The 72,089-nt window shown below is 35.6% G+C and overlaps 3 protein-coding genes across 5 annotated transcripts in view; 1 reads left to right on the plus strand and 2 right to left on the minus strand.

Annotated features, from left to right (window-relative positions):
- Nucleotides 1–4,425: 4,425 nt before the first annotated feature.
- On the minus strand, nucleotides 4,426–50,030 carry LOC144436283 (tetratricopeptide repeat protein 39B-like). Of its 2 annotated transcripts, XM_078125030.1 has the most exons (15): nucleotides 49,580–50,030; nucleotides 48,868–48,896; nucleotides 29,380–29,484; nucleotides 25,145–25,338; nucleotides 23,746–23,878; nucleotides 19,885–19,984; nucleotides 16,321–16,386; nucleotides 15,974–16,085; nucleotides 14,975–15,102; nucleotides 14,062–14,223; nucleotides 12,564–12,770; nucleotides 11,293–11,404; nucleotides 10,249–10,366; nucleotides 7,023–7,139; nucleotides 4,426–6,317 (listed from the first exon to the last, which is right to left on the minus strand). In XM_078125030.1, exons 1-15 carry the CDS (start codon nucleotides 49,601–49,603, stop codon nucleotides 6,125–6,127), a joined length of 1,800 nt encoding a protein of 599 aa, XP_077981156.1. In that variant the 5' UTR covers nucleotides 49,604–50,030; the 3' UTR covers nucleotides 4,426–6,124. The 2 variants fall into 2 exon arrangements, with proteins under 2 accessions (XP_077981156.1, XP_077981155.1); XM_078125029.1 differs by lacking the exons at nucleotides 48,868–48,896; nucleotides 49,580–50,030 and adding an exon at nucleotides 43,575–43,790.
- Nucleotides 50,031–56,358: 6,328 nt separating this feature from the next.
- Nucleotides 56,359–64,233, plus strand: LOC144436398 (PAT complex subunit Asterix-like). 2 transcript variants are annotated; one of them, XM_078125196.1, is made up of 4 exons: nucleotides 56,359–56,512; nucleotides 60,064–60,160; nucleotides 61,517–61,614; nucleotides 63,226–63,432. In XM_078125196.1, the coding sequence occupies exons 1-4, from the start codon at nucleotides 56,463–56,465 to the stop codon at nucleotides 63,290–63,292; spliced, it is 312 nt and encodes a 103-aa protein (XP_077981322.1). In that variant the 5' UTR covers nucleotides 56,359–56,462; the 3' UTR covers nucleotides 63,293–63,432. The 2 variants fall into 2 exon arrangements, with proteins under 2 accessions (XP_077981322.1, XP_077981321.1); XM_078125195.1 differs by lacking the exons at nucleotides 56,359–56,512; nucleotides 60,064–60,160 and having other exon boundaries at nucleotides 61,525–61,614; nucleotides 63,226–64,233.
- Nucleotides 64,234–66,094: 1,861 nt separating this feature from the next.
- The window catches only part of LOC144436709 (ubiquitin-protein ligase E3C-like), a 39,489-nt gene continuing 33,494 nt past the window's right edge, over nucleotides 66,095–72,089 (minus strand). The window contains exons 21-22 of the mRNA XM_078125562.1: nucleotides 67,368–67,498; nucleotides 66,095–66,863 (exon numbers count right to left, since the gene is read on the minus strand). Coding sequence (XP_077981688.1) covers nucleotides 66,693–66,863; nucleotides 67,368–67,498 — 302 coding nt within the window. The 3' untranslated portion in view covers nucleotides 66,095–66,692. The remainder of the gene's footprint in view (nucleotides 66,864–67,367; nucleotides 67,499–72,089) is intronic.

Below are 72,089 nucleotides of genomic sequence, written 5' to 3' on the forward strand. Positions count from 1 at the left end.
AGTTATTGTACCTAACACAGGTGATGCAATACTGTTCACTGTGTACGATATTACCAGTAAGTTATTGTACCTAACACAGGTGATGCAATACTGTTCACTGTGTACGATATTACCAGTAAGTTATTGTACCTAACACAGGGGATGCAATACTCCTCACAGTGTATGATATTACGAGTAAGTTATTGTACCTAACACAGGTGATGCAATACTGTTCACTGTGTACGATATTACCAGTAAGTTATTGTACCTAACATAGGTGATGCAATACTGTTCACTGTGTACGATATTACCAGTAAGTTATTGTACCTAACACAGGTGATGCAATACTGTTCACTGTGTACGATATTACCAGTAAGTTATTGTACCTAACACAGGTTATGTAATACTGTTCACAGTGTATGATATTACCAGTAAGTTATTGTACCTAACATAGGTGATGCAATACTGTTCACTGTGTACGATATTACCAGTAAGTTATTGTACCTAACACAGGTGATGCAATACTGTTCACTGTGTACGATATTACCAGTAAGTTATTGTACCTAACACAGGTGATGCAATACTGTTCACTGTGTACGATATTACCAGTAAGTTATTGTACCTAACACAGGTGATGCAATACTGTTCACTGTGTACGATATTACCAGTAAGTTATTGTACCTAACACAGGTGATGCAATACTGTTCACTGTGTACGATATTACCAGTAAGTTATTGTACCTAACATAGGTGATGCAATACTGTTCACTGTGTACGATATTACCAGTAAGTTATTGTACCTAACATAGGTGATGCAATACTGTTCACTGTGTACGATATTACCAGTAAGTTATTGTACCTAACATAGGTGATGCAATACTGTTCACTGTGTACGATATTACCAGTAAGTTACTGTACCTAACATAGGTGATGCAATACTGTTCACTGTGTACGATATTACCAGTAAGTTACTGTACCTAACATAGGTGATGCAATACTGTTCACTGTGTACGATATTACCAGTAAGTTACTGTACCTAACATAGGTGATGCAATACTGTTCACTGTGTACGATATTACCAGTAAGTTATTGTACCTAACACAGGTGATGCAATACTGTTCACTGTGTACGATATTACCAGTAAGTTATTGTACATAACACAGGTGATGCAATACTGTTCACAGTGTACGATATTACCAGTAAGTTATTGTACCTAACATAGGTGATGCAATACTCCTCACAGTGTACGATATTACCAGTAAGTTATTGTACCTAACATAGGTGATGCAATACTGTTCACTGTGTATGATATTACCAGTAAGTTATTGTACCTAACATAGGTGATGCAATACTGTTCACTGTGTACGATATTACCAGTATGTTATTGTACCTAACATAGGTGATGCAATACTGTTCACAGTGTACGATATTACCAGTATGTTATTGTAACAAAATTAAGAACGTCTCAGTTGCAGACTAGATGATCCCAAGGTTTCTTGTTATTCAAATACTGTATGTCGATTTTGGCCATAAACCTAAACTAAAAAAAACACAGGGCGGTCTGAAAATTGTTTTTGGTTTTTCTTGGGGTGTCTAGATGAAGAATAATTATTCAAGACATTATGACCAGTATTATCGATATACAAGTTAGGACTAAGAGATGTAATTTGTAGTGAAAACATAAATCTGTCGGGTTATTTAAAAAAAAAACTCAGCTAGGTGGAATGTCATTAGTGGTAGATAACTCCAATATTAATATGCAAATAAGGTCTAAAAATGTGGATTTGGTAAAAAATACAAGTATTCGATGACCACGTCCTCGGTAACAACCGATTACTTACATGTAACAGTGTCTTTAACATCCATGTTGATAGATCACAGTGGAGTGTGACAGTACCAATCACGCCTAACTAATAAAACCTTCCCAAAACTTTTCGTCACTTTCAAATAGCCCAATGGCAGGCAATACAGTTGTGCTACAGCGTCCATTGGCGACATTATATCTGGAATTTTAGCTATATAGCAATTCGTTTATTTTTTGCAAAGCTAATATTTGTATGTATTCGTTATATTTAGGCATAAGTAAAGGAATGTCATGAAATCAGTATTTTCTTCGTGATGTCTGTCTGTCTGTCTGTATTGTTCTATCTTATCAGCATTTATGAACTTTACACATGATATCACCATTACATGTAATCTCGTCATACTAGCTAGTGTATCAGTCACGTCACACAGTCGTATTATTAACTTAGTGGATTATCGACACTGTAAATGAATAAACTAAACTGACAATATATGGGTCCGTGTATACTGTATACATATTGCAAACAAGAAAAACGAAAAAAATCACTGTCTTCTTCGTTTTTGGTGTCATCGATCGGAAAACAGAACAAGGAAAACAACTTGTTTATATGCTACATGTATGTCAACAATATTAGTAGGTTATTACACTGGGAGTGTCACCCGGGAATTATTTGGTCAACAGTGCACTAAAGATGCACCAACTATAAGCCACGAAAGGGGGGGGGGGGGGGGCAAACGAACTTTAGACTAGTATGTGCCACCCAGGTTCGAAACACCATCCATTATGAATTTTGATTTTTGGCCATTGGGGGCGCTGCACTAGTAATAAATAACTACAATCTACATGCTCAGGGGGGGGGGGGGTGTTTTTTTGACTTTTGGAATGCAGGATTTGAGACTTTTAATACCATCATGTTTTTACTGACCCTATGTTTACAGTTTTTAGGCAGGAACCCCATGGATTATTGTTTGTGAAAAATAACTAACTCATTTGGGCAGCTACATCCATCCCCATTTCTCCGCCTACAGGATAGCTCTGAAATACTAAATATATTAACTAAGGGACCGGTCAGTTTCTTTGGCCTGGGGGGGGGGGGTGGATTTTGAAATTGGCAGTGGGGGGGGGGGGATTATGCTGTTTTCAAAATTGTGGATGGTGGGGGGGGGGGGGTCATTGTGTTTTGGATTGTGATGGAAATCCTTTTTCTACAATGGCATATAGCATTGTCTAAAATGTGGTACATGTAAATATTTGTTCTTGTCCCTGTTTCTTACATGAATTCTTTAATATTACTTATTAGTTCAAACATAACTATACATATACATATACATGTATTACCTAGCTACCACACTAGTTACAGAACATGTCATGTAAATGCTTGGCTGTTTCACAATCAGTGCTTCACTTATATTGCACTTTGGGGCAAAAATGAACTTGAAGGTTTCGTAATGGTAATCTTCATAGATAGTTTATAAAAGAAGTTAATCTAAAATGTTCTACTCGTCACATGAACTTGTCAGAAGGGATTAATATACTTTCTATTTTGGACACTACATGTTATTTACACTACAAATCACCAAATCTCATCAGATTCCAGTTTCTATTATACACTATACTAGGTATGACCACCTAAAGTTCTCTAACATACCGGTGACTTTACTATACATGCAATATTAATGCCCCTATACCAATGTTACGGGTCCACTTTTATGTGACATGTGAAACTCATTTAAAACTTATATTTACGTTAGCTTTTCGAAGCTTGGAAATATTACCTCAAAGGCTATGAATAACCTAAACATTGCCTTAATAGAGGCAAAAAATTGCAGATCTGCCAGGGGCAAAACCCCAAGGACTCCCTTACTCCCAGAGGTCACCCATGCATTCAACCAACAATCAGACGCACCAACAACCTGATATTGTCTTTTAAAGATGTGAAATGTTTGCCAAGATAGTCTAAAATTGTCTTTGACTCCAAATCTCCCCTACCAATGATACTACCATTACATGTGCTGACCTTTACTACATGTATATAATGATGCCATTTAACTGTTTAAGAACATATTTCAACCCTATGTAAGTTATAAAGAATAGTTTCTGATACTTGATGGTGCTGTCTTGTAAAGCATGGATTGAGTTATTGCATGGATAAAGTTATTCAAAGGGTTTGAATAGCCTAAATATTGGCTTTAAGAGTAAAAATCCTCCAGAGCTTCTAGAGGGCGACACCCTTGGACCCCCCCCCCCCCACATGAGGTGGACATATCCCAGTCTCAAGCTTTTCCCCTCATACTGTCAAGATGCTATCAAAGTATATTTCAACCCTATGTAGTTGCTTTTTACATGTTGGTGCTGTCTTGTAAAGCTTGGAAATTATTTTCTGAAAGGGTCTGAATAGTCTCAAAATTGATTTTTCAGGGTAAAAAACCTCCATGGCCATTCACTAGTATTGCCCATCACCCCTACACAGACATGGACATGAACACGAACACATATAGCCAGGAATCTGTAAACACACTTGCATGCCATGCCTATAGCACCACACGTCAGATAAATGCCACCATAACCATAAATTGTTTCATAATTTTAATCAATCTAAAATTGTTGAACACCAAATAATGACTTTTAACTTGTGTACCCTGTGTTGAAACCTGTCATCACTAGAAATCAACTGACAACTTAATTTGCTGCCTGGATGAATTATAATATACAACAAACAAACAAACAAAAAATGTACAAGAATAACGAAATTGAACAGCTTTGGTAAATAATTCTACTTTGATAGTTATAGATAACTTCTCTGTGTAAGTGGCATGGCTATATAGTTCAACATTGCATCAATTTTGTGATATATCTTCTTACTACATAACATCACAGACAAGAATATTCTTGTCTGTGATAACATGCACAATTCTTTTGCAACATAATCATAAATTATGAAAATTGTAACAGGCCATCATATTGAAGTGTGATATACTATGACAACAGACATACACTTAGTGTTAAGTTTGATGTTACTATGACAACAGGCATAGTGTTAAGTTTGATGTTACTATGACAACAGACATAGTGTTAAGTTTGATGTTACTATGACAACAGACATGTTAATAAGTGATGTTACTATGACAAGAGACATGGTCATAAGTGATGTTACCATGACAACAGACATGGTCATAAATGATGTTACCATTATGACTATGGACATGGCCATACCCACTTGTTACAATATTTGTTTCAACTATATAAAGTTTGCTTAAAGTGATTATTAGTAAATGTTAAATTTCTGGTACAAATACCATTACATTCATTAGAGTGAAATGCATTTAAAAATACATCATCCTCTCAATCCATGCACAGCAAATAATTTGCCCAATGGTTTAATTTTTGAATCTAAAATGTTACTACTAAGATACTACAATTCCTACTTCAGTTAGGACTGAATCAATCAATAAATGTTTCCCTTTATGTGATTGGCTAATTATATTTAGTTCAAATCGTACAGCTCCACCCTCTTTATTGATTGACACATAGACTCTACAGAAGAGAGATCTCTTCTTTAACACCAATGATTCACAGTCTGTGGTAACACTACTTACACCATTAACACAGCAAGTCACCTTAAAAACCAGAAATAGTTTGTGCCTGTTTCCAGACCAACACTACATGAAAGTAGAATTCTGTATTTGCATTCCTAAGTGTGTGTTAAGACACAGACAACTAACATAGTGGTTAAGAGGACATTCTTACAACAATCGAGTCTAGGGGTCTCAGCTAAAACTGAATTTCCAGTTCTAATTACCAATAGATTCCATTTACTTAAGTCAACTTTCTCTTTATTTTCTTGGGAAGAGATGCAGCTAAAAAGAGATACAACTACATAATGCAGCTAAAAGGAGATACAACTACATAATGCAGCTAAAAGGAGATTCTACATAATGCAGCTAAAAAGAGATACTAATTACTACATAATGCAGCTAAAAAGAGATACTACATAATGCAGCTAAAAAGAGATACTACAGTACATAATGCTATAATGGTATATAAAGCTTTGCACACACACATATAAAACAATAATGCTTCTATAATATCATGAAAAGAGAGAAAAATTGATCAAAACATAGAGAGTGTAATTCATTGTGGTTTACAGGTTTTATATATATTGCACTTTTAGTAGAGTTTGTGTATCTATAATGTTTATACAGTTACAAGTCAAGATATCATATTTGTTACATAGATCACTGACTGAAAGACATGTCATTTAGAGAGACCACTGTATTTGTAAAACATCACATCTAGTATTTAGTGAAAATAAACAATTTATCTATGGATACAGCGATATGATTTAATCTGATGGCACACTATCAGCATCAATACCAAATCCCTGATCTGATAAATCATCACTGTCTATTGAGATGTCTAGGGCTGCAGCAGCTGCAGTGTCACCCTTTGTCTTCAGTTTCAGTTTGATACTTGTCATGGCTGCATGGATACGGAAATGGAGTCGAGATTGTAATTGACGAGTCTTCTTGTAGTTCCTACATTAACAGACAAAAAATACCAATTGAATTATGAAAATAGAATGTTACTCACATACCAAGAAAATGACTCATAGAAAAATAAGCAATTTTGTCAATTCAATGCAAACACACCCAGTGAATTAATTGTCCCCCAGGTTAGTCATGCATTTGTTGAATTTGTATTAAAGGTCTATGATTTAATCCCAGGTTCACTTAACAGCATCATCTTATCAATCGAATAAATGGATAGAATTTTAATAGATACAATTATTCTTTCATTCTGGATCAACTTTTTCTTTAGCTCAGCCAGGTAGCCCAAATGTTAGTCTTCATCCAATATAGGCCTTTTAACATTTCCATCCATTTAACCAACCAAGCAAGTAAGCAAGCAAGCAACCAACCAACCAAGCAACCAACCAAGCAAGCAAGCAAGCAAGCAAGCAAGCAAGCAACCAACCAACCAAGCAACCAAGCAAGCAAGCAAGCAAGCAATGTTAATTGTAAAAACTGGCTGAGATAAAACGTATTCAGTCCAATAAAGTGATAGATAGATAAGATTAAGGTTTGTATGAGCTAAAATCTAACAGAACTAAAAGTGTAGTAAATTATGATTAGAATGAATTAAAGAAGAAAAGAACAATATGGCAGTTAGTATATGCTATAATTAGAATCTCTTCTAAAATAGAACAACAACACCTAGATAATATTTGTACATGTACATACTTTGCTTGTAAAAGATAATCCTTGGCATCTTCCAGTTTGTCCTGTTCCATGTACAAGATTCCTAACTCTGCCATAGCAAATGGTACCAGATACATTTCTGACTGAATCTGCTTCTCACTGCAAAACAAAGTCAAAATGTTGAACAGTCATATATAGAATAAATATACTATATCCTTCGTGAATATATCTAGTGTAGATACAGTTAGGGATGGTACATTTATACTATATCCTTCGTGAATATATCTAGTGTAGATAAAGTTAGGGATGGTACATTTATACATGAGGGGAACATCGCCTTTACCGGCAAAGTGCAATTCTTGCACTTTCTTATCAATCCTTATCAGCTCATTACCATAACTAAGTGTTTTCTTTTTGTAATTACATCTGATAAGCCTGAGTCATCACTGGTACAGGTACTACTTACTAGGTCAAGACTGAAATGCTGTTGACCGAATGTGTGCAAGTACTAGTGAGTGTGTTAATCCGCCGCGAGGCACAACTGGCTTGGGTGAAAGGTCACGATCCGATTGCGATCATAACATTAGGATACATCGTGCACCGTACATTGACGATGTTACATGTGGTATATGGACATCAGATATGGGAATTTGCTATTTAAGTATCTCTGCTTAATTTTTCAAAAAATTATTTAACTAACTATGGAACTAGAAAAACTTTAGTTCCGAGTGCAAGGTTACTTTCAAGGAGTGAATCGTTTGAGTCAAGGGACGTTATCAGCTGTTACAACTTTTATAATCCTATTACAGTTGACATTGCAAACAGATTTAGAGATTGTCAACAACCCGACTTGCCTATTGATGAACTCAGTTATCCGTAGTTTGGTTTTACCGAGGCGTTTCCGACATGACTATGTCCTATGTGAAGATATCTAGTGTACATACAGTTAGGGATGGTACATTTATACTATGTCCTATGTGAATATATCTAGTGTACATACAGTTAGGGATGGTACATTTATACTATGTCCTATGTGAATATATCTAGTGTAGATACAGTTAGGGATGGTACATTTATACTATGTCCTATGTGAATATATCTAGTGTACATACAGTTAGGGATGGTACATTTATACTATGTCCTATGTGAATATATCTAGTGTACATACAGTTAGGGATGGTACATTTATACTATGTCCTATGTGAATATATCTAGTGTAGATAAAGTTAGGGATGGTACATTTATACTATGTCCTATGTGAATATATCTAGTGTAGATAAAGTTAGGGATGGTACATTTATACTATGTCCTATGTGAATATATCTAGTGTAGATACAGTTAGGGATGGTACATTTATACTATGTCCTATGTGAATATATCTAGTGTAGATAAAGTTAGGGATGGTACATTTATACTATGTCCTATGTGAATATATCTAGTATACATACAGTTAGGGATGGTACATTTATACTATGTCCTATGTGAATATATCTAGTGTAGATAAAGTTAGGGATGGTACATTTATACTATGTCCTATGTGAATATATCTAGTGTAGATACAGTTAGGGATGGTACATTTATACTATGTCCTATGTGAATATATCTAGTGTATACAGTTAGGGATGGTACATTTATACTATGTCCTATGTGAAGATATCTAGTATACATGGATGGTACATTTAGATGTTATACCAAAATATTTTTCTTCATTCAGCCAAGGAAAATACGGGCTTTGTCAGTATGAGTCAGTAGTGACAATCCTTAGGTCATGAATATTCTCAGGCTGAATGAGGAAAATTCTTCGAGAATAACTTAATTATACCAGTGCCAGTAATATCAAAGAAAAATTGGGGAAAGTAATGGCAATTTTAAAAGTTTCGACTCATATTTCGAACACAACAGAACCAGCGATGTTGTCGTGACATAGACACCCATTGTTGTCGTGACATAGACACCCATTGTTGTCACATAGACTATGACATAGTATGACCAGAGTACAAATTCCATATTTTTTGTTCAACTTGGCTTGTACAAAGTATAATCACATTTGGACATATGCATCAAGTTATTTCACCACTTGAGGTATATTAATGACACAACCATAGTTAGCAGACACCCTATTCTATCAGACTTTCCTATTATAATTCTGAACACAACAATTTACAGTATAATACAAAGAGAAAGCAGCAAAGGTTGGTAACATCATGTTTGCTGGCTGATTACATTACATAACTATCATACAAGGTTGTTATTTTTTTATCATAACTTTTTCAATTGTTAGATTTGATTTTGACACTTGCCTACCTGATGATGTTATTTGACCAAAACACATTGCCATTTGGTTGTTACTATGGGTGTGGTCATTGTTGCTAGGGCCAAAATGTTTTACATAAAATCTGCAGAATAACACTTCTAGTATCATCTCGCCAAGTTTTAGACTCACTGACAAAGTACTTTCTGAGATTTAAGTTTTTGACCAAAATTCACATTTTTTTACACCTAATTTGCATATCACTCATGAAATCATATTATGCTTGATATTTTGACCAAAAAGACACATTTTTAGCCCTAATTTGCATATCACTGATGGAATCATCATGTAATGAACAAATCTAAATTATCATGCCACTAAGAACATTCCCACCAAATTTCAGGCCAATCTGCCCAGCAGTTTTGGCGTTTAAGTATTTTGACCAAAAATCACATTTTTTACCCAAAAATGGCTCTAAGTTGGCTAAATTGCATCATATCCAAAAGCATATTGATGTGCATATGTAAGTCATAGTTTATTATCCATTAACTAAGTTTGAAAGAAATTGGTCAATGAATGTCCAAGAAATGGCTCCGGGCGCACAGAGCCCAATCTATAAGCCCCATCCTGGACTGTGTCCGGCGGGGGCTAATAAACCAAATATGGCTATTTGACCTTGAAGAAGCCTTGCAAGGTCAAAGTGCAAAGTCTTAAAAAAGCTCATATTTAATCAAATGGGTGAAGGCACTTGAATGGAGTCACTACGTATTACATCTACAAAGTTATGTGAAATTTCACAAGAAATATGGCCATATTTGATTCAGTCGCAAAACAAATACAAAGTGATGTGCATAAGTATCATCTCTGCGCCAGGTTTGATTTAAATTGGTTGGTGCATGCCAGAGATATGAAAGTGACCACATGCTTGCACACACACAAAGATGGTACACAATGTATAAGCCCTCTTTTGGTGGTGCCTGTTGGAGGGGGGGGGGGGGGGGGGCTAATAGAACTTACCACTGTAAGACATCTTTGAATGATATTTCAGCTTGAAGTCCTTTATCCAGATACTTCAGACACATTCCTTTTAGAAGCATTATTAGAGCAAAGTCATCACCATAATGAGAATTCATGACTGAAAGAAATGATAGAAATGAAAACATTCATTCAAATGATTTGATAGGTATCATTTTGTATCAGTGATTTGCATTGTACACTTACACTAACACTGACTTGGATTCTGTCATAATATTCATCTGACAATAAGCCATTTTCTGTCGTGTGGCAGATCTGATGAGATATGCAAATATACCTAACAACAGTTGTCAAGGAGGTCAACCTATCGGTGTTGCCATATTGTTTACATGAAGGTCAATGCAACCTGTTCAAACATGTCTGAGTTATGGCTTTGGACATGAAAACTGCGCCAACAAAATTGCTGCCAGGCAGCCATATTGGATCGTATCACGACGAAAATGGATATGCACATGTATGTCATAGAACACTGTCCTAATACCAACATTGAATGAGATCTGTTCAAGCATGTCTGAGTTATGGCTTTGGACATGGAAAATTCATTCGCAAACAAAATAGCTGCTAGGCAGCCATATTGGATCGTATCATGAAACAAATTGATGTGCATATGTATGCCATAGTATGTTGCCCCTGTACCAAGTTTGAAAAAAATCAGTCCAGGCATTTCCAAGAAACGGCTCTGGGCAGACGGACGGAACCCAATCCATAAGTCCCCATCCCGGACTTCGTCCGGTGGGGACTGAAATGACATAGTATCTCCAAATTTTAATTTGGAAATACACATATATAGCTGATTTATAAATTTATATGATAAAATCAAAAACAATGAAAAAAATTGTGATATGACTGTGATATTATACACGGTCTTACAGGGTTTTTTCAAATTTGAAATGAAAATTATTTTGTATCAATTATCCAAAGAAAGCACTGTTAAAAACCATTAGTTTAGAACTGTTATATATTGTTACATTTGGTTAGAAATGTTATCAATTGTTACCTTTGGTTAGAAATGTTATCAATTGTTACCTTTGGTTTTATTTACAACATTCAGTGTTTTCTCAATCTCTGCTAAGATAGGTGCCATCAAGTCTTTGTTCTGACCTATTATGTTGAAACCATTCCATACATAAATCAGCTCCTGTAAGATTAATAATAAATACAATAATGGTGAAATGATTCCATATGTAAATCAGTTCCTGTAAGATTAATAATAATACAGTAATATTGAAACCATTCCATACATAAATCAGCTCCTGTAAGATTAATAATGATACAGTAATATTGAAACCATTCCATACATAAATCAGTTCCTGTAAGATTAATAATAATACAGTAATTTTGAAACCATTCCATACATAAATCAGCTCCTGTAAGATTAATAATAAATATAATAATGGTGAAATGATTCCATATGTAAATCAGTTCCTGTAAGATTAATAATAAATATAATAATGGTGAAATGATTCCATATGTAAATCAGTTCCTGTAAGATTAATAATAATACAGTAATATTGAAACCATTCCATACATAAATCAGCTCCTGTAGGATTAATAATAAATACAATAATGTTGAAACCATTTGACCATACATAAATCAGCTCCTGTAAGATTAATAATAACACAACAATGGTCTTGATATTGCTACATGAAAACAATATGTCACTAAGAATTTACCTGACTCTGCATAACAAGTGTCTGAGACATTCCAAACTCACAGAGTGCCAATGACTTGTAAAACACAAGATATTTTAATTAACAAAATGTAACTTATGCTAGATACTAATTTGCTGTGATTTTTTGGTTACTTTTCTCATGTAAGTTCACTCCAAACTGTAGGATTACAAATATGACTGTCACAAGCAGAACTTGCTACACACAGAGAAAGTAAACAACTGAATTGGATTAATAACATTTAAGATTATATTCAAGGTGATAGTCCTAACTTTATGATAATCAGGCATGTGACTATAACTTGGGTTAATATTACTGTATTTTTATTCTTCCATTATATAAAATTATCAGACCATTGTAACTGTATTGAGAACAGACACTTGGCAGAGCATGTTGGAAGTACAGAGACTTGTATTACATTCCACTGTTTGATAAGAACAGTTTTATGGCCTCTTTATTTGTACAAGAAATGCCAGGGAACTTGAAATTCATTTTTGAATGTGAGCTACTTTCTAGAGAGGCCATAAAACTATGACAGCTGTAAAATATTTTATGTATCATCAAGTACACGATATACATAATATACATGTATTTGACAGTTGATGGCTGAGTATAATTTGACTCACCAGTCCAGGGATGGTCAGTCTGTTACCCTTCTCTAAGAAAAACTTAGCCTTGTGTATGGCCCACTTCTCAAAGGGAATAGACTTGCCAGCTATCCGTTGTTTAAGGTCTGGAATCTCAGAAAACATCTTTTGTAGTCTTAGGATAGTTTCTGCTGTTGGGTCCGGTATCATACATAGGAAGGCAGCTTTCAGGTACGCATAGGTAGCCTACATTGAATAACACATATAAACACAATATCACAGTCAGGTAGTAGTGAAGACTACACTTGTAAAAGAAACAGTTGTCACCTATGGGTAATGTGTGTTGTGTCTGAATGCAAGGAGAAACAGATTAGTAAAATCTTCATCATTGGTCGGATAACATTCATACCAATTACACCCCATTCATTCAATTTCTCAACAAATAAACCTCCACATTATTTCATTGACAATCAAATAATCTTGTCTTGAAAAGTTCTCATGTACAAAGCCTTATCAAAACCTCATTCATTTAATACATCAATATGCTGTGTAATTGTTGCATTCTAGTATTTTGCCCATATAACTGACAGACTTTGGTGCATAAACAGTTTGCAACTAGACACACTCCCTATGTAACCTTTCTATTAATCACAAAGGAACTCTATCCCTACAGACTTTGAATTGTTATCAGACACACGAACACCCATCCACCCATAGACATACACTCATACATACATACATACATACATACATACATACATACACATACATACATACATACACTCATACATACATACATACATACATACACTCATACATACATACATACATACATACATACATACATACATACATACATACATACATACATACATACATACATACATACATACATACATACATACAGACATACACTCATACATACATACATACATACATACATACATACATACATACATACATACATACATACATACACTCATACATACATACATACATACATACATACATACATACATACATACATACATACATACACTCATACATACATACATACATACATACATACATACATACATACATACATACATACATACATACATACATACACTCATACATACATACATACATACATACATACATACATACATACATACATACATACATACATACATGTACACTCATTCATACATACATACATACATACATACATACATACATACATACATACATACATACATACATACATACATACATACATACATACCTATCCACCCATCCCACATATGCACCACACATCCACAGATAAACACACATACAGCTGAGACAGACACATTCACTCACTTTCTTGCCCACACATATAGCCTTCTCATCCACAGGCACCCCTAACACATACCAGAAAGACACACTCATCCACCTTCCCCACACATAACCGACCCATCCACATCTACACATATACATGTACACCCAAACTACTCACTATGCAAACTAAAATTCAACTGTGATAAAATTAGCTAAATATAGTACATGTACACACCTTAGACCATCTGCTTTCCTTGTATAGAATCTCTGCATATCTACATGCCATTAACCAATCCATACGGAATGCATAGCACCACATTAACTCCCAGTAACAAATGTGATGAAACTGTTTCCATTCTGCCTGACTATTGATAGATTCTTCTAATTTATAAATTGCCTGTTTCAAAGAAAAAGAAGAAAAGTTTATTGTATTGCCATGGATTCTATTTATCTACAGTCTGTGAGTTTTATCAGACATCACAGTAACTGTGTATCACAGTGTGTCATACATATATTTTAAAATCTTTTGATACTGCAATATGTGTAGATAAAGACATGTCAGACATGCCAACTTAGTTTATTATATATTGAAGTCTACCAGCATAGAGTTAGTGAGTCTACTACTTACATCTACTGTGTTAGCTTGTATTTCATGAAGTCTACCAGTATAGAGTTAGTGAGTCTACTACTTACATCTACTGTGTTAGCTTGTATTTCATGAAGTCTACCAGCATAGAGTTAGTGAGTCTACTACTTACATCTACTGTGTTAGCTTGTATTTCATGAAGTCTACCAGCATAGAGTTAGTGAGTCTACTACTTACATCTACTGTGTTAGCTTGTATTTCATGAAGTCTACCAGTATAGAGTTAGTGAGTCTACTACTTACATCTACTGTGTTAGCTTGTATTTCATGAAGTCTACCAGTATAGAGTTAGTGAGTCTACTACTTACATCTACTGTGTTAGCTTGTATTTCATGAAGTCTACCAGTATAGAGTTAGTGAGTCTACTACTTACACCTACTGTGTTAGCTTGTATTTCATGAAGTCTTCCAGCATAGAGTTAGTGAGTCTACTACTTACATCTACTGTGTTAGCTTGTATTTCATGAAGTCTACCAGTATAGAGTTAGTGAGTCTACTACTTACATCTACTGTGTTAGCTTGTATTTCATGAAGTCTACCAGCATAGAATAAAAAGATTGCACCGTTAGGAAACAATTCAAGGCACGGCTTCAGAATTCGGTTTGAGTATTCAATATCTCCATCTCCAGTACCTAGTGAATGAAATGATATCACTTTGCCCTGAACAATCCATAATCAAGACATACCAAGTAATGCACAAACAGACACAGACACAGACATATGCAGACAGACAGACAGACAGACAGACAGACAGACAGACAGACACACACACACACACACACACACACACACACACACACACACATACACACACACTCTCTCTCTCTCTGTGAAAAAGATAAATGAGACACATATATGTTCAAATTGCGTAAGTACTTAATTATCCACGCTGTATGGGTTAAATGTAGGGTACGCTGTCTGTCTGTATCTCTCTGCCTCTGTCTGTCTGTCTCTGTCTGCCTATCTGTCTGTCTGTCTATCTATCTGTGTCTCTATCTGTCTCTGTCTCTGTCTCTGTGTGTGTCTCTCTCTCGCTCTCTCTCTCTCTCTCTCTCTTTCTCTCTTTCTCTCTCTCTTTCTCTCTCTCTTTATTATGCCTATAGCACAGCAACTATTGTGTTAAAACTGAGATAGCTATACATTATGCCTATAGCACATCAAATATAAAACTGAGATAGCTAATATACAATATAAACAATAAATAATAAACTTCAAATAGAAATTTCTCTGTGTTGGTAAACCATAGTATTCAATTTGAAGTTTTGTTCCAAACACAACTTGAAAATTTACCTGAAATTTTCGACTACACACTTCAGTCTTTGTGAACAGATTGACCCACTATTAGTACACATGACCTTGAAGACACATGAGCCTAATAAGGGTGACAAAGACTGAAGTGTGCAGTTGAAAATTTCAGGTAAATTTTCAAGTTGTGTTTAGAACAAAACTTCAAATTGAATACAACAAATAATAATAACAAATAATAATAATATAGTAACATACCAATAGCAAAACTGATTATACTATGATAGCCAAGAAGAACTGTAGTACATAAAGAACTTCTAAGAGTGTTTTCCATTTGCCGACCTTTCTCTAACTCTGACAAACCTAATTCCTGTGAAGAGACAAGGAAAGAAAGCTGACTATTATAACATATCAGGATGTCAGTTTGTGTAACTGTCAATCTTTTGGTTCCAATTGTATCAATGAATTGAAAGACACACTAATTGTAAATCATCATTCAAAGTGACATATTACCATGGATATTAATCAAGGCTTCTTAATTTCTCCTTGTATAGTTGTCATCTCCAGGGATCTCAAGATTTCAATGGATGATGACATGTACTTACTCTATTCCCTGAGAAACCTACAAACTCCAGTAGTTTCAGAATCTTGGTTGGTAACATTGAAATCATCTGGTGAGAAGAAAAATTGAATAATTATACTATCTCTCTGATAGGGCTATAATGATAACATACACACATACTACCGTCCTGTCAATTTATCACAATATACCGTCCTGTCAAACTATCACAATATACCGTCCTGTCAAACTATCACAATATACCGTCCTGTCAAACTATCACAATATACCGTCCTGTCAATTTATCACAATATACCGTCCTGTCAAACTATCACAATATACTGTCCTGTCAAACTATCACAATATACAATCCTATCAAACTATCACAATATACCGTCCTGTCAAACTATCACAATATACCGTCCTGTCAAACTATCACAATATACCGTCCTGTCAAACTATCACAATATACCGTCCTGTCAAACTATCACAATATACCGTCCTGTCAATTTATCACAATATACCATCCTGTCAAACTATCACAATATACCGTCCTGTCAAACTATCACAATATACCGTCCTGTCAAACTATCACAATATACCGTCCTGTCAAACTATCACAATATACCGTCCTGTCAAACTATCACAATATACCGTCCGGTCAAACTATCACAATATACCGTCCTGTCAAACTATCACAATATACCGTCCTGTCAAACTATCACAATATACCGTCCTGTCAAACTATCACAATATACCGTCCTATCAAACTACTGTGAACCGGAAAATTATTGCGCAGTCTTATTTTCGCGCTTTGGGAGATCACGGTGATTACGCGCAGTTTAATTTTCGCGCAAGGCCGTCAGTGGATTTTTTGTGTGAACATAAACAATACGTTGAGCTGAGAACAATGAAATTTGACACTGATTGATGGGCAGTATTGCTCTGTCGGCATCCGTCAGTTGCAGTGCTCTATTGTTTCCAACTGCGAAGATACTGTGACACGTTGACTTGTGACAAATGTAGGTGTTAATTTGTTCAATTATGTACTAAACAAGTTACCAGATCACACAATACAAAAGTCGGGTAGCTCACAGCCTCAAAGCAGGAGCCGCCAACACACATGCGTCAATATTGTACAGTCTGGTGAAACACTAATCAAATCACGTCAGTGTCTCTGTTTTGCATCTTTTTGGAATGAAGTTCAAAAGGTCACAAAGTCAATTATCTACATGTCGAGGTCAACGAAAACATCGATGCGTGCCTCATCAAAACAAACAACGGTTCTACAAAACGGAAGCGAGGGTCTTATCAGCAGTACTCCTCTGAGATTCTATGCAAAATTGGAAATAAAGATTCATAATTCTTTGTAAAACTTCGTTGCAAATACTTTATTGGGTGTTGTCTGAAAACTCGTGTGTCAGTGTGTTTGCGTGTACCGTGTGTGGTTGTATACGGAGTGATTGTAACAAAAAAGAAAGAAGTTAAATACTTGCCGCATGGGGGCGCACACAAGTACATCCGCGCAGTTTTAATTTCGCGGTCACGGTCGAGCGCGAAATTGCGCGAAATTAAAAATGCGCGAATAATTTTCCGGTTCACAGTATCACAATATACTGTCCTGTCAAACTATCACAATATACCGTCCTATCAAACTATCACAATATACCGTCCTGTCAAACTATCACAATATACCGTCCTATCAAACTATCACAATATACCGTCCTATCAAACTATCACAATATACCGTCCTGTCAAACTATCACAATATACCGTCCTGTCAATTTATCACAATATACCGTCCTATCAAACTATCACAATATACCGTCCTGTCAAACTATCACAATATACCGTCCTGTCAAACTATCACAATATACCGTCCTGTCAAACTATCACAATATACCGTCCTATCAAACTATCACAATATACCGTCCTGTCAATTTATCACAATATACCGTCCTGTCAATTTATCACAATATACCGTCCTGTCAAACTATCACAATATACCGTCCTGTCAAACTATCACAATATACCGTCCGGTCAAACTATCACAATATACCGTCCTATCAAACTATCACAATATACCGTCCTGTCAAACTATCACAATATACCGTCCTGTCAAACTATCACAATATACCGTCCTGTCAAACTATCACAATATACCGTCCTGTCAAACTATCACAATATACCGTCCTGTCAAACTATCACAATATACCGTCCTGTCAAACTATCACAATATACCGTCCTATCAATTTATCACAATATACCGTCCTGTCAAACTATCACAATATACCGTCCTATCAATTTATCACAATATACCGTCCTGTCAAACTATCACAATATACCGTCCTGTCAAACTATCACAATATACCGTCCTATCAATTTATCACAATATACCGTCCTGTCAAACTATCACAATATACCGTCCTATCAAACTATCACAATATACCGTCCTATCAAACTATCACAATATACCGTCCTATCAATTTATCACAATATACCGTCCTGTCAAACTATCACAATATACCGTCCTATCAAACTATCACAATATACCGTCCTGTCAAACTATCACAATATACCGTCCTGTCAATTTATCACAATATACCGTCCTGTCAAACTATCACAATATACCGTCCTGTCAAACTATCACAATATACCGTCCTATCAATTTATCACAATATACCGTCCTGTCAAACTATCACAATATACCGCCCTATCAATTTATCACAATATACCGTCCTGTCAAACTATCACAATATACCGTCCTATCAAACTATCACAATATACCGTCCTGTCAATTTATCACAATATACCGTCCTGTCAAACTATCACAATATACCGTCCTATCAAACTATCACAATATACCGTCCTATCAATTTATCACAATATACCGTCCTGTCAAACTATCACAATATACCGTCCTGTCAAACTATCACAATATACCGTCCTATCAATTTATCACAATATACCATCCTATCAAACTATCACAATATACCGTCCTGTCAAACTATCACAATATACCGTCCTGTCAAACTATCACAATATACCGTCCTGTCAATTTATCACAATATACCATCCTGTCAAACTATCACAATATACCGTCCTGTCAATTTATCACAATATACCGTCCTGTCAAACTATCACAATATACCGTCCGGTCAAACTATCACAATATACCGTCCTATCAAACTATCACAATATACCGTCCTGTCAATTTATCACAATATACCGTCCTATCAAACTATCACAATATACTGTCCGGTCAAACTATCACAATATACCGTCCTGTCAAACTATCACAATATACCGTCCTGTCAAACTATCACAATATACCGTCCTGTCAAACTATCACAATATACCGTCCTGTCAAACTATCACAATATACCGTCCTATCAAACTATCACAATATACCGTCCTGTCAAACTATCACAATATGTCTGTGTAATACTGACTGAATGATGGAACTGACAATCTCAATCAAATTTTAAACAATTACACACAAAGTTATTAAGATATGAAAATATTGACTGTTATCTAGAAATTTACAAATTAAATACTATTTGATGATAAGCATAGACAAGTTAATTGGAATTACATATACTGAACTTACCAAATTAAATGTACCAATACCTAATCTAACACCACTTTCAAACTGCTTTTTAGATCTGTCATCTATCCAGGTACGTTTCTCGATCATGTGACGACATTCTCTACAAAAAAAAATCATAGTTAAGTTTTTAATAAGTATGTAGCTATCTTGTTTGACAACATTATACACATAAAAATAGTCACTACACAACAGAGGTAGTTACCAGAGTTCCCTACCAGGTAAAATGTGCTACAGTTCTCCACTTATTTTACCAAAATTATGGATACATGGTAGAGAAAATATTTCCTACAATGTATGGAAATTATCTATGCATGTTTCACTACATTCTCAATTCCTGTTTCACACTTTCCAAACATTAGCAAAATCATTGATAAATGATGTGTGAACACACCAAGTCCAATCTAGTGTATACATGTCAAGTCCAATCTAGTGTGAACACACCAAGTCCAATCTAGTGTGAACACATCAAGTCCAATCTAGTGTGAACACACCAAGTCCAATCTAGTGTGTACACACCAAGTCCAATCTAGTGTGAACACATCAAGTCCAATCTAGTGTGAACACACCAAGTCCAATCTAGTGAACACACCAAGTCCAATCTAGTGTGAACACATCAAGTCCAATCTAGTGTGTACACATCAAGTCCAATCTAGTGTGAACACATCAAGTCCAATCTAGTGTGTACACACCAAGTCCAATCTAGTGTGAACACATCAAGTCCAATCTAGTGTGAACACACCAAGTCCAATCTAGTGTGAACACACCAAGTCCAATCTAGTGAACACATCAAGTCCAATCTAGTGTGAACACACCAAGTCCAATCTAGTGTGAACACACCAAGTCCAATCTAGTGTGAACACACCAAGTCCAATCTAGTGTGAACACACCAAGTCCAATCTAGTGTGAACACACCAAGTCCAATCTAGTGTGAACACACCAAGTCCAATCTAGTGTGAACACACCAAGTCCAATCTAGTGTGAACACACCAAGTCCAATCTAGTGTGTACACATCAAGTCCAATCTAGTGTGAACACATCAAGTCCAATCTAGTGTGAACACACCAAGTCCAATCTAGTGTGAACACACCAAGTCCAATCTAGTGTGTACATGTTAAGTCCAATCTAGTGAACACACCAAGTCCAATCTAGTGAACACATCAAGTCCAATCTAGTGTGAACACATCAAGTCCAATCTAGTGTGAACACACCAAGTCCAATCTAGTGTGAACACACCAAGTCCAATCTAGTGTGAACACATCAAGTCCAATCTAGTGTGAACACATCAAGTCCAATCTAGTGTGAAAACACCAAGTCCAATCTAGTGTGAACACACCAAGTCCAATCTAGTGTGAACACATCAAGTCCAATCTAGTGTGAACACACCAAGTCCAATCTAGTGTGAACACACCAAGTCCAATCTAGTGTGAACACACCAAGTCCAATCTAGTGTGAACACACCAAGTCCAATCTAGTGTGAACACACCAAGTACAATCTAGTGTGTACACATCAAGTCCAATCTAGTGTGAACACACCAAGTCCAATCTAGTGTGAACACATCAAGTCCAATCTAGTGTGAACACACCAAGTACAATCTAGTGTGTACACATCAAGTCCAATCTAGTGTGAACACACCAAGTCCAATCTAGTGTGTACACATCAAGTCCAATCTAGTGTGTACACATCAAGTCCAATCTAGTGTGTACACATCAAGTCCAATCTAGTGTGTACACATCAAGTCCAATCTAGTGTGAACACACCAAGTCCAATCTAGTCTGAACACATCAAGTCCAATCTAGTGTGTACACATCAAGTCCAATCTAGTGTGAACACACCAAGTCCAATCTAGTGTGAACACATCAAGTCCAATCTAGTGTGTACACACCAAGTCCAATCTAGTGTGAACACATCAAGTCCAATCTAGTGTGAACACATCAAGTCCAATCTAGTGTGAACACACCAAGTCCAATCTAGTGTGAACACACCAAGTCCAATCTAGTGTGTACACATCAAGTCCAATCTAGTGTGAACACACCAAGTCCAATCTAGTGTGAACACATCAAGTCCAATCTAGTGTGTACACATCAAGTCCAATCTAGTGTGAACACACCAAGTCCAATCTAGTGTGAACACACCAAGTCCAATCTAGTGTGAACACACCAAGTCCAATCTAGGTTGAACACACCAAGTCCAATCTAGTGTGAACACATCAAGTCCAATCTAGTGTGAAGACACCAAGTCCAATCTAGTGTGAAGACACCAAGTCCAATCTAGTGTGAACACACCAAGTCCAATCTAGTGTGTACACATCAAGTCCAATCTAGTGTGAACACACCAAGTCCAATCTAGTGTGAACACATCAAGTCCAAGCTAGTGTGAACACATCAAGTCCAATCTAGTGTGTACATGTCAAGTCCAATCTAGTGTGAACACATCAAGTCCAATCTAGTGTGAACACACCAAGTCCAATCTAGTGTGAACACACCAAGTCCAATCTAGTGTGAACACATCAAGTCCAATCTAGTGTGAAGACACCAAGTCCAATCTAGTGTGAAGACACCAAGTCCAATCTAGTGTGAACACACCAAGTCCAATCTAGTGTGAACACACCAAGTCCAATCTAGTGTGAACACACCAAGTCCAATCTAGTGTGTACATGTCAACCTTTATGGGTCATGTTGCTCATGATTGATGAATATTTCACATAATGCATTTAGTTCCCACGAAATAATCCATGTTGAATGGCACATCGTCATAGTAATAATCCACTGTATTTAATGACTATGTCATCAAATCTAAAGTAAACCAAATCAACTCTGATGTCACATGTGGGGACAGGATGCAGAAGTAAACCAAATCAAATTTGATGTGTGGGGACAGGATGTTAATTTAAAAAAGCAAATTGGTTCAAATCCATTGCTAGCTCACCTTTAACTTCACGTTGGGACATAAACTGGCTTTGAACAGACTGAACTGAATCGATTCAGTTAAAATTGGTTTCAAATTTATTCATATGAGGACAGGGCAATCCCAGTTATGCTATCACACTAGGAAATCTGTCATCATGTTCTGTAATCAATCAGCTGTGTATACATCAGTTGGCAATATTGTTTACAAATTGACAACATTAGAAGGGCCAAATACTAGACTAACCACATACATATTAGGAACGCTACAATTTAGTGGAATCACTTACTTTAGTGTTATGCATGGGTTGTAATGAAGGGTAGTCATTTAATTGGAGTCTCTATGTATTATAGTTTCTGACTTGTGGGTTGTAATATAGGGTAGAAATTTAATTAATATAGTTCTGAGTTACAGGTATTGTACTAAGATTACTGCAACAAAATGTCTGTCATGTTGACAAATTTGAAATGGTCAGGAAAGTACAAGGTGCATATATGCTTCCACTGGTATGTCACCATTGTGCCAAATTTGAATGGAACTGACATGCATATTAGACATATAGTTAGGGATGGATGGATGGATGGATGGATGGATGGATGGATGATGGACCCAAGGTTAATCACCCTCCAAGTGTTACCCATGTACAATGTATTGGGGGCTCATTTATAAAAGTGAGTCACTGTACCATTCTCATACTGACATTGCAGTAATTGTAAATATTAAATTGCTAATCAGTTTTTATCTCTGACCTCAATACTCAAGAGTCTTAAGCTGTGTAATTTCCTGCAAGTATGTCCACAGGGGTTTCATTCCATGAACTAACAGATAATCCAAGACTGTCCCCTTTCTTTAAAATTGAGATATAAATGAGATACGAAGCATGGAATTCCATGTGATGTATGATGGGAATGATTTATCAACTATATACATGTACAAGGTAGAATAAATGAACTTACTTATATGAGTTATAACAGGCTCTTATCTTTAGTCCTCCTTTGACAAAATTAACTAGATTTTCATCCTGGATAAATAAGAGTAGAGCTCTTTGTAGTAAGCACTCAGCATAACATAGTTCAGCATGAACTTCAACTATAGCAAGAAAAAGGATAGAAAAAAATTTACACAAATATTACTAAATGTTTTCATTTCTGTTTGGATAGTACTCAAACTGATTTTAAAAATAAACTTTAAGAAATGTCATTTCATATCAATTTAATATTCACAAATGTATAAAATATTTATTTGACAATGAACTGTACTGTACATTATTACATATGCACAAGAGATTATTTACACTGGTGTGCACACATACTAGTGGTATTTTCACTGCAGTGCAATATCAGTCATTGTACGCCAGGGATATGAGGGTGAACACATGCACATACATGTTCATATGCATGTATGCATGCATGCACGCATGGACAGACAGAACACAATGAAAAAATCCCCTCCAGGCAGAACCTCAGCCACGTGAGTTCCAACTTCCAGTGTGGGTACTCAGGGGTATTTGCACTCATGCTTGCAATGTTTTCTGCTGCACTTTCACTTGCTACGCTCCTGAAAGTAATGGGTGCAGAGAACACTGCAAGCACTCATGTAAATACCCCAAGTATGCCACACTTGCATTCACATGGTATGTGGTGCTCTCATATCATCTTATAAAGTACAGATTACAGTTTGAACACATTAAGATACACTGTGCAGCTTGTCGTTGTCGTTGTCTTCATCATCTGACGTCGTCGTCATCTTATGCATATGTTGTAGCCGAGGTTAAGACCTGTTCATAGTTTCATTTTCATTTTTGTTTTTTAAGAGTTAGTCCATCAAAAGGTAATAGTTAGTGCAGTGTAATACATAAAAAGTTCACTTCAATCATTTAAATCATTGATTTCTATACATGTCCACTGGTAAAAGTATCACCACCACTACCAACTAATGACATTTACAACTATAATGTCCAACATTTGGCATTCTATTATTATACCAATGTTTAATGTAAACAATACCAACTTCAAGGTGATTACATATCCTAAAATGAGACATGTCTGGCTGCAGGTTACATGGCTTTAAAAATTTGCAATACATTAGATATAGCCCTGAATGTAAAATGTCTACATGTATACAAAAGGTATTTGAATGTTTATATATTACATTCTAACAGAAATGACGATGGAAATATCTGTACATTCTTGAAATACTGAATGTGAAATTATCATGTACACAATGATGTATAGTTTAGTAGGCAGAATTTATGCAAATTTAACTTTCTGTGTATAAATTTAGAACAAAATAACCTGACATCTGATTAGAATCGCTACAATGTCTACCACTGATAATAAAACATCATATACTTACTATCACTGTAAGTGTTATAGTCTGTTTTACTCCATTTTAATCTGGATACCTTCTTTCTATGTTTATTACATATATCCAATGAATTCTTGACAGCTTCCACAGCATTCTCTATATGTCTGGATTCAAACGTCATAGCTGCTTGAATGTACATTATAGTACCATGGCATAATGCATGGTAAAAACTGGAATTGGCCCTGTCAGACAATTAAAACATGTATTGCTTAAATGACACACTGGCTGCTATAAAAGAGTATTTAAAGGAATAAGGAGGGAATGCACAGTAGGGCTGGGAACCCTAGTAACATGGAAAAATGTCTACGTTTTCCCTGCTCCCTTCTATGTGTTTTATTCGAGGTGAATGTGTTCACTTCATTGACAAATAACTGATATTAGTTTTTAAATGAAAGATTAGAACATTAGATAAAGATTAATCTTACAAAATATCATCAAATCATCTAAAAACAGCAACTTTCACTTTTCACACAATATATACATATACAAGTATCATCAAACTCTTACATTATAAAAAGTCTACATACATGTAAAATGTAGAAAAAGTCTACATACATATAAAATGTAGAAAAAGTCTACATACAGTCTACATACATGTTAAATGTAGAAAAAGTCTACATACATGTAAAATGTAGAAAAAGTCTACATACATATAAACTGTAGAAAAAGTCTACATACAGTCTACATACATGTTAAATGTAGAAAAAGTCTACATACATGTAAAATGTAGAAAAAGTCTACATACATGTAAAATGTAGAAAAAGTCTACATACATGTAAAATGTAGAAAAAGTCTACATACATATAAAATGTAGAAAAAGTCTACATACATGTAAACTGTAGAAAAAGTCTACATACATGTAAAATGTAGAAAAAGTCTACATACAGTCTACATACATGTTAAATGTAGAAAAAGTCTACATACATGTAAACTGTAGAAAAAGTCTACATACATGTAAAATGTAGAAAAAGTCTACATACAGTCTACATACATGTTAAATGTAGAAAAAGTCTACATACATGTAAAATGTAGAAAAAGTCTACATACATGTAAAATGTAGAAAAAGTCTACATACATGTAAAATGTAGAAAAAGTCTACATACATGTAAAATGTAGAAAAAGTCTACATACATGTTAAATGTAGAAAAAGTCTACATACATATAAAATGTAGAAAAAGTCTACATACATGTAAAATGTAGAAAAAGTCTACATACATGTAAAATGTAGAAAAAGTCTACATGTAAAATGTAGAAAAAGTCTACATACAGTCTACATACATGTTAAATGTAGAAAAAGTCTACATACATGTAAAATGTAGAAAAGGTCTACATACATGTAAAATGTAGAAAAAGTCTACATACATGTAAAATGTAGAAAAAGTCTACATACAGTCTACATACATGTTAAATGTAGAAAAAGTCTACATACATATAAAATGTAGAAAAAGTCTACATACATGTAAAATGTAGAAAAAGTCTACATACATGTAAACTGTAGAAAAAGTCTACATATATGTTAAATGTAGAAAAAGTCTACATGTAAAATGTAGAAAAAGTCTACATACAGTCTACATACATGTTAAATGTAGAAAAAGTCTACATACATGTAAAATGTAGAAAAAGTCTACATACATGTAAAATGTAGAAAAAGTCTACATACATGTAAACTGTAGAAAAAGTCTACATATATGTTAAATGTAGAAAAAGTCTACATGTAAAATGTAGAAAAAGTCTACATACAGTCTACATACATGTTAAATGTAGAAAAAGTCTACATACATGTAAAATGTAGAAAAAGTCTACATACATGTAAAATGTAGAAAAAGTCTACATACATGTAAACTGTAGAAAAAGTCTACATATATGTAAAATGTAGAAAAAGTCTACATACATGTTAAATGTAGAAAAAGTCTACATACATGTAAAATGTAGAAAAAGTCTACATACATGTAAAATGTAGAAAAAGTCTACATACATGTAAACTGTAGAAAAAGTCTACATACAGTCTACATACATGTTAAATGTAGAAAAAGTCTACATACATGTAAAATGTAGAAAAAGTCTACATACATGTAAAATGTAGAAAAAGTCTACATACATGTAAACTGTAGAAAAAGTCTACATACAGTCTACATACATGTTAAATGTAGAAAAAGTCTACATACATGTAAAATGTAGAAAAAGTCTACATACATGTAAAATGTAGAAAAAGTCTACATACAGTCTACATACATGTAAAATGTAGAAAAAGTCTACATACATGTAAAATGTAGAAAAAGTCTACATACAGTCTACATACATGTTAAATGTAGAAAAAGTCTACATACATGTAAAATGTAGAAAAAGTCTACATACATGTAAAATGTAGAAAAAGTCTACATACATATAAACTGTAGAAAAAGTCTACATACATGTAAAATGTAGAAAAGTCTACATACAGTCTACATACATGTAAAATGTAGAAAAAGTCTACATACATGTAAAATGTAGAAAAAGTCTACATACATGTAAAATGTAGAAAAGTCTACAAACATGTAAAATGTAGAAATAATCTACATGTGAATGTAATGGTTTGTTTTACTTTAGTTGGACATAATGGCTTGACTTTCATTAATTCATACATTGAGTGTTTGTAGCCATCAAATTGAGTAGAATTGTTTAAATTTAGAAATTATACTGTATTCTATATATAGATTCTAACAGCATGTTTTCCAGTTGTATGTACACATCATCTGTTACTTTACAAGTCCACAATTTTTTACAGCTGTATTGATGACAATATTCAAATGTACATGTATGATGAAGTCAGCCTTGAAAAGAAATCATCCTAACCAAGTTTGGTGACACTTGAAAACATCACATTAGTTAAACTTACATACATTGTTAATATAGTGATACATACAATATATGCAGTGTTACAGCCAGCCTTTTGAAAGAGTGGGACATAGTGTCATGAGACTTTCATTTTCTGAGTCATCATAAAAATTGTTTGGGACATTATAAAAGAGTGCCAATGGCATTGTAGCACAACTGCAGTTTTTAAAAATATTACCCACATGCTGATCCATGCTACATACATCACATGTATTCACTGAATAATTATGCAGTTGCCTATCCAAACCTGTTGTTAATTATATGTAATATACACAATCATTTGGCTGTTGCTATAGGCGTGGTCATATTGCTAAACATATTTGCATACAATTTTTCAAATTTTCCAAAATTGTGGGTCATGTCGAAAAAATGTGTGTCAAGTGACCAAAAAACCCTCTCTGGCTGCAACACTATATATGCCCTCTGTATTAATACTGATTAATTGGTCTCTGTACAACATTGAAATTAATTGTGCATTTAGCATTACTGGTAAATATTATATCTTTAGTAGATGTTTATAGCTATATGACACATATCAATTTTACAACAGGTATATTACACACAGTGTCAAATGCTCTAAGAAATAAACGGAAGGTCAAAGTCAAGGTCAACTCCACTCATCCTGAATGCATACATTGGAATTCAAATCTATCATTGTCTGTAAGATACAACACATTATCCCATGCAATCTGACTAGTGTTGAGGTGATAATGATGTACATTTGGTAGGACATTATATGTTGTTTCTAACTAACTAACTAACTAACTAACTAACTAACTAACTAACTAACTAACTAACTAACTAACTAACTAACTAACTAATTATAAATGTACCATAGTTTTCAAGATATTGTATAAATGCTGGATTTAAAGTCAGTAGTCATTTAGTCAATATCATTTCATATACTTTTTTGTTTTCTTTGTTTATATTGAATTCATCCTATGATTTGTACTTATAAAATTTGATATGTTATCAAAGTCAACATGTATGTATGTCTGTAGGTAGGTAGGTACATGTAGGTAGGTAGGTACATGTAGGTAGGGAGGTGTGTGTGTGTGTGTGTGTGTGTGTGTGTGTGTGTGTGTGTGTGTGTGTGTGTATGGACAGGTAGCTGGAAAGACATACATATGTACATTTATGTAGGTATGTTGTATATGATTCTGAATACATTGGTACACTTTGCCAATGATTATTTATTGATAAGAACAATAGCAGTGGACACGTTTTGATTACTATGTGAGTACATGACTGTGCACTCTTGACTTTAGATTGTAAGTGGTTAATTCACATCATTAGAGTTAGACTAGTCTCTTATCCACTTCTTATACTATACATGTAGCTTTACTTACCATGGTTGTACACGTTTCTTTGCTTCATTGAAGTGGTTATTGAGAAACAGGTTGATAACTATTTGACTTTCTTCCAAGGCAGTGTCCAGGTCCATTGTGGGTGACCTGAAATGTATAACATATATAGCACTTAGTATATGTAAGTATATGTTACAATAACTATTATATTCAACATTGGACTGGTTCTTTTTCCTTTCAACAATCTATAGACAGCTACATATCGGTATAGAAAGTTCTAATGTTAAGAAACTAATGACATTTCACACAAACTACCAGTAAAAGTGATTTAAATAATGTGACAGAACCAAATGTGGTACAACTTCCAGTCTGGATCAGGGTATTTGCAAAAAGAGCTAAAGCTTCCCTTTTCATATTCTCAGGGTAGTGATCAGTGAATGTGCAGCAGAAAACATTGCAAGCACAAATTCAAATACCTCTGAATATCTACACTGGTACTCAGGTATCATGGAGTGTTGTCATTATTACATACTTTATCCCAAACAAAACTGTGTTGTTGAAAGTAATCACAGGTACATATCATAAATTATGTAATGATGTGATATACTATACACTTAAAGTGAGTTAATGTGATAGCCATAGTTGTAAATTAACCATGGCAATTAAGACAGGGAAGAAAGCCTCAAAGGCTCATATAATCCCTTGTAGTGTTCATGTACTGGTCCAGTCTAATTTTAACGTTCACAATAGTTTTGGATTGGATGATGTGTTCTGGTAAATTGTTCCATTGAGATATGACACGCTGAGAGAAGAAATATTTCCTAGTATCCAGCCTAACTGTAGATTTAACAAGTTTTAATGAGTGACCTCTTGTCCTGTTGGTTTGGTGATCGGCTTAAATAATAGCTCATAGTCACTTTTATCAAATCCCTTGATTAATCGAAACACTTGAATCAAGTCACCTCTCCGCCTTCGTTCTTCCAAAGTGGTTATATTTAGTGTCCTCAGTCTATCTGCATAACTTAAATTTCTCAGTTCTGGTATCAGCTTTGTAGCTCGCCTTTGTATTTTTTCGAGAAGGTCAATGTCTTTTTTGTAGTGTGGGTTCCAAAACTGAACAGCATATTCGATGTGCTGTTCAGTTTTGGAACCCATTTGTACATACATGTATGTCTTCATGGAAGATACAGACTTACATAATGAAATATGCTCCATGAACAATTCTTCATCTAGACACCCCGAGAAACACTCAGGTCAAATTTCAGATTAATCCTTCAAGTACATATAGTTTTTGATCTTTTTGACCAACATCATATGCACAAATTTTCAATGAAGCAGTTTTATAACTGAACTCTCTCACACACACACACACACACACACACACACACACACACACACACACACACACACACACACACACACACGCACACACACACACTTCTCTACACCACTGCATGTCAGTTCAGTGTGACAAAAACGTTTTAATTATTTTACATTATTCGAATGGAATGTCACTCATTTCGGATGCAAACTTCTTGAATTAAGCTATAACTTGAATAACATTCTGCACTAATACACATACATTAAATTTAATTGTAAATTTAAAGAATATTGTATAAAAATTGCACTCATTCCACACTAATACTTTAATAGAATATTGTATACAACTTTGCACTCAATTCGGGAGCACTTACATGTACTTAGTTTACAAAATAAAGTTAGTGGAATATGGGCTAGAATTGTTGATTTATGTGACATCACCGTTGTGTTCATTTTAGTATAATGTAGTTATTCCTAGTAAACTTACTTTACAATTCAGAGGTCAAAGGTCAGAATGTCAGTAATAAATAAACATGACTACAGACCATCTGTGACTGTCACTGCATTCAATGTTTCATCATATTGTTAGCACATAGAATGGACATTTTGATAAATTGACATCAAATGAATACAAACGATCAAAAGGCTAAAATCAATGAATGATAAAAAAGTGAACATATTTTTGCACATCTTCATGCCTTTATATTTTTTCTAAAAAGGTGCCGTCAGCTGAGAGATATTTTGTTGTTGATATTTCACATTTTTTGACATCACATCAAGCGTCTATGCATTGATGCTGTCAGACATACTGCTGCTATCAGTATTATAATAGTGATAATATTTTATGTTATCATATACCTCTACCCAGAACAATCATTCTACTACATGTTTGTGTGTGCTACACCATGTACACATACCACACTACATGTTTGTGTGTGCTACACTATGTACACATACTACACTACATGTTTGTGTGTGCTACACCATGTACACATACCACACTACATGTTTGTGTGTGCTACACCATGTACACATACCACACTACATGTTTGTGTGTGCTACACCATGTGCACATACCACACTACATGTTTGTGTGTGCTACACCATGTACACATACCACACTACATGTTTGTGTGCTACACCACGTGCACATACTACACTACATGTTTGTGTGTGCTACACCATGTACACATACCACACTACATGTTTGTGTGCTACACCACGTGCACATACCACACTACAAGTAGTACTGCAGAAGCTTTGCTTCCAGTCGTCCATCTCGTTTTATTAACATATTAAAGCATCTTCTGAAACTTTTAGAGAGCTTGATTACTCTACTACCAAACTTGTATTTTGTACTAATTATGAAAAGTTACACACAAAATGGGAGGTTACAAACTCTCCACAGTTGGAGGTTTTCTGAACTCATGAATATTAATGAGATAATACAGAAGTCACGAACTTGGTTCGAGGAAGGTTCCACCATGGGTACATTTCTGCCTATGTTCATAGCTCTAGAGACATATCTTGGACTTTATTAGAACGTAAATATCTCACTGATGGACAGCTTTATAAATCCGTTGATTTCCAGCTTATTAGATTCAATTATTCATCAGATATGAGCAATCAAAATTACTTGAAAATTCCTTTGTTTTTTGCCGCTTGATCATCAAGCAATCAATGTCTCATTTGACAGTGCTTTTCTCAATGTATTTTTGTCTTCAAAAAGATATTTTTTGTAAGGTTGCAGTACGGAAAGTAAGCTTTCCATTGATTTATAATACATGGGGATTGGACAATGGGGAAAAATGTGGAAAACTTTTGTGTCACCATGTGTACTTGTATATGTACATGGACGACAGCACCAAGCAAAGGCGGTTTGATACCTAGTGTTTTTTCATTCAAACATAATTAATAAATTATGATTGCTGTTTCAATGCAAAATAGTTTTTAAGTTTACGAGAAATAAATGTATAAAATGACATGGTATTTCCAATGAAATGAAGTTTTTTTAATGAAAGTATAAAACATATCCAGAGCAATAGATTTCCAACTAACAATGAGTATCACATGATGACATTGACAGTGTCCAACAAGTACGCCCGGTGTAATGGTTTTTTTTTAGTGCACTGTAAAATAGAATCCGGGTAAGGTATATGCGCATGCACAAACGGTCAAGATTAAATTTTATGTTGTACACCGTAATATACTTTATAGGTACTTACAGGTACAGGATGTTGCAGTGAATATGGACTATGTATAACAGTGTTATAATAGTATAGATTTACAAAGATGTTTACAAGTTTCTATTCTGAAAATGAAAGAAATTTGGAAGTGTCAAACTTTAATATTATTCTTGGTGGGATACTATATTACAGGTCAGGGCATGGATGTTGATGTGAATATGAATAAAGATGGTAAACGGGCTTCGGCGATGTATGACAGTTATTATTTTCAGTTGACTATAAGCATCATTTGTATCAAAGTATAGATTTACCAAGATATTTTCAACTTACTATTCTGAATATATAAGAATTTTGGAAGTGCCAAACTTACTACTCGGAAGGGATGGAAATACTTTTTTTACAGATCCCAGCATAGATGTTGCATTGAATATCGGCTATGTATGACAGAGTTATATAGATTATACAAAGATGTTTACTTTCTATCAGAATTTGGAAGAGTCAAACTTGGTACTCTAGGGGGATACTATTTTACAGGATTCAGCAGTGAATCTGGTAAACAGGCTATGGGGTTTCTGCAAAACGGCTGGTTAACACTTCTAAGAGGATGAAATTTTACAGCCATCAAGGATAAATAAATATGTATGCATGCACATAAGCCTTGGCTGGATACTATTTTACACGGACTAAATATTTTGTTAGACCAGACTGCATGTTATACAGTCTAGTCAATTATGGTGAACTTATTAGCGACAGTGATTGAACGTTTGGGTAGGCACAAGTATCATCATTGTATTTTTCCAGCTTTAGTTTAGTTCCTATTAAATATCATAATTCTGGTAGTTTTGCTGTGTATTTAATTTAGGAAACCAAAGCGAGAATGAAGAATAGCTAAAACTACCCAGTTCTGGACCACTGAAAATTGTCTAACATACAACTTTTTGAAATTAGATGTGCTATCAATTGCTAGATTATGTCGTTTGGGACGATCACTACGAAATTAAGAGCATATTTTTGTGTCTGGGTCACACAATTCAGTTTGCTATCAGCTGAGCTAGCTAGTCAGCAAGCTATGAAAATTATGAGTGGGGATCATTATGTAATGCAATTCTTTATGTACGCCTGCACAACAGATTTCAAGTTCACAAGGGGGTCATTTCAACTGCGACTGCAGTTTATCGATACTGTATACTCCCGTTTTGGAGTGATGTCGGACTGCTTATGGCATTAAACATTTCACCAAAGCAGGTTGACATGGCCAGCAGAGAATGTGCATGTGAATGTCACCTGATAGCACAGTTGCACATCGATGCACAAAGAACACTGCATAGCAGACTGTGCTCTTGTCATTTTTTGTAATTTTTCTTGAATTCCTGGGCATAGACATATCTATATGATAAATATATATTTTGATATTACATGTACTCCCCAATATATTTCTTTGTTCAGCCAAGTAAAATATGAGTGACCTAAGGGGCCTTTGTCACTACTTATCTAGTGACTCGTAGTGACAACCCTTAGGTCACAAGTATTTTCTGGCTGAATGAAGAAAAATATAGGTGAATTATATAATTATACCATGGGCAGTAATAAAAAAAAAATGGAAAGTAATGTCAATCTTGAGCGTTTAGACTCATATTTCGAACACATCAGAACAATGACTTATATACACGTGTTGTCATGACACAGACATGCATTGTCAGGATGTGGAATGACCAGCGTATATATTCCATATTCTTGAGCCTGGCTCTTGCATGGTATATATACCCGATATCACCACTTTGTTTGTCGGATCACATCATCGTTTGTTTAGTTTGTACTTCACTCTCTACACCAGCCCTGTACTTCACTCTCTACACCAGCCCTGTACTTCACTCTCTATAGCAATAGCAAATGTGACACTCCTTTTACGACTTGCAACACATTGCAGAACTGCACTCCATTGATGCGATAAACAAAGAGGTGATAGCATGTACATGTAATAACCTCATATATACTAAGAGTTAATACTCTATGTCTTGCAAGACAGATACTGCTACAATTAATGAAGTACATTACTAGCACAGAAAATGAAGTACTGCAGGGCTGGTACAGAGAGTGAAGTACATTATTGGCACAGAAAATGAAGTACAGGGCTGGCACAGAGAGTGAAGAACAGGGCTGGTACATGTGTTATAGCATGAAGTACATTTCTGGCACAGAAAGTGAAGTACAGGGCTGGCACAGAGTGAAGTACAGGGCTGGCACAGAGAGTGATGTACAGTTAATGTATATAAATATATATATATTGTACATTTCCACAAACTTGAGGAGTGCTATATATTGACTTTACTTGCTTCAGTCACCATTACACGCAAAAGATAACTGCATATCACATGGGTATACATGTATGTGTAAATATGGTGGATTACATTAGTTGATCCATAGAAAGGGGAGACACTTAGCTCCAACCAATTATTGTGAAGAAATATTCAGGGCCATGGTTAATGGTTAGCCTCTAGCTAATAGATAGTACTGCTTATAGACTCACAATAATTCTCCTTAAAGTTTCTCCATCTTGCAAAGAGCCACATCCAGGTATGAAACCTTTACTGGGTTTGCCAGAAATGGCAATAACTAAAAGAGTTAACATGCCCAGTGATCAAATATTAGCAATAAATCAAATACTTATTCACTTGACATATATTTGACTAGAGAAGTCTCCACTTGAATTACCAAAAGTCACAAAATCAGAAATTGTCATAATTTCAAACACTACCAATGTAGGTTTTCAACGTCTGCCCTAACTTACACATGTTCAACAGTGTATCCAATATAGTGGCATACACACAATGTATATTATGCTTACATACATTCAGGTGGATGCATTGAAGAATTAGGAAAATGTTTTGACATTGAGATTCTTGGTCATCTGAGCAGAGAATTTTTTCATCAAAGAGAAGTGAAATAGGACTGGTAGATAGTTAATAGAGTTCTATTATTTGACTGCTGGGACAACTTTTGTTATTATTTTAGTATGCAATGATTTCACATGTACTGTCTTGAAATAGGCTTGTTGTATATAATTCCTCAGGATGCACAGTGTTTAGGTACTCCATCTACAAGTAGGACTAGTCTCTAGGCTACCATATTCCATGCTTGTAGTGCTTGTCATAATAAGGACTAAAGGTAATGTGAAAGTTACTGAACATCTTTTTATTACATTACTGAGGTACTTAAATTTTCACCATTCAGAATTTAAATGTACTTTTTCTTACACTTCCAATCCACTGTTTGCATATCTTTCCTTCATACAAGTCATATAACAGTTTAGTAACAGCGACCAATCACTGTCCATAAAGTAGTTTTAGTAATTGACCTAACCCAGATCACCATGAATAGATTACATAATTGAAAACTGACAATGGCAGAATTCAAGTGACCTTGGCTGAAGTTATTAACATAATGAATACATTAGCATAATATTCCAATATGTTATACATATACATGCATATACACATTTTGGGTTTATATCAAAGTCATAGAATTAAGTTAATATTGATAAATTCAACTTACATTATCGTTAATATATGCTACTTTATGAATGTCTATGAGTACTGTGCATGTAGTGTTGTCATATATGTATTCAAACTAAATGAAACAATGGGAAATACAATTCTATAGGAAAGTCACTAAATATATTACAAGTTGTAAGACAAACACATATCAGGTACATATGTAACATAACACTATGTGTCTTCTCTATTCCACATCTATATCAGGTACATATGTAACATAACACTATGTGTCTTCTCTATTCCACATCTATATCAGGTACATATGTAACATAACACTATGTGTCTTCTCTATTCCACATCTATATCAGGTACATATGTAACATAACACTATGTGTCTTCTCTATTCCACATCTATATCAGGTACATATGTAACATAACACTATGTGTCTTCTCTATTCCACATCTATATCAGGTACATATGTAACATAACACTATGTGTCTTCTCTATTCCACATCTATATCAGGTACATATGTAACATAACACTATGTGTCTTCTCTATTCCACATCTATATCAGGTACATATGTAACATAACACTATGTGTCTTCTCCATTCCACATCTATATCAGGTACATATGTAACATAACACTATGTGTCTTCTCTATTCCACATCTATATCAGGTACATATGTAACATAACACTATGTGTCTTCTCCATTCCACATCTATATCAGGTACATATGTAACATAACACTATGTGTCTTCTCTATTCCACATCTATATCAGGTACATATGTAACATAACACTATGTGTCTTCTCTATTCCACATCTATATCAGGTACATATGTAACATAACACTATGTGTCTTCTCTATTCCACATCTATATCAGGTACATATGTAACATAACACTATGTGTCTTCTCTATTCCATATCTATATCAGGTACATATGTAACATAACACTATGTGTGTTCTCCATTCCACATCTATATCAGGTACATATGTAACATAACACTATGTGTGTTCTCTATTCCATATCTATATCAGGTACATATGTAACATAACACTATGTGTGTTCTCTATTCCATATCTATATCAGGTACATATGTAACATAACACTATGTGTGTTCTCTATTCCATATCTATATCAGGTACATATGTAACATAACACTATGTGTGTTCTCTATTCCATATCTATATCAGGTACATATGTAACATAACACTACATGTAGGTGTGTTCTCTATTCCACATATGTAGCATAACACTATGTGTGTTCTCTATTCCACATCTATATCAGGTACATATGTAGCATAACACTACATGTATGTGTGTTCTCTATTCCACGTAGCATAACACTATAATGTGTGTTCTCCATTCCACATATGTAGCATAACACTATGTGTGTTCTCCATTCCACATATGTAGCATAACACTATGTCACGTGTGTTCTCCATTCCACATATGTAACATAACACTATGTGTGTTCTCCATTCCACATCTATATCAGGTACATATGTAGCATAACACTATGTGTGTTCTCCATTCCACATATGTAACATAACACTATGTGTGTTCTCTATTCCACATCGATATCAGGTACATATGTAGCATAACACTACATGTATGTGTGTTCTCTATTCCACATATGTAGCATAACACTATGTGTGTTCTCCATTCCACATATGTAGCATAACACTATGTGTGTTCTCCATTCCACATATGTAGCATAACACTATGTGTGTTCTCCATTCCACATATGTAGCATAACACTATGTGTGTTCTCCATTCCACATATGTAGCATAACACTATGTGTGTTCTCCATTCCACATATGTAGCATAACACTATGTGTGTTCTCCATTCCACATATGTAGCATAACACTATGTGTGTTCTCTATTCCACATCTACATTATTCTGAGGATTTTGATAGTGTTTTCAGTCAACAATTTCTGTTCAATTGATTTTTGGTTGTAGCATTTAAAATTGTTTGAATAATTGAAAAAAATTAATCCTTTAACACTAAAGGTGAATTTCTGATTATGTATACATATATTTGAGTGGATAACTACTGTGGTATGCGATAAAGTGCTGTTTTACTGTCCCTAAATTTCAGAATGACCCCAAACACTGGAAGACAGAGGTCAAAGTGACCCATGCCACTCTTTGGAAGAGTCTGAATAAAAACTAAACATATATACCTTAAACATATTTTTAACTGCAACCCTATAGTAACATGTACAATCACATACATACATAATTTTGATATTACATGTACTCCCCAATATATTTCTTTGTTCAGCCAAGTAAAATATGAGTGACCTAAGGGGCCTTTGTCACTACTTATCTAGTGACTCGTAGTGACAACCCTTAGGTCACAAGTATTTTCTGGCTGAATGAAGAAAAATATAGGTGAATTATATTATTATACCATGGGCAGTAATAAAAAAAAAATGGAAAGTAATGTCAATCTTGAGCGTTTAGACTCATATTTCGAACACATCAGAACAATGACTTATATACACGTGTTGTCATGACACAGACATGCATTGTCAGGATGTGGAATGACCAGCGTATATATTCCATATTCTTGAGCCTGGCTCTTGCATGGTATATATACCCGATATCACCACTTTGTTTGTCGGATCACATCATCGTTTGTTTAGTTTGTACTTCACTCTCTACACCAGCCCTGTACTTCACTCTCTACACCAGCCCTGTACTTCACTCTCTATAGCAATAGCAAATGTGACACTCCTTTTACGACTTGCAACACATTGCAGAACTGCACTCCATTGATGCGATAAACAAAGAGGTGATAGCATGTACATGTAATAACCTCATATATACTAAGAGTTAATACTCTATGTCTTGCAAGACAGATACTGCTACAATTAATGAAGTACATTACTAGCACAGAAAATGAAGTACTGCAGGGCTGGTACAGAGAGTGAAGTACATTATTGGCACAGAAAATGAAGTACAGGGCTGGCACAGAGAGTGAAGAACAGGGCTGGTACATGTGTTATAGCATGAAGTACATTTCTGGCACAGAAAGTGAAGTACAGGGCTGGCACAGAGTGAAGTACAGGGCTGGCACAGAGAGTGATGTACAGTTAATGTATATAAATATATATATATTGTACATTTCCACAAACTTGAGGAGTGCTATATATTGACTTTACTTGCTTCAGTCACCATTACACGCAAAAGATAACTGCATATCACATGGGTATACATGTATGTGTAAATATGGTGGATTACATTAGTTGATCCATAGAAAGGGGAGACACTTAGCTCCAACCAATTATTGTGAAGAAATATTCAGGGCCATGGTTAATGGTTAGCCTCTAGCTAATAGATAGTACTGCTTATAGACTCACAATAATTCTCCTTAAAGTTTCTCCATCTTGCAAAGAGCCACATCCAGGTATGAAACCTTTACTGGGTTTGCCAGAAATGGCAATAACTAAAAGAGTTAACATGCCCAGTGATCAAATATTAGCAATAAATCAAATACTTATTCACTTGACATATATTTGACTAGAGAAGTCTCCACTTGAATTACCAAAAGTCACAAAATCAGAAATTGTCATAATTTCAAACACTACCAATGTAGGTTTTCAACGTCTGCCCTAACTTACACATGTTCAACAGTGTATCCAATATAGTGGCATACACACAATGTATATTATGCTTACATACATTCAGGTGGATGCATTGAAGAATTAGGAAAATGTTTTGACATTGAGATTCTTGGTCATCTGAGCAGAGAATTTTTTCATCAAAGAGAAGTGAAATAGGACTGGTAGATAGTTAATAGAGTTCTATTATTTGACTGCTGGGACAACTTTTGTTATTATTTTAGTATGCAATGATTTCACATGTACTGTCTTGAAATAGGCTTGTTGTATATAATTCCTCAGGATGCACAGTGTTTAGGTACTCCATCTACAAGTAGGACTAGTCTCTAGGCTACCATATTCCATGCTTGTAGTGCTTGTCATAATAAGGACTAAAGGTAATGTGAAAGTTACTGAACATCTTTTTATTACATTACTGAGGTACTTAAATTTTCACCATTCAGAATTTAAATGTACTTTTTCTTACACTTCCAATCCACTGTTTGCATATCTTTCCTTCATACAAGTCATATAACAGTTTAGTAACAGCGACCAATCACTGTCCATAAAGTAGTTTTAGTAATTGACCTAACCCAGATCACCATGAATAGATTACATAATTGAAAACTGACAATGGCAGAATTCAAGTGACCTTGGCTGAAGTTATTAACATAATGAATACATTAGCATAATATTCCAATATGTTATACATATACATGCATATACACATTTTGGGTTTATATCAAAGTCATAGAATTAAGTTAATATTGATAAATTCAACTTACATTATCGTTAATATATGCTACTTTATGAATGTCTATGAGTACTGTGCATGTAGTGTTGTCATATATGTATTCAAACTAAATGAAACAATGGGAAATACAATTCTATAGGAAAGTCAACTAAATGTATTACAAGTTGTAAGACAAACACATATCAGGTACATATGTAACATAACACTATGTGTCTTCTCCATTCCACATCTATATCAGGTACATATGTAACATAACACTATGTGTCTTCTCTATTCCACATCTATATCAGGTACATATGTAACATAACACTATGTGTCTTCTCTATTCCACATCTATATCAGGTACATATGTAACATAACACTATGTGTCTTCTCCATTCCACATCTATATCAGGTACATATGTAACATAACACTATGTGTCTTCTCTATTCCACATCTATATCAGGTACATATGTAACATAACACTATGTGTCTTCTCTATTCCACATCTATATCAGGTACATATGTAACATAACACTATGTGTCTTCTCTATTCCACATCTATATCAGGTACATATGTAACATAACACTATGTGTCTTCTCCATTCCACATCTATATCAGGTACATATGTAACATAACACTATGTGTCTTCTCTATTCCACATCTATATCAGGTACATATGTAACATAACACTATGTGTCTTCTCTATTCCACATCTATATCAGGTACATATGTAACATAACACTATGTGTCTTCTCTATTCCACATCTATATCAGGTACATATGTAACATAACACTATGTGTCTTCTCTATTCCATATCTATATCAGGTACATATGTAACATAACACTATGTGTGTTCTCCATTCCACATCTATATCAGGTACATATGTAACATAACACTATGTGTGTTCTCTATTCCATATCTATATCAGGTACATATGTAACATAACACTATGTGTGTTCTCTATTCCATATCTATATCAGGTACATATGTAACATAACACTATGTGTGTTCTCTATTCCATATCTATATCAGGTACATATGTAACATAACACTATGTGTGTTCTCTATTCCATATCTATATCAGGTACATATGTAACATAACACTACATGTAGGTGTGTTCTCTATTCCACATATGTAGCATAACACTATGTGTGTTCTCTATTCCACATCTATATCAGGTACATATGTAGCATAACACTACATGTATGTGTGTTCTCTATTCCACGTAGCATAACACTATAATGTGTGTTCTCCATTCCACATATGTAGCATAACACTATGTGTGTTCTCCATTCCACATATGTAGCATAACACTATGTCACGTGTGTTCTCCATTCCACATATGTAACATAACACTATGTGTGTTCTCCATTCCACATCTATATCAGGTACATATGTAGCATAACACTATGTGTGTTCTCCATTCCACATATGTAACATAACACTATGTGTGTTCTCTATTCCACATCGATATCAGGTACATATGTAGCATAACACTACATGTATGTGTGTTCTCTATTCCACATATGTAGCATAACACTATGTGTGTTCTCCATTCCACATATGTAGCATAACACTATGTGTGTTCTCCATTCCACATATGTAGCATAACACTATGTGTGTTCTCCATTCCACATATGTAGCATAACACTATGTGTGTTCTCCATTCCACATATGTAGCATAACACTATGTGTGTTCTCCATTCCACATATGTAGCATAACACTATGTGTGTTCTCCATTCCACATATGTAGCATAACACTATGTGTGTTCTCTATTCCACATCTACATTATTCTGAGGATTTTGATAGTGTTTTCAGTCAACAATTTCTGTTCAATTGATTTTTGGTTGTAGCATTTAAAATTGTTTGAATAATTGAAAAAAATTAATCCTTTAACACTAAAGGTGAATTTCTGATTATGTATACATATATTTGAGTGGATAACTACTGTGGTATGCGATAAAGTGCTGTTTTACTGTCCCTAAATTTCAGAATGACCCCAAACACTGGAAGACAGAGGTCAAAGTGACCCATGCCACTCTTTGGAAGAGTCTGAATAAAAACTAAACATATATACCTTAAACATATTTTTAACTGCAACCCTATAGTAACATGTACAATCACAGTTAGCCTGACAGTTTCTACTTTGTCATGTATGCGCATACACATACGCCACAAATTAACCCCCCCCCCAAAAAAAAAACAAACAAACAAAAAAAAACAAAAAAAACAAAAAAACCACACACTCATATGTATACATGCATGTCCATTGTATATATATATCAGACTTTACCACTCTGTTTCACTTCAAGGTGTGTACAGGCACATATATGTACATGTACACAGACACATTCACATGCAGATATGTATGCACTTGCACACACACACACACACACACACACACACACACACACACACACACACACACACACACACACACACACACCACACACATACATACATACATACATACATGTACACATACACCCACATGACCACCCACATCCACACCCACCCACACCTATTAAACCAAAAGATGAGTGATAGCATAACTAAACTTCATTACCATTATGTTTTAAACATAATTAAACACACACACAAATGGCATTTAAAATTTAGAGTTTACCAACTAAAGTGAAAATTTGCTATAAAAACAGACATAATACACTGCAGCAATGAATAAAAAATTTGTCTGAATAAGACATAATTTTTTTCATCAATCATAGAGTGACTGTCTACATACATACACACAGCATTGTATTAAATGTACAGTAACAACATTATTATTGCCTCTAGATAAATGATGCAAGAACACCAGATGTTGTCTGTTAATTCATATACACAAGTTGATACAATTATAGTGTATTGTAACTCACTCAGTTTCCACATTGTTCATAGCACTAGCACCATCACCACTTTCTTGGCTACCATCAGACTTTGAGTTACTCATATCGCTTATATTATAAGGGTGAAAAAAAATACTGTAGATGTCTCCAAAGACTGCTGGCCGACTTAGCTGTTAAGTTATTTCATGTAAATTACAATGTAAATGCAGGATGGACGGTCAGCCTTGGCCAACCAGTAACAATACAGTGATGCTATATCAGTCCCAAAATGAACCATAAATATGACATGCTAAAACCTACCCACACATTTACAATATGCTAATCATAGTCATACCAATATTTGCATCAAAGGATGCTACCATTTTGTGATGAGGGGTAGGTGGGTTGGTGAATTCATTTTGATAAATAGTCCCATATTAATATACCATCTCTACAGAGTGCTATGTAGTATATGTTGACAAGCGCATATTATTTATATTTTGATGGCTATTTCCAAATCATATTTTGTCTTGTATTGAATTGTATTGACTGTAAGATATTTCCATAAATTAGGAAGGAAACATCTACACTCTTAGAAAATCAACTCTTAATTCCTACATTTGTAAAGTTTACTAAGAAGAAAAGGATATTTTCTTTCATTGTACATTATTATGTATTTCCATTGAACATTTCTGAACTGATATCACTATGCAAATTACAGTATTATATAACTGAGATATTGAACGGAATTTGTTTTGAATCATGGAATATGACAACAATTTTGTTGAAAATAAACATAATATATACATTATACAAAATATACAAAATATATACATTTTAATTACACTTTGGAATAACAACTTTGATGAAATATTAAGAATAGTATGAACTTGTAATATAACAATATGATGACTTTGTAGATTTTTGTTCTACATTTTAGTTTGTGTTATGTCGTGGATAGATTTGACATTTCTTGATGTAACAGTGTTTACATGCTGAGACATGTCTATAGTTAATGAAAGGTGAAAACAATAGGTTATTGTTAGTCTTTTGTTTATGAATGACAAAGTGTTTCAACTCTTTTATTTTGATGGAAATTGTTGGAAAAGCAATAATGAAATAAAATGTCAAAGAGAACAGACCACATTGAAAACACTGGCAATTCTTTGTTTAAAGCCCAGAAATCATACATTACACATCTTTCAGTGTACATATGTTTTTGGAATGTTTACAAAGAAGAGTTTCTTCACCCAAGTACATATCTTGGTTTGATCTGTTCTCTTGCACTAATTTCTTTCTCTTTTTTTCCCTTGTTTCTCAGTAAAACAAAGTTCAACTTCAAGTCACATGTCTATCAAAGTCAACATTGTAGCAATTAGTTTACACATATCAACATTGTAGGAAACTATTAGTTACATGTATGTAATTGCCACAAACTATAATAACTATAATAACTTTAGGTTATCAACATTATAGGAAATTATTACCATGGTTACATAGAAATTGACCCTGACTATACATATTACTACTATAGTTTACATACAAATCAACATTGTAACAAACTATTACAATGGTTACATACAAATCAACATTGTAGCAAACTATTACCATGGTTACATACAAATCAACATTGTAGCAAGCTATTTAGATATAGTTACATATAAAAGATTATAAATGTTAAATTATGTGACAAATACTTGAGTACAAGGTCTGTATCATTAACAATTGCACACATGGCATTCCTTTGTTACAGTTACCATAGAGACACTCACCCATTTCTTTATAAAACCCTGGGTAGTGTCTGGTATGCCTAGTTTGTCTATTATAATTCACTATTTGACTTCATCACATTTCTGTTTGTATACATCTCAATTCTCAATATAAGTATTATTGCAAATATATTAAGATAAGATTGAATTATTTTGGGTTTGGTTGTGGTTTTAATAGGATCGTACAATTTTTTTTTATTATTTAAAATTTTTGTGCATGGAATTCCTCCCAGTGATTTTCTTTTTATGCAGACAAATACAAACACATTTCTACAGAGTTCCATTCAGGTTTTAGACAACACCAGGAGGACTACATGACAGGGTTATGTTACACATTCTACATCATATTGCTGTGGAACTGTCAAGGCTTTCCCAGTCAGTCCACAGGCTATCCCGGAGTCACCCAGGCCCAGCAAACATAGCACCTGTGGGCTCCATGTGAGTAATTATCCCTGACTGTTTGAGTCATTACTCCAGGAGTCCCATATTTACAGTCGTCTTGTGAGTGAGACACAACTGAGTGATACAGCCTACCCATTGGGTCATTACTCCAGGAGTCACTCCTCCCCCCATATTTGCAGTCGTCTTGTGAGTGAGACACAAATGAGTGATACAGCCTACCCATTGAGTCAGTTAATACAAAACTCACTCTGGGTTTCGGTCAATCCCCTGTTTCCAGTGGGATTTGAACCTATGACCTCCTGACTGCTAATCCTGAGTGCTAACCACTATGCTACAGGAAGCCAGTAGGATTGTACAAATTAGTTTCAATTCAGGGGGAAATTTTAGTTAACCTGACCAAATGGGGAAAGAGCATTGGTCAATTTGACCAAGGGGGAAAGAGAATTTGTTAATTTGACTGGGGGGGGGGGAACTAAACTATTAAAGAAAAGAATTACATGTCCATGTTTGATAGTTAACAAGTCAACTTGTCCAAAGGGGTACATGGACTAAACCACAAGTACTAAGTAGGGTGAATATAATGTAATTGGGTACTAATGAACTGATACACTTTTGCCTCTTGAGGGCAATATTCCCTATATGGTTATCACACCTGTCTACAGGTACCATGCCATGGTCTAACTACTGGTGGCGCTCTTCTATGTTATTCTACCACTGATTATATATGCCGAGTGATGTCAAAAGTGTCTAGCCTAGCTGCTATATAGCTGGACTTTCTTTTTACGTTAGACAACCAAACAAAGGTGCAAATTGAGGGTGTTTACACATGACAGGATGTCTGAAGCTACACATATTACACATGACAGGATGTCTGACACTACACATTATACATGACAGGTGTCTGACGCTGCACATTAGAGGCACTGGCATCCTCAGCTTGTGTTGGTAACCTTTCAAGTTCACACCAAGTTCTCGTTACAAGACTAACAAGTCATTGATAATGACATAGTCCCCGCTATAATTGGGTTTTAAGGAATTATCACTACTCTGATCACGCAACAACATTTGTGAACCTAAAACAAACAGACTTAGATATGTTGTGTGTGCTTGTTGGACATGGAATATGCCTCCAACAATAAAGGATTGGTTGGGTATGGGGGATCATATCATGATGAAAATGGAGTCTGAGTTATGGCTTTGGACATGGAAAATTCACAAACAAAATGGCTACCAGGCAGCCATATTGGATTGTATCACAATGAAAATGGATATGCACATGCATGTCATAGAACACTGTCCTAATACCAACTTTGAATGAGATCTGTTAAAGCATGTCTGAGTTATGGCTTTAGACAGGGAAAATTCGCAAACAAAATGGTTGCTAGGCGGCCATATTGGATCGTATCATAAAACAAATTGATGTGCATATGTATGCCATAGTATGTTGCCCCTGTACCAAGTTTGAAAAAAATCGGTCCAGGCATCTCCAAGAAGCAGCTGCGGACGGACGGACGCACGGACGGACGCACGGACGGACGGACAGACAGAACCCAATCCATAAGTCCCCGTTCCGGACTTCGTCCGCGGGGACTAAAAAGTTGTCATGTAGGTATAACTATAGTTCTTCCTTTTTTCCCACCTAATAATACTGTCTTTCATTTATAATAGCAAAGTCTGCATTTATTAATTAATTTAATTGAAAATTCAATAATTCTTTGTCAAAATGTGTCATCAAAACTAAGTTTTAAGCTATATGGTGAATCACCTTATGGTAGACCCATGCAACTATGGCAGTGGTAAAATGTATAGTAAAGAGCGCCACCAATGGTCAGTGTATGTCTACATGTAGATGTCTGTCTAGTTAACAGTACATAATGAGGCCTGAAAAAATAAATTGTGTGGTTCCGATTACACTCAATTTTAGAATAGGTGGGGTAGGTAGATTTTTTTAATTGTTATATTTTAATATGTGAGTGTCTAGTTCAGGAAGTTATTTTTTCCATTGTTTTCCATATGGCCTCTGTGTTATTGGTTTCTTCCCTTCCCATCAGATGTACAGCCATTACAGATTGGAAGAACAGTTTTATATTGTCTTTTTAAATTGATGTCAGTTTCCCCATCCACTATTTCTTGCAAGACTTCACAATTTTTGAGCTTTTGTTTATTTTTTCGCAAATACGTCAAAACAGTTTAGGGTCATAGTACATTATTGTAATCTGTAATTTACACTGGCCTTACATAACTTACATTATCTATACTACAGTCTACTTGCAGTAACCTACAGTATTCACTTCAAAATCTTTATCATAACTAAGAAATCTATGCACACAGATTTGCATATGAATATCTGGCTGAACTACAGAACAACCACACAAAAACTTTCCATTCAGAGAGTGCTGTTAGGACCAAACTTTCCTACAAATGATTGATCATTCACAATTGTTGCTTTTTTTTATTGAGATTGTATCTTGGTAACTGAGACTAAATTGTACAACACCATGTCACCACATTTAAAATAATAAAACACTAACAAACAGTTGATATATACTGGAAGCACACCTAAAGCTTTCATCCACAGTCGTAGACTTGTTCACCAGTCCAGGTTGGTCACATGACTCCTCACTGTAATCACGTGACACAAGAATGGAGTGGAGTCCACAGATATATATGGATGAAAGTCTCCTTTCACTTTCACAAAATATAAACAATGTATACTCTAGTGTTTCAAAGGTTCAAATGTCAATGTCGTAACCAAGACAGAGATAAGCAATATGTACAGCACTAGTGAACATGTGAGACACTCTATAAATCTTTGCCATATCATATCATCATAATTATCACCTGGAAGTCACTTTTTGACCTTATAATGGTTGAACCAGTACATAAGGTCAAAGGTGACTCTCATGTGACATGTGACACATACAAATTACGAATCTAGTACCAAAGGCTGGTGTTCAACTACTGTATAAACTAAGTTTGTTGACCTGTAGGTACTGTTGTATCAAAGTATCAACAGTTGATACTTATAGAAAACTACACTCAGAGAAGAGTCTATAAGGTCAAACTGACAGTACAATGGTACACTAATATATAGTACTGGTAAATTGGAAAAACAAAGAATCCTGAGATAAGAAATTATTTTAAAATGAAGGATAGTATAGATAATAACTTACACCTGTACCTCCTCATGGGCATCTTCAAACTAAAACAGAAAAGAAGAAGTTGTTGCATCATTAAATGGCAATGATTGATATCTGGTAAATACAGTCTGGGGGTCGTACAAGGAGCATGTTCACAGATATCCCAAAGTACATGTACTTTGACTAATTTCTGGGCAGAAAGTCAAGTGTAAATTGCATTTTCACAAAACGTAGATGACACAATATACTAAAAAAATAAAACAAATACCACAGGCAAAGGACACAAATTGGCACACCTGACATTTGTAAATTAGAATTTTGTTTAGTTGAAGAGAACATCAGGACCCAGATAATCTGTCACCATGGTGATTTATATCAGTTTATATGTAATTGTTGTTGTCCATCAGATTAAATGTATAGCCATGGGGTAAACGAATTATTGCATCGTCCCTTTCAAATCCCAAATACCTATACTTCAGTTCCCTACAACAAAAACATTTCAAAGGGGCAGTTTAAATACATCCAATGTACATCGATCTGCTGTGACATATATAACTCTGGCCATGACACAATATAAAATGTTAAAATAATCTAACTGATCACATCAGTAAACTGACAAGTTGAAATGAAATGTAAATGTGTGAATTAGCGGAATATTTAAGTAACGTGACAGTGTCACGACGAACCAAAGACAATAAACAATCAGCTACTTAACATAATATAAATACTGTACATCGTCTCTCACCTGAACTTCATCGTCGTCAGCCATCTCGTACAATGGACACGTTACCACCAATGCAGTTGACAGTATATCAATGCTTAGTACACAGACTGTCACAAGAAAATGCCTGATTGTGATTGGATATCTCAAAAAGATAAATGCCTTTTTAAACTTTGATACTTTATATATCTTTCCACAACAACGATCGGCTCTTCAACAAATTACAATTTACAGGCAAATATGGCCGGCTGCGGAGGCTCTGCGTACACACTGTGATCGCTGTACTCTTAGTACGGTGATGAAGTCTTACTCTTACGAACATTGATCGGGTCGAGTATCCCCATTCCTTATCATTTCGAACATCTGTTATTGTTTAACACCTGCGATGTACATTAATCCCATCCATTTTCAAAGTACCCGGTTCTTCATACCTATGGTAACTGGAACAGCCGATGTGGTGAGAACGAGTGACATTATTGGGCGATGTCAAGCGTAAGGTTAGCAGTCGTTGGTGGCGCTGTTGTAGATCCCGAGTCGCTGGAAGACGAGTAACTGTACATGTGTACTAGTAGTAGATGGGATGAATGTACATTATAATGTAACATGCATAGGAGCGTGTACTATTTCTTAGACTGTTGTTTTCGTGGTCTACAGGCTAAATATAACAATGTTTTGGCTATAACGTCCTACCTGTGAGGAACACAATTTGTAGGCAGGCCAATTATCAGTGGCTGTAACACACACAGTCACTTGTGAGCTACTCCGGATGATAATATTCCATTCTAGGATGATAATCATATTCTATTCTAGGATGATAAAACATACCGTTGCCCGTTGATGGAGTATACCATTAGCTCACAAGTGACTGTGCTGTAACAGCCCAACAAGCCACATATCAGAATTTTTAGAAAACCAATTATGCAACAATAACCAACGTACATAAAGGACTCAACACATTTCATTTTAAAAAAAATTGAACACACTGTAGTTCCTGACATTTCGATACTAGTCACTCTAGACGTGGTATCTATGTACACAAATACGCTGCACATTGCAGTTGGCAGAGGACTTGACTTGCAAGTTACACAAACGTTAATCTATTATAAAATTACAAAACAACCAACAGTGTATCTCCGAATACTACAGTGATTCTCACGAAAAACACATTAAGTCTTGAATTTAATGATGAATTTTACACACAAACATATGGATGTAGGATCTAGGATGGCATCACCGGAAATAGCCGACATAGCATTCCATGAACTGGAAAGTCGCATTATTGAAATCTACACAAAATAAAATATCACTCTGATCACGTATCAGGGATGACGTATCCATGATATTTTGTGGCACCCAAGCCGAACTAAATAATTTGAGTGAAAAAATAAACCAAATACATCGAACTTTCAAATTTTCGTTGGAAAGCTCAGATAGGGAAGTAACTTATCTTAATCTTAGGGAGCCTTCGGTATTTAGAGGAGGGAGGGGAGGAGGAATTGTGGTGGGTCACATTTTACAAACCTGTTCATGGGGAAGGGTAATATTTTGCATTACAATGTTTGGGGGCGGGTCACATATTACAATCCGTAGTTTTGTGGCCAAATTGAAGATTCAATTATTGTCAATTTGTTTTGTGTTTTGAGATGTAACGTGTAAAAGTGAGATGAACATTCAACATTTATATTTACGAGTACTTTACATGCCAAATACATATATTGTAAGGAAATGTATTTTATAAAACGATGCATTTTATTGAGTGTACCATCTCACCTTATCACTCACACTGTCTGTGAATGTTGTTGTTAAAATATCTACATATATATAATTAATAGTTATAGTAACTGGTGCCAAGTTTATCACTCTTTTATTGAAGAAATACATATATAGCCTTTGAAACCTGTACTGCACATTGGCATTCTCCCCATTCGTTGCAAAATAAAACATGTACTGATGACTCAAGTAGTGACAGTAAGTCAGATGAGAGTGACACTGAAGGTGATGATGATGATGATGATGATGATGATGATGATGATGATGATGATGATGATGATGATGATGGTGGTGGTGGTGGTGGTGGTGGTGGTGATGATGATGATGATGATGATGATGATGATGATGATGATGATGATGATGATGATGATGATGATGATGATGATGATGATGATGATGATGATGATGATGATGATGACGACGATGATATCAGGGAACTTTTACAAGTCACCAGATCAGGCAGTGAGAGTATACACAACATGGAAAGCACATTTTAGATACTAAATAGATTGTGTATGATTATAAGAGAAATGTAACTAGCCAGTTTTTTTTTACTGTTTGTCACTTTATCTGTACAAATATTGCTTTCTAATACAGAGTCAAAATACTTTAATTTGTATGTATATAAATACATGATGAACTTTGGAATTATTGGCTAACCTCTGTTACTGAAATATGCCATGACGTCATAGAAAAAAACACACAATAAAAAGCTCATGTAAACCATGGTTTGATAAAGAACAAAGCTTCAATCAAAGTCAGAAAGAACTCAAATCGTAAACACAGACAGTGGGTTCATGATAATAACATTAACAATAATATGAATACTGAATATGGCCAAAGTTTATGGCAGAAGTATTTGGATGATAAGAAGTGTACACAAAATATTATTAAACAGAAACAAATTGAATGTAAATTTAAAGTTAAACAGTGCATCAATGTTTCAAAATCAGGTGGAAACCCCAGTAAGAAATACTGGTCGTTAGTTAAGAGGTACAAAAGAAAGACCATACACAACAGTAGTTCTCAAGTAAGAATCAAATTTAGTACTAGAAAAGGACAAAGTTAAAGATGTATTAACTGATTATTGGCAATATTTAGGTGAACGGAATCAGAATAACATCTTGTCCCGAAAAGATCTTTACCGGGAAGAAGCGAAGGGACTTTGAGAATAAGGTGATAAAATCTGTGTCAAGATTTGAGGAAGAGTCAGTCAATAGTTCTGAATCAATAACAATAACAAGTGGAAGCTAATAATTACAGAGGTGTTTCACTGAGTTCAGTTGTGGGTAAATTATACAATAAAATTATTGAACAAGAAGTAACAAGTTTAATTGAATCAAGGATCACACTAGGTGAAATACAAGGAGGGTTTAGGAAAGATAGACAAACAATTGAATCAAGGAACACACTAGGTGAAATACAAGGAGGGTTTAGGAAAGATAGACGAACAATTGAATCAAGGAACACACTAGGTGAAATACAAGGAGGGTTTAGGAAAGATAGACGAACAATTGAATCAAGGAACACACTAGGTGAAATACATGGAGGGTTTAGGAAAGATAGACGAACAATTGAATCAAGGAACACACTAGGTGAAATACATGGAGGGTTTAGGAAAGATAGACGAACAATTGAATCAAGGAACACACTAGGTGAAATACAAGGAGGGTTTAGGAAAGATAGACGAACAATTGAATCAAGGAACACACTAGGTGAAATACAAGGAGGGTTTAGGAAAGATAGACAAACAATTGAATCAAGGAACACACTAGGTGAAATACAAGGAGGGTTTAGGAAAGATAGACGAACAATTGAATCAAGGAACACACTAGGTGAAATACATGGAGGGTTTAGGAAAGATAGACAAACAATTGAATCAAGGAACACACTAGGTGAAATACAAGGAGGGTTTAGGAAAGATAGATGAACAATTGAATCAAGGAACACACTAGGTGAAATACATGGAGGGTTTAGGAAAGATAGACAAACAATTGAATCAAGGAACACACTAGGTGAAATACAAGGAGGGTTTAGGAAAGATAGACGAACAATTGAATCAAGGAACACACTAGGTGAAATACATGGAGGGTTTAGGAAAGATAGACGAACAATTGAATCAAGGAACACACTAGGTGAAATACAAGGAGGGTTTAGGAAAGATAGACGAACAGTTGAATCAAGGAACACACTAGGTGAAATACATGGAGGGTTTAGGAAAGATAGACGAACAATTGAATCAAGGAACACACTAGGTGAAATACAAAGAAGGTTTAGGAAAGATAGACAAACAATTGGAACACACTAGGTGAAATACATGGAGGGTTTAGGAAAGATAGACAAACAATTGGAACACACTAGGTGAAATACATGGAGGGTTTAGGAAAGATAGACAAACAATTGGATCACACTAGGTGAAATACATGGAGGGTTTAGGAAAGATAGACGAACAATTGGATCACACTAGGTGAAATACATGGAGGGTTTAGGAAAGATAGACGAACAATTGGAACACACTAGGTGAAATACAGGGAGGGTTTAGGAAAGATAGACGAACAATTGAATCAAGGAACACACCAGGTGAAATACAAAGAGGGTTTAGGAAAGATAGACGAACAATTGAATCAAGGAACACACCAGGTGAAATACAAAGAAGGTTTAGGAAAGATAGACGAACAATTGAATCAAGGAACACACCAGGTGAAATACAAAGAGGGTTTAGGAAAGATAGATGAACAATTGAATCAAGGAACACACCAGGTGAAATACATGGAGGGTTTAGGAAAGATAGATGAACAATTGAATCAAGGAACACACTAGGTGAAATACATGGAGGGTTTAGGAAAGATAGACGAACAATTGAATCAAGGAACACACTAGGTGAAATACAACGAGGGTTTAGGAAAGATAGACGAACAATTGATTAAATATTTGATTAGCAACAATTCGTAAATACAACAAAAACATACATATTTGGCATTTCTCGATTTCAAAAAAACATATGACAGTGTTTGGAGAGAAGGACTGTGGTATGCATTGTGGAACAATGGTATAAAAGATAAATTATGGCGTGTGGTAAAACACACATATGATCACATTGAAAGTAAAGTTTCCTTCGGTGATATATATAGAAACATACTATTTTAACCAAAATGAGTGTCTCAGACAGGGATGTGATCTAGCGCCGATACTTTTCTCTGGATATATTAATGAATTAAAGTTAAATGAATCACACTTAGGGGTTAATCTAAATGGTGACACCATTAATGGCTTGTTTTTTTGCTGTAGCCCTTGTAGCATCAAATGAAAACAAACTGCAAGACATGTTAGATGTCACAAATAAATATTGTAAACTTTGAAAAATAAGTATTAATGAGAAGAAATAAAATGTCCTGGTATTCAATAAGCAAGCAGGCAGACAGACACAAGAACTGGTTAATTGGTAATCTAAATATAAAAGAGGCAAATGAATACAAGTATCTAGGGTATTGGATCACTCGCAATCTTTCACATCATACTAATTTTATAAAAGTGTATATTAAGAAATTTGACAATTAACTTATTCCCCATCATGAAATCTATTCTTGGTAGCCATAGTAACATCAATAGGGTTGATTTTGGTCTGTCTTTATGGAACCACATAGTGCGTCCTGCACTTGAATACGCAGGTGAATTACTCATATTAAGTCAAACTGATGTGGACTGTTTCCATATGTGGACTGAGCACATATGGAAAGAAAACATGACAAAAATATATAGTCTTACCCATTACCGTAAATTTAAAACAACTTTAGAACCAGAAGAGTATCTTAAATATAATCTTTTACGAATTTTAAAGGGTCACATTTGAAATTTAAAGCAAGATCACATTCTCTCGGTCTTGCACATGGCACATGGAAAGAGAAAATGGGAAAATTATAATGATGATTGTACATGTCTTTGTTGTGGAAAAGCTGATGAGACACTTGAACACTTTCTTTTTACATGTGAAAGCCATTCTACACAACGACAGATCTTAATGAAAGGGACAGAAAAACTATTACTCAACAATGAAGAATTTGTATGTATTCGTCACGTCAATACAATGGCAGAAAAACAATTGGCGTGCGTCTCTGTTGTCATCGAAGCGCGGGGGGGGGGGGGGTTGGTTTGAGAACTTGATGATACTAGTACCCACCCCTCCGATCACCCCTTTTACACATACGTACTATTCTTTATTATTTTATAGAAAGATCTGAGTGAATTAGAATCAAACAAACACGTTTGTACACCGGAATAGTTATATGGTCAAAGAAATGGTGAAGAAAAACCCATGGCAGGCAATGATTCAGAAGGAAAATCTAATCCAATCTCAATTTCTCTGTTTATTATTTAATGCGATCCCGTGTATGTCTGGAAAAATAACTTGGCGGTGATGTCCAAAATCAGTAACTTTGTACATGATTATTTTATTTTGCATCTTTATCAGAGAGTTCCTTCCACTGAACGACATAGCTATGTTTGTACACTTGAGAATCTATCTATTTATCGTAGTATGAATTACAACCAGAGCTAGTTCGTTTCCAGTTTGTGTATAAACGTTTGCCCGTTTTGTGAGTATGTAGGTGTTTCTGTTAGTTTTACGCAATGAAGCAGATAAAAACATGGATTTCAGTAGGAAAATGTTTGAGAATATCATTGATATATCATTAGATACAGTCCAACTGTGTGTGGAGTAAACATGGTCCTTTGACACTGTTCTCTGTACTGACTACTGTCAATGTCATGTTTAAAGTTTGAAATCTCTGATTTGAGATACATTAAAATGAGGACAAAAAAAGAGAACAAAAATAACTTCAATTGTTATTTGTATGTGCTTGTTTCAGCATAAACCATGTCATGCAACTTTATATAGTGTCGGTGACTCGAAGACGATGGAGGCAGATGGCTAATGGTTTCTGGCAGCGCTGAGAGAAAACCGACCGGCTGTTATGTGAGTACAGCGCAGCCAGCGGTATGAATGGGGTTATGATAGGTGACCTTTGACCGTTAACACGACGCCGACGAACGTTCTATGTGACTGCAGTTGCAACATACAGTTCATTTTAGCTTAATTTCTTTGTGATTGTCAGAGCCAGCCTTAATTAAAGGAAGAGTGATGTCTGCCTCTGGTGCTGGTGATGTGAGAAGACCTAATAAAGTACAGAGGTAGGTGTGACTGCCATAATACATTTCATTACCTTACCTTATCGTGTGAAAAGCTGATCAACCATTCAATTTCAATGCAGACCACCGTCACTTGTGAGCTGATAATAATATTTTATTCAAGGATGTCATAGTACAAAATAATGGTGTTTATAAGTATTTATGAATATTCAAAAATACCCGCACGGGTGTTTGCACTTATCCTTTTTAAGGACAAACACCGACGATGGTATTTTGTGAATGCCATTATTTTGTACTATTATGAATTGACCATGCACCTTTGAATAGAATATTAGCTCACAAGTGACGGTGAAAAGGACACACACTCTCGTCGGTCCCTAAATGAATCACTCCGTTTGCAAGCAGGATTTATATCTAAGCTGGCTGCTCGATCATGGGTAGCTGCAATAATTGTAGCGTTTGATGTGATTTTGAGGGCTTTTTCGTCTGTTTTTGTGCCATTTTTCGTTCCGTCGTTAAACCTGTTTGATGGTCGGAACGAAAAAAGTCACAAAAAACAAACGAAAAAGCCCTCAAAATCACATCAAACGCTGCAATTATTGCAGCTAGATCATGGCATCATTTAGTCTTGATATAATGGAATAAGTTGTTGTGTACGACCGTTTATACATTCCCGATTTACAAACATGCACATCAAAATTATATTGCAGAGATCTGCAAATTAATGAACTTAGTCTATTAAAGTGCTTTTGAAACTTGAAAGAGTTGAAAAAATTGAAAATGGGACAAGTTGAAAATTGGGATGATATGAATTGCTATCTGTGTGAATACTGAAATCACAGACATTAGACGCTTCTCTCAAACATCTACACTAAAGTACGGAAAGGCTTCCTTTTGTAAGTGCCCCCCCTCCCCATATTTTTGGGGTGTGATGAATGGCCAAACTGCTTGGGTGTTACCTTGTTGATGTTACTTTGGGTGTTGTCTACTTGGATGTTTACTTGGTATGAATACCATGGTAACCATATACCACAGGCACTTGAACCAATATCTATGAAAATATGAATACTTAACTGAAGGAGTCTAGTCAGGCTGACTTCTCGATTAAATCACGAATCAAAACACTATAAAATACAGACATCACGACTCATAGGAAAGAAGTCCTGACCTAGTCTATCTTGGAATGTAACAGAAGAGCATATATCTTGAGTATGTATACTATGTGTATGTATATACATGTATGAAAGGTGAGTAAGATTTTCTACTGCAAAAAAGATCCGTTGTCTGCACCATTTTTTCAACCATCTCTCTGTGTTAAATTCAAATATATATTCAAATATGATGATAACACCATGCTTTCTAGAAACCAACACACTTTTATTTAATTATAATTTACCTACCATCAATTTTCAAGCTCTTCACGGAAAGGTGTAAATCGTGGAGACTTTTTCCGCACAACTGTCACGAAATACAAGCTAAACACGGGTGGTGACAATCAACCCTTTACCTCTCAAGTTACGTTGCACTGTCACGTTGCTGATTGGTCAATGAACATCACATGATCCAAACACTCACTCACGAGCTACATGAGCTATGCAGACGACAACTACTATACCAGAGTGTCAAAGTGACATTTGCAAATCGCAAAAATAATAATGGCTGCTTATTGTTATTGGTAAGTCTATTTAGTTCTACAATGATTTTCGTCATTTGAAAGGAGTATATTGATATTACCAACCGATGTAGTTGTAGCTCGTGAGCGAGTGTTTGGATCATGTGATGTTCATTGACCAATCAGTGATGTGATAGTGTGACGTGACTTGAGAGGTCAAAGATGGTTTGTCACCACCTGTGTATAGTTCGTATTTCGTGACAGTCATGCGAAAAAGGTCTCCAAAATTTACACCTTCCCGTCAAGTACTTGAAAGTTGATGGTAGGGTTTAGTAAATATAAGTGTGTTGGTTTCTAGAGTGTTATCATCATATTTATTGAATTTAACGGAGAGAGAGAGAGATGGTTGAAAAAATGGTGCAGACGACAGATGTTTTTGCTGTAAAAATAGCTTACTCACCTTCCTATATATATATTTACACTATAGTACATAATAGCAGTAGCTATAATAGTACTTAGCAGTTGATAGGATAGTATACATACTCAAGATATATGCTCTTCTGTTACATTAAAAAATAGACAATGACACAATATGGGTACGTTATTTTCTTTTAGTCATATTTTCATAGATATTGGTTCAAGTGCCTGTGCCATATACACCATGGTAACCATATACACCATGGTAACCATATACACTGTGGTAACCATATTCACAAGGAACAGTATAACCTTTTATTGTACTATTGGTGCATGGAAGTACAGTATATATTTCGTATATTTGCATGGTTGGAATAAATGATAGAAACACAGAAAGGGCCACTCAATTAGAGTTGGTCTTGTATATCTCAACATGTACCAATTACAGTATATCTACAATGTCTTGTATATCTCAACATGTACAGATTACAGTATATGTACAATGTCTTGTATATCTCAACATGTACCAATTACAGTATATGTACAATGTCTTGTATATCTCAACATGTACAGATTACAGTATATGTACAATGTCTTGTATATCTCAACATGTACAGATTACAGTATATGTACAGTGTCTTGTATATCTCAACATGTACAGATTACAGTATATGTACAATGTCTTGTATATCTCAACATGTACAGATTACAGTATATGTACAGTGTCTTGTATATCTCAACATGTACAGATTACAGTATATGTACAATGTCTTGTATATCTCAACATGTACAGATTACAGTATATGTACAGTGTCTTGTATATCTCAACATGTACAGATTACAGTATATGTACAATGTCTTGTATATCTCAACATGTACAGATTACAGTATATGTACAGTGTCTTGTATATCTCAACATGTACAGATTACAGTATATGTACAGTGTCTTGTATATCTCAACATGTACAGATTACAGTATATGTACAGTGTCTTGTATATCTCAACATGTACAGATTACAGTATATGTACAGTGTCTTGTATATCTCAACATGTACAGATTACAGTATATGTACAGTGTCTTGTATATCTCAACATGTACAGATTACAGTATATGTACAGTGTCTTGTATATCTCAACATGTACAGATTACAGTATATGTACAGTGTCTTGTATATCTCAACATGTACAGATTACAGTATATGTACAATGTCTTGTATATCTCAACATGTACAGATTACAGTATATGTACAATGTCTTGTATATCTCAACATGTACAGATTACAGTATATGTACAATGTCTTGTATATCTCAACATGTACAGATTACAGTATATGTACAATGTCTTGTATATCTCAACATGTACAGATTACAGTATATGTACAATGTCTTGTATATCTCAACATGTACAGATTACAGTATATGTACAGTGTCTTGTATATCTCAACATGTACAGATTACAGTATATGTACATGTATTGTACAGTCCCATAATTGCACAGATTGTACCAGTAATTTGAACTTGTCAATTTTAAGAAATAATTGAATATATTTTTCTTTACATTTAGGTACAAACCTCCAGAAGCTGGTGGATTGGAAGACCCTACATCAGATTACATGAATTTACTTGGAATGATTTTTAGTATGTGTGGGTTAATGTTGAAGGTAGGTACAATAGGTATATTAATAAAGAAATGTACAAATAACAAATAACTAGTAAAAAAAGCGAGATAAAATTGATTATTATGACAATGTTGTTATTTTGGTCTCAAAGGTAAAGAGCCTGTATATTGTTGTATGTGGATACATATGTTTAGATGTCTGTATCTATAATCTAAACCATACACTAGTCCAGGATTGTCAGATGTGAAGTTGACACTGTGTGTACCAGACAGTGTACCAGACAGTGTACCAGACAGTGTACCTACACTTGGTTTGATTTTAGAACTCACACAGTATAGTATACAGATCACATGACCTTATAGACATGTGAGCCTAATAAGGGATCATAGATGCCAGACTCGTATGCAGTCAAACATTTCAAATAATATAATTTTCATGTTTGTATTTGGATCGCAGGTGAATTTCCATTTGAATATACCTATACCTATACTTATTTCCATTGTGTACATTGTGTATTATACCTAAATAATAGATTGGAGTTCTAGATAATAATCCATAGAGTAGAATACTACAGGTATGTACACAGTAGGGTTGTCGGTGACCAAGTGGTTAAACAACTTGCCTCTTACCACTGCGGCTGGGGTTCAATCATATTTACTATGCTGTAAGTAAGAAGAGTGTTGTTCAGACACACCACATACATTACTGTTGGTGCTCATATAACTTTTTACTCAATGGCAGCCATATTTGTAGTGAACAATCATGATTTACCACCCCCCCCCCCTCCATGTATTAAAACATTAATACATGGAGACTATATTGAAGTGTCGGGGGGGGGGGGGGGCTATGTCTTCATGAACAATCATGATTTACCAATTAACTCAATAACATTAATACATGGAGACTATATTGAAGTGTCGGGGGGGGGGGGGGGCTATGTCTTCATGAACAATCATGATTTACCAATTAACTCAATAACATTAATACATGGAGACTACATTGAAGTGTCGGGGGGGGGGGGGGGCTATGTCTTCATGAACAATCATGATTTACCAATTAACTCAATAACATTAATACATGGAGACTACATTGAAGTGTCGGGGGGGGGGGGGGCTATGTCTTCATGAACAATCATGATTTACCAATTAACTCAATAACATTAATACATGGAGACTACATTGAAGTGTCGGGGGGGGGGGGGCTATGTCTTCATGAACAATCATGATTTACCAATTAACTCAATAACATTACTACATGGAGACTACATTGAAGTGTCGGGGGGGGGGGGGCTATGTCTTCATGAGACTTTTTGATATTGTTGTTGTTGTTGTTATTATTATTATTGACAATGTAGATGAAATTGTTTACTTTTAATCCTGTTGTTTACTCACAATACAGATGAAGTGGTGTGCCTGGATAGCCGTGTATTGTTCATTTATAAGTTATGCTAATTCAAGATCATCAGAAGACACAAAACAAATGCTTAGCAGTTTTATGTAAGTCAATATTTATCACTTTCTTCACACTTAAAGGTCTGCATTTTTGATGCACCTAGTCCCATCAATGTGTTGTGATTTTCCAAATACGTGGTCACATGGTGTGTAGAATGTTTACACTGTTCAACTCAAATGATGGTACCAGTCAACATTTTTTATACTGATGCCTGTATGGGCATTATGATGAAAACTGATGACTGATGACATCATGTGTGAATGCATACATGTTTTTACAACAGACAAAAATGGTATCACCTTGTGCTGCCAAGGTAGACACTAGCCAGTAACTTCACAGCTTTTATGATTTTCTGAAGACTAACTTTGCTAATCTTGTAAGTTGTATCAGAAAAGATTTGAAATGAACAAAGTTGGTAATTATTAAAGGAGTAAACTTTTGCAAATTGCTGTGGTGTTTTTTTGAACTACCTTTACTGTTGTCGTACAGAAAACCCACCTACCGTGTACATATACTGTACTTTTTGGCATGACATACAATGTGGTAAATGATGTGGTGTGTTACAAAACAAATGTTGACTGATCGTGCTCATACAACATCATGCAATATATGTCAGTTTCCCTTGGGCCTGTGGGTCACCCAACACAGTCTGTTTCCCTTGGGCCTGTGGGTCACCAAACACAGTCTGTTTCCCTTGGGTCTGTGGGTCACCCAACACAGTATGTTTCCCTTGGGTCTGTGGGTCACCAAACACAGTATGTTTCCCTTGGGCCTGTGGGTCACCAAACACAGTCTGTTTCCCTTGGACCTGTAGGTCACCTAACACAGTCTGTTTCCCTTGGGCCTGTGGGTCACCCAACACAGTCTGTTTCCCTTGGGCCTGTGGGTCACCCAACACAGTCTGTTTCCCTTGGACTTTGATAAATCTTCAAAGAATGTATGCAGATGTCTAGCAACAAGACCACATAATCATTACAGAAAATTAAATTGTACTGTCAACAGTTGTGCTACAATGCCATTAGCACTTTTATTGTCGTAAGTTTTCTATAAGTTTATGTCAACCACAGCTAGACAGGCAGACAGACGGACAACACTCTTTATCATGTCTGTTGCATGAATGAACCTGTTTTAATTATGTATGAAGTAACCCATAAAAGATTTATGATTTTGTGACATCAATAAAACAATAGCCTTTCATTTCTAGGCAGGTTCAAAGCATTTTCTCACACCAAGAATCATGTTTTTTTTGACCCAAACTGTACATCTCTGATGCAATCATTTTCATTCGAACAATTTCCCATCAGCATTTTTGACTCTGTCATTTACACACACACACACACACACACACACACACACACACACACACACACACACACACACACACAGAGAGACACACACACACACACACACACACACACACACACACACACACACACACACACACACACACACACTTCACCATGGCTATAGCACTACTGAACCTCAGTTTAGCTAATAAAACAAAACCCAACGCCATTCACAGGACACTTCAGCAGCACCTAGTGTCCTTCAGGAATTTTAATCATAAGAGAACTGTAAATTAATTCATCATAAAAAACAAATATATATTGTTCATCATTGTTAAATCTTTGTCTCTCTTTTTTTTTTTTTTACAGGTTATCAATTTCTGCAGTTGTAATGTCTTATCTACAGAATCCACAACCAATGACTCCACCATGGTAGACACAACATCTACAGAATCCACAACCAATGACTCCACCATTGTAGACACAACATCTACAGAATCCACAACCAATGACTCCACCATTGTAGACACAACATCTACAGAATCCACAACCAATGACTCCACCATGGTAGACACAACATCTACAGAATCCACAACCAATGACTCCACCATTGTAGACACAACATCGACAGAATCCACAACCAATGACTCCACCATGGTAGACACAACATCGACAGAATCTACAACCAATGACTCCACCATGGTAGACACAACATCGACAGAATCCACAACCAATGACTCCACCATGGTAGAAACAACATCTACAGAATCCACAACCAATGACTCCACCATGGTAGACACAACATCGACAGAATCCACAACCAATGACTCCACCATGGTAGACACAACATCGACAGAATCCACAACCAATGACTCCACCATGGTAGACACAACATCGACAGAATCCACAACCAATGACTCCACCATGGTAGAAACAACATCTACAGAATCCACAACCAATGACTCCACCATGGTAGAAACAACATCTACAGAATCCACAACCAATGACTCCACCATTGTAGACACAACATCTACAGAATCCACAACCAATGACTCCACCATGGTAGACACAACATCTACAGAATCCACAACCAATGACTCCACCATGGTAGACACAACATCGGCAGAATCCACAACCAATGACTCCACCATGGTAGACACAACATCTACAGAATCTACAACCAATGACTCCACCATGGTAGACACAACATCACTGTTCACTGCAATGCTAGAGATCACAGTCTACCACCACTCAAACCCAAGATAGGAATACCAAAAATGACTTCAATAACAATTCTGAACTTTCTCCCATTGTTAATTTCATACATTGTGTGTATTGTTTCAATCTTTGACTTATTAAGAATTAAAATTGCAATATTGTTGACAATGATTGTCTTGTATCCTCGTATAATTTTCCACAATGTTGTCATTGTTCAATGGTAGTTGTGTGATTTGTTAAAAAAGGACTTTTTGTTGGTGATGCATGAAATGGAAATAACTTTTGACTAGACAATTTCACTTGTATGTATTTTGGGTCTAAATTGTTTTTAGACTGTTTGGCAGAAATGATATTTACAGCTGGTTAACCCCTACCATCTTAATTTTGACGACCACTTCTAAATTTATGCAAAAACCCTGATCTAGACCTAATGACCTTATAACTATTACCTACAAATGTCATTTGAAAATTGCCATTTACACTCCCAAAGTAATATCCCAAACAAGTCAATTAGCACACACACTGACACACTTCACTATGCCTATAGCACTCCTGAATGTCAACTTAGTCATGCTAAAAAACATATGCCTTCATCAAAACAGATTCTCACAGATCTAGTACTAGACATGAGAGAATATATTATCATAGTACTCAACATAGTCTCTCAGATAGCACAACTCACTTACCCATACATCTAGACAACACAACTCACTTACCTACACATCTAGACAACACAACTCACTTACCAACACATCTAGACAACACAACTCACTTACCTACACATCTGGACAACACAACTCACTTACCTACACATCTAGACAACACAGCTCACTTACCAACACATCTAGACAACACAACTCACTTACCTATACATCTAGACAACACAACTCACTTACCTACACATCTAGACAACACAGCTCACTTACCAACACATCTAGACAACACTCACCTACCTACACATCTAGACAACACAACTCACTTACCTACACATACCTACGCATCTAGACAGCACAGCTCACTTGCCAACACATCTAGACAACATAACCCACTTACCTATACATCTAGACAACATAACCCACTTACCTACACATCTAGACAACACAACTCGCTTACCTACACATCTGGACAATAATATTTGTTGACAAATCTCACATTAAGACATTTACAAATCTCACAACAAACATCCAGACAAATCTCATAACAAACTCACATCCAGACAAATCTCATAACAAACTCACATCCAGACAAATCTCATAACAAACTCACATCCAGACAAATCTCATAACAAACTCTCACATCCAGACAAATCTCATAACAAACTCACATCCAGACAAATCTCGACAAACTCACATCCAGACAAATCTCATAACAAACTCTCACATCCAGACAAATCTCATAACAAACTCACATCCAGACAAATCTCATAACAAACTCACATCCAGACAAATCTCATAACAAACTCACATCCAGACAAATCTCATAACAAACTCACATCCAGACAAATCTCATAACAAACTCACATCCAGACAAATCTCATAACAAACTCACATCCAGACAAATCTCATAACAAACTCACATCCAGACAAATCTCATAACAAACTCACATCCAGACAAATCTCATAACAAACTCACATCCAGACAAATCTCATAACAAACTCACATCCAGACAAATCTCAACAGATTCTCACACATATGATGAAACCCAGCCAAATCTCAAAGACACATGTCCAGACAAATCCGACACCAGATTACACAACCAGACAAATCTGACAACAGACTTACACAACCAGACAGATCTGACAACAGACTCACACAACCAGACAAATCTGACAACAGACTCGCACAACCAGACAAATCTGACAACAGACTCACACAACCAGACAAATCTGACAACAGACTCACACAACCAGACAAATTTGACAACAGACTAACATCCATACAAATCTTGACATTCTTACATTTAGACAAATCTCACAACAGATTCTCATGAAATGAAGACTTAAAAGGTATTCATCAAATTTTAATTAATAAATGCAACATATATATCATTTTCAAATAAAATGCTGTGTTGTTAATAAGCTTGATTTGTTATTTTATATTGAAATTAAACAACTATGGTTTGGACTAGAAAGGTGGTATCTTTGCAGTAATTGTTATAAATATATTGTCTGGGATCTGACATAACTTCAATGAAATAAAGGATTCTTTGTTTTCAGACCAGATTTTGAGATGTCTGTCTGTAAGAACAAGTTCTGAATCAGTCAAATAAACAAGTCTTTATTTATCAGACCAGAGTCTGAGACATCTGTATGCAAGAATTAATACTTCATATGCATCTACTATCTACTATGTATATAAATGAAGTCCAAAGGCAACACTCAATATTGCTACATTTTAAAGTAAGTGAAGAAGAAGTGCTCAGATCAGAGAAGCTTATTACAATGCACACTGGATGGTAATCAAAACACCATAGTAGCTTTGGTAAGTCATTCTTACAATGTCAGAGAAGCTTAAACAATGTACACTGGATGGTAACCACACTCATAAAAGTCATATGGTGTATATTTGGCACAATCAGAATCTTGAACAATTTTGAATGGATAATGTATGTACAATTTCTAACTGAGTTCAAACCCAGCTCCACTCTCAATAGCATAGAGCAGTTTAGTTCTTAGCATATCATCATCTGTAAATTCTGGCAATTTGAGTAAATTCATGCAGGTACTAGCTGATGGTAGTCTCTCCAAGTCAGATCCGCCATTATGAATGCAGAATGCTGGGAACAGATCCTGTAAACATGGAATACATCAATGGTTATTGGTGTCTTTACAGGATAAACCTTTCCACAATATCATGTAAGCATAATAAATATAGCATACAATGTAAGCATAATAAATATAGCATACAATAATAATAAATATAGCATACAATAATAATAAATATAGCATACAATAATAATAAATATAGCATACAATGTAAGCATAATAAATATAGCATACAATGTAAGCATAATAAATATAGCATACAATAATAATAAATATAGCATACAATAATAATAAATATAGCATACAATGTAAGCATAATAAATATAGCATACAATAATAATAATAATAATAATAATAGCATACAATGTAAGTACACAATATTTTATCTAAGTGTGGTATATAGGTCAAATCACTGACTTCCCAAACTATTTTACTGTGGTTTCCAAACAAGATTCTGATACAATGTACAGTGAACAATGGTAGTACCCCTCTCCATCCTTTTTCTGTCCCTTCTAAATCCTCTCTTACCTTGAATCCTAGGAGTGGTGGTCTGGAACAACTTGTCACAAACTTCAAAAGTTGTCGTTTCTGTCTGTCATTAAAGTTGTTGACAACTCTCCAGAACATTTCAATGACAGGGTGATTAATAGAGTATGTCCCTGTAATAGAGAGACGGCAATGACAGGGTGATTAATAGAGTATGTCCCTGTAATAGAGAGACGACAATGACAGGGTGATTAATAGAGTATGTCCCTGTAATAGAGAGACGGCAATGAAAGGGTGATTAATAGAGTATGTCCCTGTAATATAGAGAGGGCAATGACAGGGTGATTAATAGAGTATGTCCCTGTAATAGAGAGAGGGCAATGACAGGGTGATTAATAGAGTATGTCCCTGTAATATAGAGACGGCAATGAAAGGGTGATTAATAGAGTATGTCCCTGTAATATAGAGATGGCAATGACAGGGTGATTAATAGAGTATGTCCCTGTAATAGAGAGATGGCAATGACAGGGTGATTAATAGAGTATGTCCCTGTAATAGAGAGAGGGCAATGACAGGGTGATTAATAGAGTATGTCCCTGTAATAGAGAGACGGCAATGACAGGGTGATTAATAGAGTATGTCCCTGTAATAGAGAGACGGCAATGACAGGGTGATTAATAGAGTATGTCCCTGTAATAGAGAGACGGCAATGAAAGGGTGATTAATAGAGTATGTCCCTGTAATAGAGAGACGGCAATGAAAGGGTGATTAATAGAGTATGTCCCTGTAATAGAGAGATGGCAATGACAGGGTGATTAATAGAGTATGTCCCTGTAATAGAGAGACGGCAATGAAAGGGTGATTAATAGAGTATGTCCCTGTAATAGAGAGACGGCAATGAAAGGGTGATTAATAGAGTATGTCCCTGTAATAGAGAGATGGCAATGACAGGGTGATTAATAGAGTATGTCCCTGTAATAGAGAGAGGGCAATGACAGGGTGATTAATAGAGTATGTCCCTGTAATAGAGAGACGGCAATGACAGGGTGATTAATAGAGTATGTCCCTGTAATAGAGAGACGGCAATGACAGGGTGATTAATAGAGTATGTCCCTGTAATAGAGAGACGGCAATGAAAGGGTGATTAATAGAGTATGTCCCTGTAATAGAGAGACGGCAATGAAAGGGTGATTAATAGAGTATGTCCCTGTAATAGAGAGATGGCAATGACAGGGTGATTAATAGAGTATGTCCCTGTAATAGAGAGAGGGCAATGACAGGGTGATTAATAGAGTATGTCCCTGTAATAGAGAGACGGCAATGACAGGGTGATTAATAGAGTATGTCCCTGTAATAGAGAGACGGCAATGACAGGGTGATTAATAGAGTATGTCCCTGTAATAGAGAGACGGCAATGACAGGGTGATTAATAGAGTATGTCCCTGTAATAGAGAGACGGCAATGACAGGATGATTAATAGAGTATGTCCCTGTAATAGAGAGACGGCAATGACAGGGTGATTAATAGAGTATGTCCCTGTAATAGAGAGACGACAATGACAGGGTGATTAATAGAGTATGTCCCTGTAATAGAGAGACGACAATGACAGGGTGATTAATAGAGTATGTCCCTGTAATAGAGAGACGGCAATGACAGGGTGATTAATAGAGTATGTCCCTGTAATAGAGAGACGGCAATGACAGGATGATTAATAGAGTATGTCCCTGTAATAGAGAGACGGCAATGACAGGGTGATTAATAGAGTATGTCCCTGTAATAGAGAGACGGCAGTGACAGGGTGATTAATAGAGTATGTCCCTGTAATAGAGAGACGGCAGTGACAGGGTGATTAATAGAGTATGTCCCTGTAATAGAGAGACGGCAATGACAGGGTGATTAATAGAGTATGTCCCTGTAATAGAGAGACGGCAATGACAGGGTGATTAATAGAGTATGTCCCTGTAATAGAGAGACGGCAGTGACAGGGTGATTAATAGAGTATGTCCCTGTAATAGAGAGACGGCAATGACAGGGTGATTAATAGAGTATGTCCCTGTAATAGAGAGACGGCAATGACAGGGTGATTAATAGAGTATGTCCCTGTAATAGAGAGACGGCAATGACAGGGTGATTAATAGAGTATGTCCCTGTAATAGAGAGACGGCAATGACAGGGTGATTAATAGAGTATGTCCCTGTAATAGAGAGACGGCAATGACAGGGTGATTAATAGAGTATGTCCCTGTAATAGAGAGACGGCAATGACAGGGTGATTAATAGAGTATGTCCCTGTAATAGAGAGACGGCAATGACAGGGTGATTAATAGAGTATGTCCCTGTAATAGAGAGACGGCAATGACAGGGTGATTAATAGAGTATGTCCCTGTAATAGAGAGACGGCAATGACAGGGTGATTAATAGAGTATGTCCCTGTAATAGAGAGACGGCAATGACAGGGTGATTAATAGAGTATGTCCCTGTAATAGAGAGACGGCAATGACAGGGTGATTAATAGAGTATGTCCCTGTAATAGAGAGACGGCAATGACAGGGTGATTAATAGAGTATGTCCCTGTAATAGAGAGACGGCAATGACAGGGTGATTAATAGAGTATGTCCCTGTAATAGAGAGACGGCAATGACAGGGTGATTAATAGAGTATGTCCCTGTAATAGAGAGACGGCAATGACAGGATGATTAATAGAGTATGTCCCTGTAATAGAGAGACGACAATGACAGGGTGATTAATAGAGTATGTCCCTGTAATAGAGAGACGGCAATGACAGGGTGATTAATAGAGTATGTCCCTGTAATAGAGAGACGACAATGACAGGGTGATTAATAGAGTATGTCCCTGTAATAGAGAGACGGCAATGACAGGGTGATTAATAGAGTATGTCCCTGTAATAGAGAGATGGCAATGACAGGGTGATTAATAGAGTATGTCCCTGTAATAGAGAGACGGCAATGACAGGGTGATTAATAGAGTATGTCCCTGTAATAGAGAGACGACAATGACAGGGTGATTAATAGAGTATGTCCCTGTAATAGAGAGACGGCAATGACAGGGTGATTAATACAGTATGTCCCTGTAATAGAGAGACGGCAATGACAGGATGATTAATAGAGTATGTCCCTGTAATAGAGAGACGGCAATGACAGGGTGATTAATAGAGTATGTCCCTGTAATAGAGAGACGGCAATGACAGGGTAATTAATAGAGTATGTCCCTGTAATAGAGAGACGGCAATGACAGGGTGATTAATAGAGTATGTCCCTGTAATAGAGAGATGGCAATGACAGGATGATTAATAGAGTATGTCCCTGTAATGGAGAGACGGCAATGACAGGGTGATTAATAGAGTATGTCCCTGTAATAGAGAGATGGCAATGACAGGGTGATTAATAGAGTATGTCCCTGTAATAGAGAGACGGCAATGACAGGGTGATTAATAGAGTATGTCCCTGTAATAGAGAGACGACAATGACAGGGTGATTAATAGAGTATGTCCCTGTAATAGAGAGACGGCAATGACAGGGTGATTAATACAGTATGTCCCTGTAATAGAGAGACGGCAATGACAGGGTGATTAATAGAGTATGTCCCTGTAATGGAGAGACGGCAATGACAGGGTGATTAATAGAGTATGTCCCTGTAATAGAGAGACGGCAATGACAGGGTGATTAATAGAGTATGTCCCTGTAATAGAGAGACGGCAATGACAGGGTGATTAATACAGTATGTCCCTGTAATAGAGAGACGGCAATGACAGGATGATTAATAGAGTATGTCCCTGTAATGGAGAGACGGCAATGACAGGGTGATTAATAGAGTATGTCCCTGTAATAGAGAGACGGCAATGACAGGGTGATTAATAGAGTATGTCCCTGTAATAGAGAGACGGCAATGACAGGGTGATTAATAGAGTATGTCCCTGTAATAGAGAGACGGCAATGACAGGATGATTAATAGAGTATGTCCCTGTAATAGAGAGACGGCAATGACAGGGTGATTAATAGAGTATGTCCCTGTAATAGAGAGAGGGCAATGACAGGGTGATTAATAGAGTATGTCCCTGTAATAGAGAGACGGCAATGACAGGGTGATTAATAGAGTATGTCCCTGTAATAGAGAGACGGCAATGACAGGGTGATTAATAGAGTATGTCCCTGTAATAGAGAGACGGCAATGACAGGGTGATTAATAGAGTATGTCCCTGTAATAGAGAGACGACAATGACAGGGTGATTAATAGAGTATGTCCCTGTAATAGAGAGACGGCAATGACAGGATGATTAATAGAGTATGTCCCTGTAATAGAGAGACGGCAATGACAGGGTGATTAATAGAGTATGTCCCTGTAATAGAGAGACGGCAATGACAGGATGATTAATAGAGTATGTCCCTGTAATAGAGAGACGGCAATGACAGGGTGATTAATAGAGTATGTCCCTGTAATAGAGAGACGGCAATGACAGGATGATTAATAGAGTATGTCCCTGTAATAGAGAGACGGCAATGACAGGGTGATTAATAGAGTATGTCCCTGTAATAGAGAGACGGCAATGACAGGGTGATTAATAGAGTATGTCCCTGTAATAGAGAGATGGCAATGACAGGATGATTAATAGAGTATGTCCCTGTAATAGAGAGACGGCAATGACAGGGTGATTAATAGAGTATGTCCCTGTAATAGAGAGACGGCAATGACAGGGTGATTAATAGAGTATGTCCCTGTAATAGAGAGACGGCAATGACAGGGTGAT

This window comes from Glandiceps talaboti, chromosome 6 (assembly GCF_964340395.1).
Source record: "Glandiceps talaboti chromosome 6, keGlaTala1.1, whole genome shotgun sequence".
Classification (NCBI taxonomy): Eukaryota; Metazoa; Hemichordata; class Enteropneusta; family Spengelidae; genus Glandiceps; species Glandiceps talaboti.

Coding starts and splice junctions, on each gene's coding strand:
- LOC144436283 (XM_078125029.1), bottom strand. CDS start 43,648: ATGAGTAACTCAAAGTCTGATGGTAGCCAAGAAAGTGGTGATGGTGCT. Junction 23,879..25,144: donor CTATAACACTTACAGTGATA/GTAAGTATATGA, acceptor TTCTTGCTATAG/TTGAAGTTCATGCTGAACTA. Junction 10,367..11,292: donor TGTTGTAAATAAAACCAAAG/GTAACAATTGAT, acceptor CATTTCTTTCAG/TCATGAATTCTCATTATGGT.
- LOC144436398 (XM_078125195.1), top strand. CDS start 63,286: ATGGTAGACACAACATCTACAGAATCCACAACCAATGACTCCACCATT.